Source organism: Palaemon carinicauda, unplaced genomic scaffold (assembly GCF_036898095.1).
Source record: "Palaemon carinicauda isolate YSFRI2023 unplaced genomic scaffold, ASM3689809v2 scaffold209, whole genome shotgun sequence".
In the NCBI taxonomy this organism is placed as follows: Eukaryota; Metazoa; Arthropoda; class Malacostraca; order Decapoda; family Palaemonidae; genus Palaemon; species Palaemon carinicauda.
In genome coordinates, this window is record NW_027169690.1 from 119041 (window position 1) to 191129 (window position 72089).

A 72089-nucleotide genomic window follows, 5' to 3' on the forward strand; every position below is an offset into this window, starting at 1 on the left:
GTCCACTTTAGCTGGAAACAGGCAAGACAGACTAGTGTTGTCCGGCTGTGAACTGTGCGAAGAAACTTTTGATTAAAAGGGCAATTTTTTCCGTAAAGGGAGAAGTGAGATTAAATGTTATGAATCTAATATGCAAATGTATTCGCGTTACCTCCGGCTGTATCATTTTGCGTATAGCAACTATTTTTTTTTGCTGTGATCAGTCAGCCTACTACCTACCAAATTGTGTCCTTTTATGTGAGGTGAACAGATATTATGAATTAAGAATAGCAGAATCTGTGGACATTATGCTGGTGATTCTAAAAACAAAAGAATGTACTTCAGATTTCGTCAAATGTATTGCTCTCTTACCTGCTTGCTTACTTACTTCCTATTACTTACTTACCAGCCTACTTACTTAGCTTGTTAATTGCTTGCCTGCTTGCATGCTTATTACTTACTCATTACTTACTCACTTACTTTTACGGGTTTATTTCTTGCCCTCCATCAGACACTAAAGGTCTGTTCAGGCGGGCCTTGGTGTGTGAAAATAAATTCTTTCCAGTTAATGTGGGTAAGGGTTAGGTTGGGTAGGGAATGTTGGGCGTTTGTCAGTGCGTATGGGCCAGGTAGTGAGAAAAGTGAAGAAGAGCGGAATGAGTTCTGGAATGAATTAACTAGGTGTGTAGAAGGACTGGGTAGAAGGAATTATGTAGTTGTCATGGGTGACTTAAATGCTAGAGTGGGCGCTGGAGAGGTAGAAGGTGTCATTGGGAAGTATGGCGTACCAGGTGAAAATGAGAGTGGTGAGAGACTGGTAGATTTGTGTGTTGAACAAGAGATGGTAATAAGTGCTAGCTTTTTTAAAAAGAAAGATAAAAATAAGTATAAATGGGTAAGAGTGGCAAATGGAAGAGTAGTAGAAAGGGCATTAATGGATTATTTGTTGATAACTAAAAGAATGTTTGGAAGATTGAAAGACGTGCACGTGTTTAGGGGTATAGCTAACGGTATGTCTGATCATCTTTTGGTGGAAGGAAAATTAGTTGTAGCAAAAGAGTGGGGGAATAGAGTAGGTGGATGTAAAAGGGAGCTAGTGAGGGTTGAAGAGCTAATAAAACCGGGGGTAAAAAGTAAATATCAGGAAAGGTTGAAAATGGCATATGACGAGGTGAGAGTAAGAGAAACTGGTAATTTAGAGGAGGAGTGGAAGTTAGCAAAAGAAAATTTTGTTGGGATTGCAAGTGATGTATGTGGCAAGAAGGTTGTTAGAGGCAGCATGAGGAAGGGCAGTGAATGGTGGAATGAAGGCGTGAAGGTAAAAGTGGAAGAGAAAAAGAGGGCTTTTGAAGAATGGCTGCAGAGTAATAGCATAGAGAAGTATGAAAAATATAGAGAGAAAAAGGTACGTGAGGCAAAGAGGGCAGCTTGACCTGAGGTGGGGTCAGGGACTGGGTCAGTCATATGAAGAGAATAAGAAGTAGTTTTGGAAAGAAGTGAAGAGAGTAAGGAAGGCTGGCGCAAGAACTGAAGAGACAGTGAAAGATGGAAATGGAAGGTTGTTAAAAGGAGAGGAGGCAAGGAAAAGGTGGGCGGAATATTTTGAAAGTTTGCTGAATGTTGAGGATAATCGGGAGGCAGATATGATTGCTGTTCCAGGTGTTGAGGTGCCAGTGATGGGAGATGAGAATGAGAGAGAGATTACAATAGAGGAAGTGAGGAGAGCACTAGATGAAACGAGAGTAGGAAAAGCATCTGGTATGGATGGTGTGAAAGCTGAGATGTTGAAGGAAGGGGGTGTGACTGTACTTGAATGGTTGGTGAGATTGTTTAATATGTGTTTTGTGTTGTCAATGATACCAGTAGATTGGGTTTGTGCGTGTATTGTACCACTATATAAGGGTAAGGGAGATGTGCATGAGTGTTGTAATTCAAGAGGTATTAGTTTGTTGAGTGTAGTTGGAAAAGTGTATGGTAGAGTAATGATTAATAGGATTAAGGATAAAACAGAGAATGCAATCTTGGAAGTACAGGGTGGTTTTAGAAGAGGTAGGGGTTGTATGAATCAGATTTTTACAGTTAGGCAGATATGCGAGAAATATTTAGCAAAAGGTAAGGAGGTGTATATTGCGTTTATGGATCTGGAGAAAGCATATGATAGAGTTGATAGGGAAGCAATGTGGAATGTGATGAGGTTATATGGAGTTGGTGGAAGGTTGTTGCAAGCAGTGAAAAGTTTCTACAAAGGTAGTAAAGCATGTGTTAGAATAGGAAATGAAGTGAGCGATTGGTTTCCGGTGAGAGTGGGGCTGAGACAGGGATGTGTGATGTCGCCGTGGTTGTTTAACTTGTATGTTGAAGGAGTGGTGAGAGAGGTGAACGCTCTAGTGCTTGGACGAGGATTAAAACTGGTAGACGAAAATGATCATGAATGGGAGGTAAATCAGTTGTTGTTTGCGGATGATACTGTACTGGTAGCAGACACAGAAGAGAAGCTTGACCGACTAGTGACAGAATTTGGAAGGGTGTGTGAGAGAAGGAAGTTGAGAGTTAATGTGGGTAAGAGTAAGGTTATGAGATGTACGAGAAGGGAAGGTGGTGCAAGATTGAATGTCATGTTGAATGGAGAGTTACTTGAGGAGGTGGATCAGTTTAAGTACTTGGGGTCTGTTGTTGCAGCAAATGGTGGAGTGGAAGCAGATGTACGTCAGAGAGTGAATGAAGGATGCAAAGTGTTGGGGGCAGTTAAGGGCGTAGTAAAAAATAGAGGGTTGGGCATGAATGTAAAGAGAGTTCTATATGAGAAAGTGATTGTATCAACTGTGATGTATGGATCGGAGTTGTGGGGAATGAAAGTGATGGAGAGACAGAAATTGAATGTGTTTGAGATGAAGTGTCCAAGGAGTATGGCTGGTGTATCTCGAGTAGATAGGGTTAGGAACGAAGTGGTGAGGGTGAGAACGGGTGTAAGAAATGAGTTAGCGGCTAGAGTGGATATGAATGTGTTGAGGTGGTTTGGCCATGTTGAGAGAATGGAAAATGGCTGTCTGCTAAAGAAGGTGATGAATGCAAGAGTTGATGGGAGAAGTACAAGAGGAAGGCCAAGGTTTGGGTGGATGGATGGTGTGAAGAAAGCTCTGGGTGATAGGAGGATAGATATGAGAGAGGCAAGAGAGCGTGCTAGAAATAGGAATGAATGGCGAGCGATTGTGACGCAGTTCCGGTAGGCCCTGCTGCTTCCTCCGGTGCCTTAGATGACCGCGGAGGTAGCAGCAGTAGGGGATTCAGCATTATGAAGCTTCCTCTGTGGTGGAATTGTGGGAGGTTGGGCTGGGGCACCCTAGCAGTACCAGCTGAACTCGGCTGAGTCCCTGGTTAGGCTGGAGGAACATAGAGAGTAGTCCCCTTTTTGTTTTGTTTCTTTGTTGATGTCGGCTACCCCCCCCCCCCCCAAAATTGGGGGAAGTGCCTTGGTATATGGATGGATCATTATCAGTTATTTCGCTAGCATTTGTATTCAGGCTTAATAGTTTTCAGGTCACTATTATAACACTTTCTAAAAAGATAAGTCTTCAAGTTTTTCTTGAAAGCTGCCACATTTTTGCTATTCTTGACATCGAGTGGAAGGTCATTGAAGAGTCTCGGTGCAGCATAACTGAACGTTCTTCCTCCTATTGCATGATTCACACTTACTCATTACTTACTTACCTGCCTACTTGCTTGCTTGCTTACTTACCCCATCGTAAATCCTTATCTCAAAATTACAATTTTCTAAGAATTTGCTATGGTGACCCCTTGTAAGTATTCTACTAGTAATCCTTCCATTCATGTGGATTTAAATCCATTTTCCAGTCCAAATCCTTCAATCTAACTGGTGGTTTATTTCCCTGATTTTAATTTATCCTAAATATCCAATTTTCTATACAGTTCTTGGCTTTAATTTATCCAAAATATCCAATTTTCTATACAGTTCTTAGCTTTAATTTATCTAAAATATCTAATTTTCTATACAGTTCTTGGCTTTAATTTATCCAAAATATCCAATTTTCTATACAGTTCTTGGCTATATTGGTTGATTAATTTCTCAGTTAAGATCCCATTCGTCTAAAAGCTGTTGATCCCTGAGAGAGAGAGAGAGAGAGAGAGAGAGAGAGAGAGAGAGAGAGAGAGAGTGTGAGAGAGAGAGAGAGAGAGAGAGAGAGAGAGAGAGGGTCAACGTATTTTCAATTGCATGATGGAATTATTGTGAAGCTCGTTGCCACATTCTCTCTCTCTCTCTCTCTCTCTCTCTCTCTCTCTCTCTCTCTCTCTCTCTCTCTCTCTCTCTCTCTCTCTCTCTCTCTCAATGCAGTCGACAGACAACTGTAATCTCCTCATTAGGTATGGCAAGACACTTATTATAAGTACTATTGGTTGTTTGTCAGTGTTTTCGGTCTGCCAAGCAAAGATTGTTACCTGCAGTTTTGCTCAAGGTGGGAAGGCGGAAAAACACGTCTTCAATTTTTAAAGGTTTAAAGGCCACTCATGAATGGCAGAGGCATGGGGCAGGGGCATTGCCCTATCGAGTAGACAATGCCATAGAGACTGACCATATATACATATGATCAGCGCCCAAGCTACCTCTCCTTACTTTACTTTTACTTTTACGGGTTTATTTCTCGCCCTTCATCAGACACTAAAGTCTGTTCAGGCGGGCCTTGGTGTGTGAAAATAATTTCTTTCCAGTTAACATTTTGCTCTGTATCTTATCAGTTATTTCGCTAGCATTTGTATTCAGGCTTAATAGTTTTCAGGTCACTGTTATAACACTTTCTAAAAAGATAAGTCTTCAGGTTTTTTTTGAAAGCTGCCACATTTTTGCTATTCTTGACGTCAAGTGGAAGGTCGTTGAAGAGTCTCGGTGCAGCATAACTAAACGTTCTTCTTCCTATTGCATGATTCACACTGTTTTCAAATAGTCTATGTGGGTCATCGGCATGTCTAACTCTTACAGCAGCGCTGGTAGCTTGAGGGTAGGGGACCAAGCAATCACGAAGGTAGGACAAAGGAGGGACAGGCAATGGCCTGCTAATGTCACTACAGATAGACATAGGCTCTCCCCCCCCCCCATCCTTAGCTCACAAGGATGGTGAGGTTCCAACAACCAAAGAATCTAACGAGTTTGAGTGGAATTCAAACCCTAGTCTGGCGTTCACCAGTCAGGGATGTTACCACATCGGCCTACTCAACCCTGTTACTTAAATGTAAAGATAATTGTTAACTTACTTTTTGAAGTGTTTTTTTTTTAATGTTCAAAATGACGATAAATACTTTCATGTGCAAATTACCTCCGGCATTGATTTGTGAAGCTAATTTGGTTATAAGTAATACCTAAGTTTCTTCAGTACACAAAATATTGGTTGATGACCTTCAACGACCTTCCACTTGATGTCAAGAATAGCAAAAATGTGGCAGCTTTCAAGAAAAACCTGAAGACTTATCTTTTTAGAAAGTGTTATAACAGTGACCTGAAAACTATTAAGCCTGAATACAAAGGCTAGCGAAATAACTGATAAGATACAGAGCAAAATATTAACTGGAAAGAAATTATTTTCACACACCAAGGCCCGCCTGAACAGACTTTGTCTGATGGAGGGAGAGAAATAAACCCGTAAAAGTAAAGTAAGTAACTACGAAATTTGTGTCCACTTACTATTGGTTGCTGTCTCACAGGATTTTCTATACAGGAGAGGGGGTTCCCAGACCCCCTCGTCCCGTCCCTTTTAGTCGCCTCTTACGACACGCAGGGATAACGTTGGCGCTATTCTAATTGTTTTATGCCCCCGCGGCCACAGGGGGCATCTGTGGTGGAAATGTGGGAGGTTGGGCTGTGGCACCCTAGCAGTACCAGCTGAACTCGTCTGAGTCCCTGGTTAGGCTGGAGGAACGTAGAGAGTAGAGGTCCCCTTTTTTGTTTTGTTTCTTGTTGTTGTCGGCTACCCCCCAAAATTGGGGGAAGTGCCTTTGGTATATGTATATGTATGTACTATTTGTGCTTCGGTTTTGGCACATGTTCAATTTCATGTTCAATGGAGACTTGTTTTTTAGTCTCGTGATATTTAAATTGTCCTAACTCGTAGAGGGAATTGGGAGTCAAATTTCATCGTATTCATTCTTTCTTATAACTCGTTAAGAAAAAGATGAATATGTATTATTATTATTATTATTACTATCCAAGCTACAACCCTAGTTGGAAAAGCAAGATGCTATAAGCCCAGGGGCTCCAACAGGGAAAAATAGCCCAGTGAGGAAAGGAAATAAGGAAATAAATAAATGAAGAGAACAAATTAACAATAAATCATTCTAAAATAAGAAACAACGTCAAAACAGACATGTCATATAATAAACTATCAACAACATCAAAAACAAATATGTCATAAATAAACTATAAAAAGACTATGTCCGCCTGGTCAACAAAAAAGCATTTGCTCCAACTTTGAACTTTTGAAGTTCTACTGATTCAACCACCCGATTAGGAAGATCATTCCACAACTTGGTCACAGCTGGAACAAAACTTCTAGAGTACTGCGTAGTATTGAGCCTCGTATATACGTATGTAAATTTCAACCACAATGGCATTTAATACCGAATTCAACCTTGGGAAAATATTATTATTATTATTATTATTATTACTTGCTAAGCTACAACCCTAGTTGGAAAAGCAGGATGTTATAAGCCCAAGGGCTCTAACAGAGAAAGTAGCTCAGCGAGGAAAGGAAGCAAAGAAAACTAAAATATTTAAAAGTACAGTAACAATATTAAAATAGATATATATACTATAAGAATTTAACAAAACAATAGGAAGAGAAATTTGATAGAATAGTGTGCCCGAGTGGACCATCAAGCAGAGATTTGAACCGAATGTTAGTGATAAATATTCATGTATGTATGTATGCATGTATGTTTGTATGTATGTATGTATGTATGCAGTACCCGCACCTATCAATTTATCAATTTTAGATGCATATTGTGTGCTTAATTGTTAATTATCGTAATAAGTTGCAACAAATTTCCAACCAGGTATGAACAGCTGTTAGGTCGTAGGTGGGGGTGGGGGGGTGTTGCTGTGTGTAGCCAAGGCCGTTACGAATACTTGCTCCTTGTGGGGAAGGAGGTATATGGGTGGTACAGTGGTCAGTGTGTGTGTGAAAGAAAATGTTTTTTGGAAGATACACATTATGAATCAAATTTATATACATTAGATGAATTAAGTCATGAAAAAATTTATATTGGTAACCCCAAATTTAGCTTCTGCGTTCTTAATAAGCCCCACGTTTAATGAAGTCGTGAAAGAAAAAAAATATATTGGTAATCCCAAATTTAGCTGCTGTATTTTTTATATCAGCCCCTTTATTGAATTGTGCTGTAACCTTTTGATTTATTTATTTACTAAGTGTATTAGCTCGAAGCAAATATACATATTTTGCTTAACCATATTGATATACTTGTTTACTTGTTTTGGGTTTAAATCCAACCCTCCACTGAAGTCGAGTGAACTACTTCTTGGGCGGGTCCATATTAATCATCTAACGAAACATTTTCATTATAACTTATACAATTCTTTGATTGTAGCGTCTTCCAAATCATATGATCTTGTGAAAAGTAATGTCTTTAGGTTCTTATTAAATTCAGTTGCTCCCTTTAGGTCCTTCATTTCAGTTGGCAGTTTATTATTATGTCTAGGTGCACAGTAGCTAAAAGTCCTTTCACCAAATTTACTATTTGTTCTTGGTTCAGATAGCCTATGTTTGTCACTCATGTGTCTTATGTTAACATTTGTTTCTAGTTCTAGTTTATATATTAGGTTAATTCACATTAAAGACTGTTTCCTGGTCCTATCTCACACAGGGGAACCCTTCGCTCTACAGGACCTACAAATCTGTATGCCGTACACAATCTTAGGTATTTAGAGTATCACGCATCCTATTCCGTGTTTGTTGTCAAATCTATATAGTATCGATGCACTTGGGAAACCAAAAAGTCTTCATTTTCTTCTTGAAAGGCTTAATATTTTCAGTCTTTCGAATGCCTAGGGGGAGCTTATTGTATAGTCATGGGGCCGCATATTTTAAAGCTATAGAACCGACTGTAAAGGTTTAAAGGTCGCTCACGAATAGCAGAAGCAAGGGACAGGGGCATTGCCCTATCAAGCAGGACAATGCCCTAGAGACTGACCATATGTACATATGATCAGCCCCTCTCCGCCCAAGCTAGGACCAAGGAGGGCCAGGAAATGGCTGTTGGGGACTTAGCAGATAGACCTATAGTCTCCCCCGAACCCCCCTCCTTAGCTTACAAAGATGGTGAGGTTGCAGCGGCCAAAGGAAATTGACATGTATCTTGGTTCCATTAACTTGAAACCATCTGTAACTATTCTCGTGTCAAGACAATTTATTGGCAGTACAATATGTAACAATTCTCTTAGGTATTTTGGACGTCCGGTTCTAATAACTGGAGTCATTGTACAAAGACTATTCTAGCTTAAATAGGCAGCCAGTTTAATTCAATTAATATAGGAGTGATCCTTTCTAGAGGTGGGACACCTTTTTATCAATTATTTCCTTATTTCCTTTCCTCACTGGTCTATTTTTCCCTGTGGGATTTGGGCTTATGGCATCTTGCTCTTCCAGCTAGGGTTGTAGCTTAGCTAATAATAATAATAATAATAATAATAATGATAATAATAATAATAATTTTGCTGCTCTGTTTATTGTTTTGTAATATCTTAAAGTTGCCATTGAAGATCGTAACAGAGCGAGTTTCAATAGTCAATCCCGGAAATAAAACCGGAAATAACACAGGACTCATCATAGTCTCAATTTGCCTTAGTTTTGTAGTGGCGTAATTATGACATTATTATGACGGCATAAATGACGAGTGGACTTGTCCACTGTAGGTCAATACAAGATGGACAATCGGTTAGTGGTTGTCCAAAGGTATTTCTGTTTGGTTTTGGAAAGTCGATAGAAGCGACGATTATTATAAGTTAATATTTCGACTTCAGAGGTCACTGCAAAATTGGTTTGGTCATCTGGTGGTATTGATAAACGGTAGTCTTAAAGATGTATTTATAATTGTTTTTTTTTTTAACGAAGCCAGTTATGCTGCACCGAGACTCTTTAACGACCTTCCACTCGATGTCAAGAATAGCACAAATGTGGCAGCCTTCAAGAAAAACCTGAAGACTTATCTTTTTAGAAAGTGTTATAATAGTGACCTGAAAACTATTAAGCCTGAATACAAATGCTAGCGAAATAACTGATAACGATACAGAGCAAAATATTAACTGGAAAGGAATTATTTTTTCACACACCAAGGCCCGCCTGAACAGACCTTTGGTGTTTGATGGAGGGCGAGAAATAAACCTCTAAAAGTAAAAGTAAAAGTAAAGTATTTTAATCGTGGACGATAGCTGGGCAAAGAGGCTTATGGAAGTGGCAAAGGCTATTGCAAAGGGCCCATCTTAGAAGCTAATACATTACATGCATCAACTTCAAAAGTTCAAAGTTGGAGCAAATGCTTTTTTGTTGACCAGGCGGACATGAGTCTTTTTATAGTTTATTTATGACATATTTGTTTTTGATGTTGTTGATAGTTTATATGTGACATGTCTGTTTTGACGTTGTTACTTTTTTTAGAATGATTTATTGTTAATTTGTTCTTTTCATTTAATTATTTCCTTATTTCCTTTCCTCACTGGGCTATTTTTCCCTGTTGGAGCCCCTGGGCTTATAGCATCTTGCTTTTCCAACTAGGGTTGTAGTTTGGCTAGTAATAATAATAATAGTAATAATAATAATATGGCAGTCCATCCAAAATGGCAGTCCATACAAAATGGCAGTCCATGCAAAATGGCGGCTCATTTAAATGGCAGTCTATCCAAAATGGTGGCCCACCCATTATGGAAGTCTCTTGAAATATTTTATTTTTCCCTGTTTCCTTTCCTCACTGGGCTATTTTTCCCTGTTGGAGCCCCTGGGCTTATAGCATCTTGCTTTTCCAACTAGGGTTGTAGCTTGGATAGTAATAATAATAATTTACTGTAGTCTTTAAAGTCAGGAAGACTTAGTGTGTCTCAGTGGAGAACTTATAACAATAATATATAAATTTGGCGGTGTGCACAAACTACGGTAAAGTCCAAATGCGATATTCTACTTAAAAGACTACTTTCCTGGACAAACCTCCTTCGCTACTGGACCTATAAAATCAGTTGGTGCCGTTATAGTATGTGGCCTACCTTTCGAGTGTGGCCTACGGAATTTTGTCTCTGATATAGTATGTGGCCTACATACTGTTATTACGAATATTGATCATGTAAGTACACATGGATTTCAGTATTTAACTATGTAGTTAATGTTAATGTTGTGTAAGGGGGGGGGGTCCGAGGGGGCGCAGCCCCCCCGGGTAAGGACACGGCTTTTAGCATAGGTTAGGTGGGTTTTTTAAGTTAGCTTCTCCCGTCGTACTCGTAGGTAAGGACACGGCTTTTAGCATAGGTTAGGTGGGTTTTTTAAGTTAGCTTCTCCCATCGTACTCGTAGGTAAGGACACGGCTTTTAGCATAGGTTAGGTGGGTTTTTTAAGTTAGCTTCTCTAAGGTAGGACACATTCAAACCGGCTTAGGTAGGACACATTCAAACCGGGTAGGCCACATACTATAACAGATCCAAAAAGGTAGGCCACATACTATAACGGCACCAATCAGTTTATCGTATGTATTCTTAGGTATTTTGCATATCACACTGCATAAATGGTGTTTGTCAAATCCACGTTATCGAGGCGTTCAAAGAACAATTCTTCAGTTTCTTGTTAAATATTTCTCATTTATTAGTTTTCGAATTTGAAGTATTTTATAATATTGAATACTTATATAGGCACGGTCTAAGACATCCTTAGTATACATGGTCCGTAACCTTTGCAATTTCTTGAATTCACCATATAATTATCCACTTTGTTCAACTTCGTGCATTTTATACATTTTATCTATTGGGAATTGCATTCCTTGGTGGCGTGATTTCCTGAACATTCCCCGTGCTTTTTATCACCAGCCTTGAACTTGTAATCTTTTGCAAGGTGTCCATACAACTGACAGCTCTGGAAGATCATCATCATCATCATTATTTCAGCCTTCAAAAGTCCTTTGTTGGATGTAGGCCTTCCCCAGGTTTCTCCACAGACTTCTATCACAAGCTATTCTGTGCCACTGTTGCTTATGTTGGTCTAAGTCATCTCGCCAGCGTGTTTTTTGTCTTAATCGGTATCTTGTGTATCCTCGGGGTGTCCAGAAGGTTGTTCGTGATGTCCATCGGTTGTCTGTCATCCTGGCAATGTGCCCTGCCCAGTTCCATTTGAGCTTGCTAATGGTTTCTCTAGAAGATCACATGCTACCTATTCTGGATGTTATAAGTACCCTATTGCAACATGACCATATTCCGTAGTGTATCTTAATTTTTTTTTTCTAAATTCATTTTTGTAACTAATAAAACCTTTAACGTGAATGTAATTCCATACCACCGACCTATATGTAATTTAGTAAATTTCCCTAGTCTAGTCTTGAACGATCCCACTACTTAAACATCTTCCCAAATTAACTTTTCAACTCCTATTGCCTCAAACGCTGCTATTGGATTTAGAAGTTCTTGTTATTGTTTTTGGTAGAAACTTCTCCATGAACCAGTTGTGTCACAAATAAGTTTCCAGTGTGAGATAGATATTTTAATACTGCTTAAAGGATATTTATGAAAATTGAGTTGTTGCAGGGTATTTAAGAATTTCAGTAATAGATTGGTAAGATACTAAACTCTCTCACTGTGGGGCCAGTCAGCCTTTCTCGTAGGCTCAAGTTTGTTCCCAAGTGGCAGTAATCTGTGTCATGTTTTTCAAATTCTCATTTTTTATTTTGAGGACCGCAAAACATTACATTGAGTTTGGAAGGAAATTGAATAAGATACGTAAAATAGCAGCTTTTTTTCCATCAAAGAAATGACAATTTTTTTTTCTTTTTTTTTTTATGAAGGAGAGCCTCCGACCTTTTGATTTTCCGTAATATACTTGAGCAATTAGGTTATAGTTAGGCAATTCGTAAATTCCTTGGGAAGATTGTGGGAAGTCGTGTAGTGTAGGGATAAACTATCATAACAATAATGCTTTCTTTTGGGAGATATACTTTTACTTTAAGGACAGGAAGGATTTCTTAAGGGTCAGAGTTGAGTTGGTGGGTTCTAGGATTCGTTGTGGGAGAAGGTTTTTGGGAAGGTGGGGAGGAAGCAGGAGCTTAGGAAGAAGATGCTTCAGTTGGAATGAGGATAACTGGAGTCTATTGTCAATTCAGCAGTTTGCAAAAATAAAAATCTTGCCTCTCCCTAATTTCAAATCGTGCAGTCTTCCACCGTCTTGCTCAGCTTGCAAACAAACTAGAAAAATATATGATAAAACTGAAAATGAAAGTCAGATAAAACAAAGACACCAACTGTAACCATTATTATAAAAATCAAAAAGATACATTTCTTCTGGAAAATCTTATCAATTGTAATTTGCAATGCTTTGAAAAGTAATGAAATCCTGTTAAAGAGGTTAACCACATCCATGGTCACATTCAACATGACTATGAAACTGCAGTACAATTTTTATTCCTTTTTTTTGTCATACATACATATACCAAGGCACTTACCCCAATTTTGGGGGGTAGCTGACATCAACAAATGAAACAAAAACAAAAAAGGGGACCTCTACTCTCTACGTTCCTCCCAGCCTAACAAGGGACTCAATCGAGTTCAGCTGGTTGAGTCCCTTGTTAGGCTGTGAAATGTGTGAAATTTTATTGAAATTTTAACTAGTAAAGTAAGGCAATGTTCCTCAGTGCACTAGGTACCCTCATTTTTGGCCAATAGTTTATTGGGGTGTGGTGTTTTTTGACAATTTGACCATTCAACTAATGAATTTTGATTTGGTTTAACAAATAAACATACGTCTTTTAATAGTTTATATATGATATATCTGTTTTAATGTTAAGGCTTTTAAAATATTTCATTTAAATTGTTCATTGTGTCCTATATCATTTATTTATTTCCATATTTCCTTTCCTCTCTAGGCTATTTTTCCCTGTTGGATTTGGGCTTATAGCATCTTGCTTTTTCAACTAGGGTTGTAGCTTAGATAGTAATAATAATAATAATAATAATAATAATAATAATAATAATAATAATAATAATAATAATAATAATAATAATAATAATAATAATAATTTGTTCGGGCTATCATGAATACCTTGTAACTAGTTTTTTTATGCCTGGCAGTAAACTCAGCTTTTGACATAAGATAGTCATCTAGAAATAAGGGGAAATTTAGTCAAGAACAGAAGTGGGCAAAAGTGAAAATTTTGCTAAAATGTCCTTTTCAATTCTTTCCAGAACTTCGCTCCAGTTGACTCCATATTCATATGGAAATGAGGACTGAAAGAGGACACAAAGGCTGTCCTTAAGTTGAGAAATTACAAGAAAGTGCTTGAATCCTCTTGACTACTTCTGTGTGAGCCAGCCAAGTTAAGTATGACACCATCAAGGGTGAACTGATGCTGTAAACTTAGCTTGAATAGTGAAATCTTCGTTTTAAGGTTCCTTGCTTTATGGAGAACAGATTAGATTTCTGTCTTTCAATGCTGATAGGAAGTTCCTCAATCACGTACAGAACTAGGTTAGATTATGCTTAGTAAATAGCAGATATTTAAGATCTTTGGGTTTCTAGAAATTGGTTTCCCATTCAGTGAGATTTTTGTCATTAATTTGAAACTAGAGTGATAGGCCTCATTGGATTTCACTTAAGCTGTGTTTGATCAAAAAATAAATATTTGGTTCATACTTTTTTTTTTTACTAATTCCAGATAGTTGGCAAGCTTTGATTAAATCTTATTGATGCCTTTTTTATTAATTCCTGACCGTTGGTATGCTTTGATTAAATCAATGCATTCTTGTAAAAGAGGAAAATTTAAATACTAGTATAGTTTAATTCTAGATCTCCATATAGACATTAAATTATAGTCACCTACTTTTTTGGACAACAAAACTTAAATTTTACTCTTTTGGTTCAGTAATATTAGGAAAAATGAGTTATTTAAAACGGACTTACACATTAGATAATAGTCACCTACTCTTTTTGGACGACAAAACTTCAAGTTTACTTTTTTGTCAAAATTTTAGGAAGAATTAGTTAGGTACAATAGGCAAAAGCAAAAAAATCTGTTGAAATGACCTTTTCAATTTTTTCCAGATTTGTGTTCCAGTTTGGTATGGCACTGAAGCCTGGAGGAGGCGCAGACGTTGATGTCCAAGAATTTGAGGAACTGTCTGATGAAGGAATTACCTAAATGAGAGACAGCCTGTGAATAGTGGTTTTCACACGCCCCTGCTTTATAAACGACCCCACAGGGTGTTCGCGCGAGGGTAGTAACCTCTGCATTCCATACTTTAATTTCTCTGTTATATTTGGAAGTATTTATATCAGAAAAGTGTAAGGAAGGACTCTTTTCACCGGGCGTCACAGGTATCTCCCCAGAAATAGCTTTTTCCTTTTTCAAAATCCCTTTAGTCTCCTATCTTCTATATGAGACGAGATAAGTATGGCATCTTCAGTTATCTAATACTGCAAACTTCATTTGGATGGTAAAATTTATTATAAATGTGGGATTTTTAGATTCTAGAATAGATTTTGTGACATTTAAACTTAGTCACATATTACAGACTAGGGATTTTAGACTGGGCTGAGTAGCCTAAATATTATTACTCTTGTTATTTTTATTACTAGTTAAGCTACAACCCTAGTTGGAAAAGCAACATGCTATAAGCCCAAGAGCTCTAACAGGGAAAAATAGCCCAGTGAGGAAAGGAAATAAACGATATTAGAAATTATGAACACTTAAAATAGTTATTATTTATTATTATTATTATTATTATTATTATTATTAGCTAAGCTATAACCCTAGTTGGAAAAGCAACATGCTATAAGCCCAAGAGCTCTAACAGGGAAAAATAGCCCAGTGAGGAAAGGAAATAAACGATATTAGAAATTATGAACACTTAAAATAGTTATTATTATTATTATTATTATTATTATTATTATTACTAGCTAAGCTACAACTCTAGTTAGAAAAACAACATGCTATAAGCCCAAGGGCTCTATCAGGGAAAAATAGCCCAGTGAGGAAAGAAAATAAGGAAATATATAAACGATCTGAGAAATGATGAACACTTAAAATAAAGTAATTATTATTATTATTATTATTATTATTATTATTATTACTAGTTAAGCTACAACCATAGATGGAAAAGCAACATGCTATAGGCCCAAGGGCTCCAACAGGGAAAAATAGCCAAGTGAGGAAAGAAAATAAGGAAGAAAATAAATGAACGATCTGAGAAATGATGAGCAATTTGAATAAAATATTTTAAAAAACAGTAACATCAAAGCAGATATTTCATAAACTATAAAACCTTATGTCAGCCTGATATCTGATATTGAAGATTTAGTATTTGTATATCAAGGTTTTCCATTTTATGAGAATTTCAAGTAGTGGAGTCTTTAGATTAAAATTCAAGTGATAGGACTTACTCAAACTATATTAGATTAAAGAATGATACACAATTCTTGTTGAATGATTTTTCTTTTCAGTAAATATCGTTATTTGGAAAACTCAGATTAAATTAATGTTTTTTTTTTAATGTTTTAAACTCTTGTAAGTTTAGAGTTTAGTTCTGTATCTCCATTTAGTTTTAAAGGTTTAAAGGCCGCTCTTGAATGGCAGAGGCAAGGGACAGTGACATTCCACTATTGAGAAGGACAATGCCCTAAAGACTTGACCATATATACATATGATCAGCGCCCATATCCCCCCTCTCCACCCAAGCTAGGACCAAGGAGGGCCAGGCAATGGCTGCTGATGACACAGCAGATAGACCTATAGGCTCCTCCAAAGCCCCCATCCTTATCTTAAAAGGATGGTAAGGGTGCAGCAACCAAATGAGCTAACGAGTTTGAGTGGGACTCGAACCCCAGTCTGACGTTCACCAGTCTGGCACGTTACCACACTTATAAACCTTTAATATGACAAAACTTAAATCAACATATTTTTGGCAAAAGTTCACAAGTGAGTGTGTGAGACTGTAAATCATTTAAAAAGTTAAACTATTATAGTAGGTGGTTAGTGATATCAATTCGCCACGTGTGGTGTACTGTAGGTATTAATTCAACCTAGTTTAATCTTTTTAGCAAAGGTCTTTCTACTTGTATCTATATGAATTCAAAGTTGAAAACTTGATATAGGAACTCTAGCACGTCTTATTATTAGTACTTGAGATATACTTTTTTTTTTTTCCTGAAATATTCTAATTTATTTTCTTGAAATGTCACAAGTTTTGGGTCTTTGGAATATCATAATTGCTTATGGCTTAAATTATTCTAATAGTTTTGGGGCTTAAAATATCTTGTTCTGGGTGGCTTAAAATGTTTTTGTTTGCGGCTTAAAATGTTTTATTTTGGGGGCTTAAAATATCTTATTTTAGGGGGCTAGAATATCTTTTTTGAGGCTTAAAATTTCTTAGTTTTGGAGGCTTGAAGTATTTTACTTTGGGTCTTAAAATATATTGTTTTAGTGGTCTTAAAATATCCTACTTTTGGTGGCATGAAATATATTAATTTTGAGGGCTTAAAATATCTTAATTTTGGAGGGTTTAAATATTTCACTTTTGGGAGTTGAAATATCCTATTTTTGTAGCTTAAAATATCTTACCTTTTGTCACTTGAAATATCCAACTTTTTGGGATTAAAATATCATACTTTTGGGGGCATTAATATATCCTAATTTGTTTTCGATTGAACTGATTTATTAGAAATATATTATTTCTTAAAAATTACTTAAAACTGTACTAAATTTGTACTTCATAAATCTTGATTACCAATTTTCTGAGAGTTCCTATTAACACTTTTTTTTTACTTTCAGGTTAACGTGGCCTTCTCCTAGGATGCTTCAAACCCTTGTGAAAAAGTAATTGAAACAGGAACAACTTCATACACCCAAAATCCAATGGCCCAACATGGTGTTCTAGAAGTTCCACTTGGCTTTGCTTCCACTGAAGGACTTTAAATAGAAGAGTCCCGATCCCGCAGGACTAATCCAGAATAGTCCCCAATGGCCCAACATGGTGTTCTAGAAGTTCCACTTGGCTTTGCTTCCAATGAAGGACTTTAATAGGAGAGTCCCGATCCCGCAGGACTAATCCAGAATAGTCCTTATTATGCATCATCCTTTCAAGTCTTGGACGGTGTGCTAAGTCATATTGCTAGCTTGCTAATTCGCCTAAATTCTTTCATTTTTAGTTTCATGAATTTAGTTTTTATACATTAAATTCCCATTCGAAATTGCTTTAATGAATAGTTGAGGACTAAACTTTAGTTGAAAATCAATTTAGGTCTATAAATCCATGTCAATAACTAAGATTGAAATCTTGCGTAAGCAAACCTGAAATCTTTTAGAGGTAAATTATATCTTATTCTCAGTAACCAGGTATCGTCTCTGAAAAATCTTAATATTGAAATCCTAGTTATGAAATTTCTGGTAGTCCTGATAGAAGATATTTCAGGGAGGGGCTGGGCTTCTTCAAATAGGAGTTAATTCAGGAAGGAGTTATTTTGACGTTCTTTCAGGTTGGAGTTCTTCCAGGTAGAAGGAGAGCTATTTCAAGTAGCAGTCATTTCAGGTAGGAGTTCTTTCAGTAGAGGGCAGGCTATTTCAGATAGAAGCTGGGTTCTTTGAGGTAGGAGTTCTTTGAGGTAGGAGTTCTTTGTGGTAGGAGTTCTTTGAGGTAGGAGTTTTTTCAGGTAGAGACTGGGTTATGCCAAGTAGGAGTTATTTCAGGTGGGAGTTCTTTCATGTAGATGCCGGGCTATTGCAGGTAGATGCCGGGCTATTTCAGGTAGGGACTGGGCGGTTTCATGTAGAGGCTGGGCCATTTCAGGTAGGAGTTATTTCATGTAGAGGCTGGGCCATTTCAGGTAGGAGTTATTTCATGTAGAGGCTGGGCTATTTCAAGAAGCATATTTCAGGTAGAGGCTGGGCTATTTCAGGTAGGGGCTGGGCTATTTCAGGTAGGAGTTATTGCAGGTAGGTGGTCTATTTCAGATAGAGACTGGGCTATTTCAGTTAAATTTTAGTCTAGTGATATCTTCAGTATTTATTTATTTAATCCAGTGGCCATTCAAATCATGAGTTCCTAGAAACAAGGTTTTCCTAAGTTTGTCAATTTTTACTTTCAAGAATTAAGTATCTATAGTAAGATTTGAAAAAACTTTATGGATATCAAATCAGTTTTAGTTTGTAATCTATATTCTTTTTAAAGTTCGGGAAATAGGAACATATTCGTAATTTAGTTGGGGAAATTTCAAACTGTAGTGTTATTGTATTATGAATTAAGTTTATATAAGATTACTGAATTATCCGATGCCAAAACTTTCAGTTGAAGGAAATGAGGTTTAAGTTTAAGTATACATAATTCCTTTACGTTTGGGGCATTTAAATTGAGCTGCTTTAAATGCTTATTTCAAGGTGTGTTCTTGTCTAGCCTTTCAATGTTTCTTTCTGTCCTATAAGCTTGTTTCTTAACATAAAACCCTTTCAAGTTTCAATATACCTTGGATAGTTGATCGCCCATATTGCATTTTGAATTTCATGAAGGGTAATAATTAACATATGAATTTGAAGTAATTTAAAGTTTAAATACACTATTGGTTCTATTTTTGAATATCTAGAGTAAATATTTTAATGTCTCTAATTTGTATAAAAAGCTTATCCAACTTTTTATTCTTAATTTTGTAAGATTTAGTATTTGATGAAATGTCCATCGTTCACCCCCATGTTAAAAATCTTAATTCTCTCTCTCTCTCTCTCTCTCTCTCTCTCTCTCTCTCTCTCTCTCTCTCTCTCTCTCTCTCTCTCTCTCTGACTAGAGTAGTTTATAGAGGATTCTAGGAGTATACTTTGAATGAAATAAAAAGGTATGTAATACAGGTAAAAGAAAGGGTTACTGTACATTTCTTTCAGATTGGAATTAGATATTGTTAGAGAAGCTTAAATTTAAGGTTAGGAAAGATGGTTCTAAAACTTTGAGCTTTTGGGAAGGTCGAAAGGCTGATTTGTTGATTGGTATAGATTTAAATACTAAGAATTAAATTAGGGCTTGAACATTGCTGGATAATACAGAATAAGGAATAGATTTAGGTGATCAGTGGCAGGCGAGATGGTGTGAAATGGCTAGGAGGGCTTTGGTGTGAAATGGCTAGGAGGGCTTTGGTGTGAAATGGCTAGTTGGGCTTTGGTGTGAAATGGTTAGGAAGTCTTTGGTGTGAAATGGTTAGTTTTGACTTTGGTGTGAAATGGCGAGAAGGTCTATGGTGTGAAATGGCTAGGAGGGCTTTGGTGTGAAATGGTTAGGAGGGCTTTGGTGTGAAATGGCTAGTTGGGCTTTGGTGTGAAATGGCTAGTTGGGCTTTGGTGTGAAATGGTTAGTTTGGGCTTTGGTGTGAAATGGTGAGGAGGGCTATGGTGTGAAATGGCTAGGAGGGACTTGGTGTGAAATGGATAGGAGGGCTTTGGTGTGAAATGGTTAGGAAGTCTTTGGTGTGAAATGGTTAGTTTGGGCTTTGGTGTGAAATGGTGAGGAGGGCTATGGTGTGAAATGGCTAGGAGGGACTGGTGTGAAATGGCTAGGAGGGCTTTGGTGTGAAATGGCTAGGAGGGATTTGGTGTGAAATGGCTAGGAGGGATTTGGTGTGAAATGGCTAAGAGGGTTTTGGTGTGAAATGGCTAGGAGAAATTTAGTGTGAAATGGCTAGGAGGGCTTTGGTGTGAAATGGTTAGGAAGTCTTGGTGTGGAATGGTTAGTTTGGGCTATGGTGTGAAATGGCTAGGAGGGCTGTGGTGTGAAATGGTTAGGAAGACTATGGTGTGAAATGGTTAGTTTGGGCTTTAGTGTGAAATGGCTAGGAGGGCTATGGTGTGAAATGGCTAGGAGGGCTATGGTGTGAAATGGTTAGGAAGGCTGTGGTGTGAAATGGTTAGGAAAACTATGGTGTGAAATGGCTAGGAGGGCTCTGGTGTGAAATGGCTACGAGGGCTATGGTGTGAAATGGTTAGGAAGGCCGTGGTGTGAAATGGTTAGGAAAACTATGGTGTGAAATGGCTAGGAGGGCTATGGTGTGAAATGGCTACGAGGGCTATGGTGGGAAATGGCTACGAGGGCTATGGTGTGAAATGGTTAGGAAGGCCGTGGTGTGAAATGGTTAGGAAAACTATGGTGTGAAATGGCTAGGAGGGCTCTGGTGTTAAATGGCTAGGAGGGCTATGGTGTGAAATGGCAATGAGGACTTTGGTGTGAAATGGCTTGAAAGACTTTGGTGCGAAGTGGCTAGTAACACTGGTGTGGATTAGCTAGGAGAGCTTTGGTGTGAAATGGCTTGTAGGGCTAGTATCTGAGTGTATGAAATGGTAGGGCTTTAGCTGGTAATAGTGTTATTCCTCATCTTCTCTTAAGCTACATGAACATACCTTGAAATTAACTTTGAATTTCGAAAAACAGTATTTTGTAATATCAGATTGTTCACTCTAATACATAACTAAAGTTTCAGAACTCCCATTCCCACTCCTTGATCCTACCCCCTCCCAATTTCGAAAGATTTAAAAAATAAAGGGAACGTTCATATGACTGAGCCTCCCTCCCCATTTGCCCCCCTCCCTCTTCTGGTATCGGTATTTGCCATATTCCTCACTACTGAAAGGCCAGAGGACCCATGAAGTATATATCTTGCTTTTGACTAGAACCACTGTTCATTTAGGCTGTTTATAAACTTCCCATGTGTGGGACTCGTTCATTCTTTTGCTGGTTTAATGAGAGAAGAAGACTTTAAACTTGGTTATGTTGTATTGTCAAAATGCTAGACTGTGTGCTATGGTGAACATGTTCAGTCCAATTTGATTTCCCTGAAATCTTGTCAGGGTAGATTCTTGTCTTGTCAGTTCTAGTCATGATTAATAATTCAGTCAAGTTAAAGGATCTTTAAAGCCTCAAATGATTTTGAATTTTTTTAAATTGTTTAAAATTTATTTTTAAAAATCTTTAATCTTGAATTGTAGGAGATTGTAATGTCAAATTGAACAGGTTTCTGTTATGTATACACTGTCATTTGATTCAAACTATATCAAATTTGTCATGTATTGTGTAAATTGAGTAGTGAACAAATTTCTGTCAAGAGAGTCACTTAAAATGCCCAAGAATGTTTGAGTTTTCAATGTTAATGTAAAATTAGTAACTGTTTTACTAAATTTTCCAGTTTTATCTGTCAATGAAAATCATAAGGTTGTAGAGATATTTTAATTTAGTTTTAAACTTTTAGATTAACTTTTAAAGTCTTGACCTTATCAGTTTTGCATTCCAGTGCTTTCCATTACACTGAGATACCCGAGCTCTCTGAAAAGGTGTCCAGCTGGGATTATAAATGTCCCAAAATATCTGATTCCTACTGTTTCTGTTCACGACATAAAGAAGGGACAAAGAACTGCTGTAGTCATTTTAGAAGAAATGTGCAATACATTCTTGAATATATTGTTGTTCGTATAGTTTTAGTTGTTAGTGGGGAGTTACTGCCAATGTTGATTGGGGAAATTTAGGGATTATTAAAGTCCTTATGTAATTCAGGATTAAGTAACCTAGCTTAGGGAGTATTTATATATGTAATTAAGGGTTAAATTATATTAGTTTAATATAGTTTAGTTTAATCTGCTCTCAGTTTAGGTATTTCTAAAATTTCTCCATGATTTTGCAAAGGATCCAAACTAAAGTTTAACTCTTCGAGATTAGATTTTATGGATGTACTGATGTACAGGAATGTATCTTGTGTAGTAATTGACTAAACTTAACCACTCTGAAGTTATATTCTTCTTTTTGTGCATGGAAATTTCGTCATTCAGAAAAATTTAGACATAACCTGATAAGCCTCTGAAGCTTGTACAAAACATCAAGTCAGAGCATTTTCTTTTGATTTTAATGACACTTGAGATTTGAATTTACAATTTAGGTTGTTCAGTATAAGATCATACTTTCTACACTAATCTTTCTAGACAACTAAAGCCAAAAACTGTTGAATTAAGTGAAATCTTGATAAACTCTGATCTGCTTACGCTAAAGTCCCTTACGTTTAAATGCTAATGTATTTAAGATTAACGTCATGAACTGTTGATTAAACTGTTTAAAACTTTAGTTAACTTACGTCCATGTTGAGTAAATGTGTAGCAACTTAATGTAATTTAAAACTAGAAGTTAGAGCATTGATCTTCAAAGCACTTTATCCAAATTTATGTATTATAAGAAAAATCCTGGAAAATCAGGTTTTAGAGATATGTCTTGATATTTCATATACCCAGAGTTTAAATTATAAATTAGCCACTATTTATTTTGAAACTTGCAACTTTTGCGAGTCATGTTGAGCGTTTTGATATTTTCATATTGATGTGAAGTACAAAAAACTTTTACTTGATTTGGTGGGATAGCTTTGCATTTCGATTGGTTGATTCAGATTAAGTCAATAATCGGCGGAATTATCTTTTACAAAAAAGGTAGTAAAGATTATTTAAGTGGAATTATAGTTTTCTTATAATAGGGTACAGTACAGCTTTTCAAATGTCTGCGCTTACATTAATTTTAATGTAGATATTATCGAAATCTTTTAAGTAACTTGATGGGACAAGAAAAAGGTCAGTTAGTCATTATGTAACTACGCAAATCTTTTTAAATCTAATTTTTATGAAGTTTCACGACAGTAAGCTCTGAGAGGCCACTTAATGTTGCTACTCTACCACTTAGGTTACTGCTCTACACACTTATGTTGCTGCTCTACACACTTATGTTGCTGCTCTACACACTTAACATTGCTGCTCTACCACTTTATGTTCCTATTCTACTACTTATGTTGTTACTCTACACACTTAACATTGCTGCTCCACCACTTTATGTTCCTACTCTACACACTTATGTTGCTGCTCTACCACTTAAAATCAAACCTTGAGATTGAATTTAGGAATTAATTAATGCAGGAAAATGCATTCCTTGTACATCAGTAAATTTGTATCAAGCAATGAACGAGTGGTTGGATGATGTCTGGTGTAAGTGCTAAAAGGAGGATCTAGTCTATAGAAAGGAGTTAGAGTTTACTAGTGTTGTCTTTAGTGAAAAATTAAGTTTTGGTGTTGATTTTAATAGATCTGTGTAAAGGTTATCTTAGCGAGAGACAAATTAGTTTTTCTCGGGTTAAATCAAGGTTAGCAAGTGTCTGTACCTTTGGTTAACCCCAAAAATTTAATCTAGATTTATACTAAATCATAGGAGATTGAGTTTAAACAATGAGATTGAGTTTAAGTCATGAGATAGAGTTTAAGTCATGAGATTGAGTTTAAATCATAAGATTGATTTTAAATCATGAGATTGAGTTTAAATCATAAGATTGATTTTAAGTCATGAGATTGAGTTAAAATAATGAGATCGAGTATAAATATTGAGATTAGGGTAAACTTTGTTCAGTAGGCAGCTCTAAAAATTCATATTTCATTAGAGACATATTGGTTTCCTTACATAATTGGCCAAATGGGAGTTTCAAATTAAAGGGTTTTGAGAATAATTTTAATAATTTGGGTGCTTAAATCTATTCCATACTTGAATTGTAAATTTTAAAGTTTTTCGTAATGAGTTTTTGAAAGCATATTTGAAAAAGCCAATTCACTGGTTAATTAATTTAAAGTAATTTCACTTGTTTTCGCATTAATTCTTTCAAGATTAAATCTAAAGATTTTTTCAATATTAGCTTAATCAGTTGGTCACTTTACTAGATTGGTATATCCTAATTGTTTTTATCTATAGATTGTCAAAATTATATTACATTATTTTATGATTCTTTTAAAAATATATAAACTTTTTACGTGGCCACATTAAGATTAGGAGATATGCAAGGAGAATTAAATATACAGATATAAGAATATTCTTTATTAATATGGACATGCTTAAGGTTTTTTCATACAATTCGTTTTTAATGGACAAGTTTCAGGCGTCTGCTTTTACCATAAGCAATGAAATGTACAAATAATACCTAATGTATAATTCTGATTTTTTTTCAAGAGTTTCTTTTAATAAATGGAATTGATTATTATGAAGGAATAAAGGCATTAGTTCATCCTATTGAAATATAGATATTTTGCAAGTCTTGTGATTAATTCGTTTCAAATCAAATTTATCTTCAGTATTAAAGTCCAAATTCAGACATTTTGGTTAGAGGCCAACCAGTTAGGCCATATCTAGGATAAGTGGAGATCCTCTGCTATCCTTAACAATACGGAGAATTTAACAGTTAAAGTTTATCATTATCATACCCATAGATGTTTTTAACATTGCTAATAACCGTTTCAAACCACATAATGGCCTAATATAATTTTCCTAAGTTTTAACTTTGATATTAATTTTATGATGACTTTCTGATAATTAGACTCAAATTAAAATTATATTTCATATAATAGGGTTTAATGTAACTAATTTTCCAAATTTATTAAAAAATCTACTGACTATTAAGATCATAAATGCCAAGTTTATTATGCCAAAGATATTCCGTTAAAGGTAAACTGACTTAAAAGTATTCATATAAGAGAGGAGGATTCAGAATAATTCAAAATGTCCTTAAGCTTGTCCAGAGTTCGGTTAAGTAAGAGGTGTTCAGGGCCAGGTAATATCAATAGAATTTATTCAGGGCTGGGCAGCGGGTGGTGTGTGTGTGCGTGTGTATGTGTGTGTGTTTTATACTTTAGAATAATTCTCAAACAGTAGGCCTACCGTTCGATTAGTTGGTGTGTGTGTATGATAGGTAAGTACTAGACAATGTGACACTTAGGTAAAATCTCCGTTTGGTAGGTAGCCTTGCTATTAGTTTAAGGGTTGTTCAGCTTTTTAGGTAGCCCTGCTGTTACTTTAAGGGTTTTTCAGCTTTGAAGGTAGGCCTACTGTTCGTTTAAGGGGTTTTCAGCTTTGTAGGTAGACATACTGTTATTTTAAGGGTTTTTCAGCTTTGAAGGTAGGCCTACTGTTAGTTTAAGGGGTTTTCAGGTTTGTAGGTAGGCCTACTGTTAGTTTAAGGGTTGTTCAGCTTTTTAGGTAGGCCAAATGTTAGTTTAAGGGTTGATCAGCTTTGTAGGTAGGCCTACTGTTAGTTATGGGTTGTTCAGCTTTTTAGGTAGGCCAAATGTTAGTTTAAGGGTTGATCAGCTTTGTAGGTATGCCTACTGTTAGTTTAAGGGTGGTTCAGCTTTGTAGGTAGGCCCACTTTTAGGTTAAGGGTGGTTTAGTTTTTAAGAAAATCTTAAATTAGGTTCTCTCCACGTAGCTTCAAAAAGGGTCCTATTTGAGAATGTATTACACATGGACCTAAATTGACTTTTGTGGTCCACGTGCAAGGTTAATGTGTACTTCGGTCCGATCTGCCTATCTGCTAGGAGGAGTAGTAAGGATAGTCAGGGCAGTGGTTTGCACGTGTCTTCTCCTTTACCCGACTCAATCCTGCACATGAAATGGGACGGATGAGAGATTCCTTTGGGGCAGTTGTGGTTCTTGTCTGCTTTTGAGAAAGCAAAAGGTTTCTGGAGTAATCGATCGTGGTGGAATTGTAATATAAGATTGATGGGGTCTCCACTCCCACCTAAATGTTTTTATTTAATTATTGTTTCTAAAATAAAATTTAGATTTGAGAAAAAATCCCCTTGTTATCATTTAAGATGTCAAAATTAGAATACTATAACATTATCTCGAAAACCTCATACTATTCTTGGCGTATTTAATTCACAATCATTGCATTAATGTCTGTAAGATTTTCAATAAAATATTTCAAAAAGAGAAGGAAATGGAAAGCATTCAAGGGCCTGGTGACTTTGTTCATTCACAAAACTAAATGCCTAATTAATCTTCTGTTACCAGGTGGGAAGGGGCGGGCCTTGGTGGGCTTTCCATTTCCTTCTCTTTTTTAATTGGAAACTTAAACTAATTTACACAATCATGACACTTGTAATCTCAAATATGTACTTCAAACTCTTCCAATGTTCAGAAAAGTCAAAGATAACGTATTACTTTAGTATCCCATTTTATGGGATCTGAAATGTTCGTTTTCTATGATTTTCTGTCGTTGGTTTAGTTTGTTAGAAAACGGGGTTAAAGAATTTGATATTGTTTGTCTTTGTAGTGTATTCATATTTATACTTAATATTGTTATTGAGTGTATTGAAACCTGTCCTCTGTATGGCAACCAATCTACTACAATAAAAGACTTTATATAAATCTACTTGTTTTTCTTAATTCATTATTTATAAACTTAATAACTAACAAAATAATAGTCGACTCTGTCTACTATGCTTAAACCCAAAGTTAAAGTAACTTTAAATAAAGATAACTAATTTTGAGGCTAAAATGAATTATTATCACAAGACTAGAGCTGTCAGGAATGAATATACTTTGAGAATTGGACTGACCATGAATATCATAGTAAATGGTCCTCATTTTGATAATACTTCCATACCAAGAGACAGTATATTTCTTATAATACCAGTGGAAGAATGAACGAGCTCTCTACATTGGAAGGGAATAAACCAAATAAACCAGTCTTATAATGAACACTTGTGGTTTATAAAAGTTAAAAGTAAGGTTTATATACTTCATGAACTCTGGTCTTTCAGAGGAGAGAGAATGAAGGCATATTATTGGTACCAGAAGAGGGAGGGGGGCGACTGGGGAGAACACTCCAGGGTACTGAAATTTTTATATTTTTTAAAAAATTTTTGTTATGTTCAATATATTCCTTGTTAATATGGTTGTAATGGTAATGAAAATAAATTTTATATAAGTTTTTATTTCTTTTATTCACACAAGTTTAGTTTTATTAATTATACATTGTAATCAATTTCACAAAATTAGTCAAAGTTTTACTGCTCTCCTATACATTATTACTGTATCTTCTATTTTATACATTACTGTATTTTCTATTCATACATTATTACTGTATCTACTATTTTATACATTACTACTGTATCTACTATTTTATACATTTACTACTGTATCTTCTATTTATACATTACTACTGTATCTACTAATTTATACATTTACTACTGTATCTCCTATTTTATACACTACTGTATCTACTATTTTATACATTTACTACTGTATCTTCTATTTATACATTACTACTGTATCTACTATTTTATACATTTGCTACTGTATCTTCTATTCATACAGTACTACTGTATCTTCTATTCGTACACTACTACTGTATCTACTGTTAATAAATTTCTTCTGTATTTAGTGATTTAAATCTAAAAATACATTTGTTTTAACAATTAAAAATGCATTAAAGACATTAGCCATGTAAAGTGCAAGTGACTTACAATCATGATATAAAATACATTATAGAAAACATCTCAAGACATTCAAGGCTAAGCCATGGATGTATTTTATGTCTTCTATAATGTCTCTTACTTTACGATTGTAAGTCTCTTGTACTTTACATGGCTAATGTCTTTTCTGCATTTTTCATTGTTAAAACAAATGTATTTTCAGATCGAAATTACATAATACAGTAGAAATTTATAAATAGAAGATACAGTAATAATGTATGAATTGAAGATACAATCGTAATGTATAAATAGACGATACAGTAGTCATGTATAAATAGACGATACAGTAGTCATGTATAAACATTAGATACAGTAGGATGTATAAACATTAGATACAGTAGTAATGTGTAAATAGAAGATACAGTAGTAATGTATAAATAGACGATACAGTAGTAATGTATGAATTGAAGATACAGTAGTAATGTATAAATAGAACATACAGCAGTAATGTATAAATAGAAGATACAGTAGTAATATATAGATAGACGATACAGTAGTAATGTATAAATAGAAGATACAGTAATAATGCATAAACAAAAGATATAATATTGTATAAATAGAAAATACATTAGTAATATATAAAAAGAAGTCATTAGCAACGCGTAAGTAGACAATATAATTGCAATATAAAAACATTGCCTTTACCAATTTACTCAAGTTAAAATATCAATCAAAAATTTAAATGCAACTGTACTATATAGAGTACAATTGCCATATAAAGACCACTTGCCTGACTATATTTTTCTTGAATTTAAACCATCTTAGAAAGACAACTGAAAGTGCAAATTAAAAAAATGTTCACACATTTCATCATGATTTTAAGCAATGTCTGCATGATTTGGTTACCATCATAAGGAAAATAGAAGTTTTAAATCAACTAGTGTTTCGGGCACAGGTGTTTTTTGTTAGTTACCTAATAGTGACATACTTTAAACCAGCTCAAAGAAAACTAACTCATCCCCTCACTTCGTATGCTTAAAGATCTTATTGAACTCTTCCTTTAAACAACTTGAAAATTTCGTGCAGTCATTAAAGTTTATGATTTATATCTGCCTAAGGAAACATTCTGGAAGCTACCCTCTCCAATAAGATGAAATTTATTTCATCAAAATCTCTTCAATTTAAACCTAAACTATTTGATCACAGAAATAATTTCTCTAAAATTTAATCAAAGACTGCCTTCTCTGGACTACCTTTCTAGAAAGAATCTATAAACTATACCCTTTAGTCTCATTAAAAGCTCTTCTTACGTCAATCACTATTACTTTCGTTGTAAAAGAACAAATTAAAGTTATTCATAAATTGACATTGCTTGAAACTTGTCTCTGAACTTTTCATCTTAAAATCGTGTCCTAATAAACACGTACATTTGCTTTTTGATAATTCATATGGAATCCCATTTAAATAATAACCTTAATTACCCTAAAAGATATTAACATTCAATATATCTATATCTTAATTATTCTAATTTAAACTAACCAATTTCTGTACTTGACCTTTTTCATACTTCATTGTCACCATGACATTTCTCTTATCTATTCCCTTCAACATCTCTTAACCCTCTTTTAAAAGATTTTTAGTTTTATAGCTACACTTTCCTTCAACCCTTCAATCAATATGTTCTTTGAGATTCTAGAACTAATAGAGTTATTACATAAATATTCTTTCCTAGACCTTAAATCCAACAACTCATCCTCTTATAACTCTACTATTAATTTATAAATCAGCCCTAACTTCAAACAACTTTTTAAAAACTAAAGAATTTAACAATTTATTCCCAGATACATAAACTGAAATCTTTATTCTTCCTTGCGTCATGAAGTCTTTCAATCAAGTCACTTGACCTACATTGGGCAAATATTGATGTGAAGCAGATCATATAAGGTCATTACATGTAATATCGAGAGACATTGATTAAAATCACTTTTTCTTTTAGCAAAATACAGTGGAGTCATTCTAAGGCTTACTATTCAAAACTAATATTTCTAAAAACTTCAAGTTTAGGACAATTTCTCAGCTATTTTGAACAAGGATCTTATGTGTGACTGCTGTAACGTTCCACAAACAATTTTTATTTTAAAAATGAATTAAGTTTATATTAAAAGTAACTTTTGAAAATAAAATAAGTTGAGAAAGATGGATAAAAATGACGTCTTTACTTTATTGAAATTAAAACACTATTTTTTTTCTTCAACAGAACGGGAACTTACTGAAAAACTAAATTCTAATGAGAGAGAGAGAGAGAGAGAGAGAGAGAGAGAGAGAGAGAGAGAGAGAGAGAGAGAGAGAGAGAGAGAGAGAGATTGATTTAATACGCAATTTCTATGTGGTAATATCAGTAATTCAACAGATATCAATCAGATACCATTGTGTAAACAGGATTTCAAAATGGCTTTGATAATTTAACTTTAATTCTCACTGGTTTACGGCATTGCATAATTATCAAAACTTATATTAACGTTATATTACGGACTCATAAAGGTTTTAAACTATAAATTCATAAATGAATAACGCTAAAGACAGATATTCAAGCAGAAACTTAAGTCAATTGCTTATTGAATCAGATAGATGGACTTGACTGGATTCTCTTTAGCAATTAATTAAATAAAGATAGTTATGCGATCAATGCTTGTACTACAGTAGAGGGATAGACAATGCAAGTTTGAACTGAGTGATATTTTAGCTTATTTTGAATGTGCTTCCTTGTAATAATAATAATAATAATAATAATAATAATAATAATAATAATAATAGTAATAGGGAAGTGGGGAATATGGGGAAAGGAAGAGTACCCCTGGATACAATCCAGTTTATAGCTCAAAGGCAGGTACTCGGGATGGGAAAGACTAAGGAAAGAGGGAGAAGTACAGTAGAAAAATAAAAGGGAGGGGCAGACCCTCTTGCGATAATAGGGAATTGGTATTATTATTAATGACTTAGATGCAACAACAACAATAATAAGAATAGGGAAGTGGGGAATATGGGGAAAGGAAGAGTACCCCTGGATACAATCCAGTTTATAGCTAAAAGGCTGGTACTCGGGATGGGAAAGATTAAGGAAATAGGGAGAAAGAGAAGTACAGGAGAAGAATAAAAGAGAGGGGCAGACCCTCTTGCGATATTAGGGAATTGGTATTATTTGTTCGCTATTAATGCGGAAACCAACTTCGAAATCACGAACTCTGCCGGCCTAAGTTAGGCCAACTAAAACTTATGGAATAGAAATGATATAAGTAATATTACTGAAATAAGCTAACCTCAAACTGAAAAGATTAATTTAATCGTTAAAATAAACTATAAACAAAGTCTAAAATGGGTTGAGATACGAAAGCAGAAGAATAATTAAAGAAATGGATTGAAGTTACAGTTCCAAGAATTTTGAATGATACAAATAATAGGTTTTAGAAGCTAGAGTGTTAAACACAAATCTAATAACCCAGCAGTCACACGTACTGATAAATTGTTTAAAATAGTTATATAAATTCACAGATAATATTACTCATTGACAAAAGTCTAGAACAGGAATGTCAAACTTATCCTTTTGAGGACCAATTATCCACTTGACTATGGGTCTCGAGGACCATCAATGATTAGGTAATTATTTATTGGCAAGACTGAAAAAGTTTTTTTTGTAGTTCATCCTAGTTTGTTCAAAATACATTTTGGTTCATCTTAACAATTTACTTTAGTTACATTTCTTCAGTTATAACAATTATACAGTTGAAAAATCTAGTCATCTCAAGGACCACATTTGGCCTGCAGGTCATAAGTTTGACATTTCTGGTCTAGAGAAAACTCTAGACTTTAAATTGATAAAATGAAATATGAGGAAATAATTCTAGAGTCTAGGCTTTAAATTGATAGAAAATATGAGGGAATAACTTCAATGATATTTATATATTTTCTCTGATATGAAAGTCCTTAAGACATTTTTAAGAAATAAATTTAGTGATCAAATTAATTTTCACGACTACAAGGTTTTAAATTATTTCATACCTCTGCTTTGTTAATTACAAACCTTATTATACAAAACCATTACAATCAATTACTGTAGCTTATATCAATTTTGTTCCTTGTAGGTTTGAACAAACTTAAAACCTAAAACTACTTCCTTGCTCTAAGGCTAATTTAACTTAAAGAGACTTCGCAGGAATATTCAGATGTTCTTAAATTATCGAAAAGCTTAAAATATCATAACTTTAAATTCTTTAAAAGCTTAAAACACAAAATATTTCAAATGTTCATGCTATAAAAAAACAATTTTGAAAATGTTGACCATATGAAGTGCTAAGATCAGACTGAATAATGATTAAATTAAAGAAATGAATCAAATTTTAAGACTAAAATATGACTGGTTGAAAGTAAATATTCATAGTGGAAATTACATTCTTGTTTGAAAAGATTTCAGATTGAACTATTTGAATAGATTTGGTCAAGAACAAGGAACGTTTGGGATATAAGACTTATTAAAATGAAGTTGAACTTTCTAAATGAATCGTTCTTTACAGAAGCATTAGCTAAAACACTTCTTTGAAGCTTCTAAATGAATCATTCTTTACAGAAGCATTAGCTAAAACACTTCTTTGAAGCTTCTAAATGAATCATTCTTTACAGAAGCATTAGCTAAAACACTTCTTTGAAGCTTCTAAATGAATCATTCTTTACAGAAGCATTAGCTAAAACACTTCTTTGAAGCTTCTAAATGAATCATTCTTTACAGAAACATTAGCTAAAACACTTCTTTGAAGCTTCTAAATGAATCATTCTTTACAGAAGCATTAGCTAAAACACTTCTTTGAAGCTTCTAAATGAATCATTCTTTACAGAAGCATCAGCTAAAACACTTCTTTGAAGCTTCTAAATGAATCATTCTTTACATAAGCATTAGCTAAAACACTTCTTTGAAGCTTCTAAATGAATCATTCTTTACAGAAGCATCAGCTAAAACACTTCTTTGAAGCTTCTAAATGAATCATTCTTTACAGAAGCATCAGCTAAAACACTTCTTTGAAGCTTCTAAATGAATCATTCTTTACATAAGCATTAGCTAAAACACTTCTTTGAAGCTTCTAAATGAATCATTCTTTACAGAAGCATTAGCTAAAACACTTCTTTGAAGCTTCTAAATGAATCATTCTTTACAGAAACATTAGCTAAAACACTTCTTTGAAGCTTCTAAATGAATCATTCTTTACAGAAGCATTAGCTAAAACACTTCTTTGAAGCTTCTAAATGAATCATTCTTTACAGAAGCATCAGCTAAAACACTTCTTTGAAGCTTCTAAATGAATCATTCTTTACATAAGCATTAGCTAAAACACTTCTTTGAAGCTTCTAAATGAATCATTCTTTCCAGAAGAATCAGGGGACCCCCAAGACTTCAACTGGGATTGTTGACAGCAACAGTTGTAGAGGCTCCATTAACATTTATATCTTCCTTCAAGAATTCCTCTCTTCTTGCCTTGGGTTCTTTAATCCTGTGGAACGAAAATTGAAATAATATATTGACATATGGATGGATATTTTACTACACAATAAAATTTTCTGGACACTAATATAGCTAGAGATCTATAGAATAAACTGGCCACTTATTCCAATAAAATAAATCATTAATGCAGCTAGAGATCTATAGAATAAACTGGCCACTTATTCCAATAAAATAAAATAAAATAATCCCTAACACAGCTAGAGATCTATAGAATAAACTGGCCCACTTATTCCAATAAAATAAAATAATCACTAATACAGCTAGAGATCTATAGAATAAACTGACCACTTATTCCAATAAAATAAAATAATCACTAATACAGCTAGAGATCTATAGAATAAACTGACCACTTATTCCAATAAAATAAAATAAATCACTAATACAACTAGAGATCTATAGAATAAACTGGGCACTTATTCCAATAAAATAAAATAAAATAAATCACTAATACAGCTAGAGATCTGTAGAATAAACTGGCCACTTATTCCAATAAACTAAAATAAAGTAATCACCAATACAGCTAGAGATCTATAGAATAAACTGGCCACTTATTCCAATAAAATAAAATAAGATAAAATAATCATTTGTAATAAGCACTTAAAAAATACCAAAGTCAGTCTTAAATGCTGTTTCAAATTTTCCATTTAACCACTGAATTAATCCAGTGACTTTTACAACAAAACTCTTTAAATCTACATACTGATCCCTTACACATTTACTGCCCAAATGCACTGAATTGTAAGGTTAAACTATGGAATAGAATCCCTTGCCTAACTGTAATATCAATACTTTTGCTAATGTATCCTACATCAACCAATAAACCTGTTCTAATATAAACCAAGGGATAGTTATAATCTAAATCCATTTAACCCTTTTACCCCAGGCTATTTGGAAATTTCCAACCCTTAACCCCCAGGGGGTTATTTTTTTCCCAGCACATTTTGCAGTATATTTTTTTTCAAATTGCTCTAACAGCCTTAATTTTAGTCATAGAGAGGTCAGGTTGGTCTCATTCTCTTGGAAAATGCCTGAAATTTTCTCAAAAAATTATCAACAATATGAAAAAAAAAAAAATTTATAGCATTTTTTTGCAAGGACGTACCGGTACGTCCATGGGGGTAAAGGGATGGCTTTTGTGAAACGTACCAGTACGTCCTTTGGGGGTAAAAGGGTTAACATATAGCTACTCAATGTTAACATTTATATTTATCCAATGAATAATCTACCATAGTTGAGAGTGTAGCTAAAGTGTCACACTTTGAATAAATGGTTTTAACATATACCACTGAATAACATATAGCTACTCAATGTTAACATTTATATTTATCCAATGAATAATCGACCATAGTTAGGAGTGTAGCTAAAGTGTCACACTTTGAATAAATGGTTTTAACATAAACCACTGAATAACACATAGCTACTCAATGTTAAACATTTATATTTATCCAATGAATAATCGACCATAGTTAGGAGTTTAGCTAAAGTGTCACACTTTAAATAAATGGTTTTAATATAAACCACTGAATAACATATAGCTAATCAATGTTAAACATTTATATTTATCCAATGAATAATCGACCATAGTTAGGAGTGTAGCTAAAGTGTCACACTTTGAATAAATGGTTTTAACATAAACCACTGAATATAAATACTGTTTTATTGGATACCTAATGCTGCATCAAAATATTCAACCTATCATGCCATAACGCCTAGACCAGTGGTTCCCAACCTGGGGGAAATTTCCCCCTGGGAGGAAATTTGAAGCTACCAGGGGGGAAATAATTACACTACCTACTAACTAGAAAAATATCAGATGCCAAAACGAGCCCTGATATTGATAAGTAGAAAAATAAACCAAAGTCTTTTTATTTTGCTACGAGCCGCTCTTCATATACTAATAAACAAATAGTTACAGAGTAAAATGGATAGAGAGCGGTTAGTAACAACTAACCGCATAGCTCTATGGCTATGCGGTTAGTTGTTACTGACCGCTCTCTATCCATTTTACTCTGTAACTATTTGTTCATCAGTATATTTGTATAATGGAAAAATAAATTAGTAAGTCGTCACAGTGTGTTTCAACTACTCTTTCCCTCATACACATGAAGGGGGAAATCTGGAGGGTTGCACTGGGTGCAGGGGGGAAATGACAGGAAAAAGGTTGGGAACCACTGGCCTAGACTTTGTTAATCTACTAACTACCAACCTTCCTATATATCAACAACAATCCTGTAACAACATGAGATGTCTCTACAGTAAAGTAAACTTCTGGGTAATTTACACACATTCAAATTATCATGTGTGTATATTTGGTCAGTGTCTACGACATAGTTCTGCTTTCTAGGGGAATATCGCTCCCTCTTGCCTCTGCCATTCATGAGTGGCCATTGAAACTTTTATGGTCTTTTCATGCCAGTTTATACATACATACATATACCAAGGCACTTCCCCCAATTTTGGGGGGTAGCCGACATAAAAAAAGAAACAAAAACAAAAAGGGGACCTCTACTCTCTACGTTCCTCCCAGCCTAACAAGGGACTCAACCGAGTTCAGCTGGTACTGCTAGGGTGTCACAGCCCACCCTACCACATTATCCACCACAGATGAAGCTTCATAATGCTGAATCCCCTACTGCTGCTACCTCCGCGGTCATCTAAGGCATCGGAGGCAGCAGCAGGGCCTACCGGAACTGCGTCACAATCGCTCGCCATTCATTCCTATTTCTAGCACGCTCTCTTGCCTCGCTCACATCTATCCTCCTATCACCCAGAGCTTCCTTTACTCCATGCCAGTTTATACCAGCACATTTTCTTAGCTCGTCATGCCAGCAGCTTCTCTTGCTTCTGGGTATTCAGGGCATCATACTCTTTATCAGTCAAGTACAAATCTCGAGAATAGAAATGCATTTTTAAAAACGCCGGAATTAAGGATGTAAGCAAATTAAAAAAACTCCAGGTAACAGTTTTACAAATTGGAGTGATAAAACTTTTTAAAAAACCTTATAATTGGGTAATTTACACACATTCAAATGCTTAGTTATAATCAATGAACCTTCGTGAGAATTCAAATCTGATGTATAAGTAATGGTTAGGATAACCCTCTTCAGTCTAAGAAATAAGAAATATAAGAGATGTGATCAGCGCTCAGCTAGACTAAATGGCACACAAGATCTTGAGATGAAGGAATAACTAAGACAATCTTTATACAAATTAATATTAAAGAAGACTAAGTCTAGTGAAGGTTACTATTTACCCAGTAATTAAAATAAAGCAGTTTACCTCGGATCAGTGTAAAAGCAGATATTAAATTCACTGTGGCGCCCTAGCAGTACCAGCTGAACTCGGTTGAGTCCCTTGTTAGGCTGGGAGGAACGTAGAGAGTAGAGGTCCACTTTTTTTTGTTTTTGTTTCATTGTTGATGTCGGCTACCCTCCAAAATTGGGGGAAGTGCCTTGGTATATGTATGTATCATCACAATCTACCATTTGCAATATAATAATTGAACATTCAATAATGATAAGAAAATATCTACTTATTCTAAGAAAAAATAATTATTGAAGATAATAGATATTTTTGGTCACCTTAACCAGGTATATAGATTTACGCTATTATTCTATCTGTTGGACATTATATAGATGCCTCAATCGCCTTCCAAATCCACACCAGAACTACAGTGGTCCAAACCCAATAGTTCACTGGCAAGCCAAATCCTACCTCGTCCTGATGATCGCACAAACACTTAGGAATCCTGAATTGCATATCTGATTTGTTCTACTGGCTTTGTTCCCATCTTGCATATTCCTCATGATTGAACTTTACATTACTCCATTATCTTTAGAAGTACAATTGTCAATTGCAATAGAAACTTACTACTGGCTTTGTTCCCATCTTGCATATTACACACGATTAAACTTCACATTACTCCATTATCTTTAGAAGTGAAAAGTATCCCGTTACTCTTACCTCAAAGTCACGAACTAAATGGTTTGAGTTTGATCTCCAATGATGCAGTTAGAAGCTCGAGTTTGATCTCCAATGATGCAGTTAGAAGCTCGAGTTTGATCTCCAATGATGCAGTTAGAAGCTCGAGTTTGATCTCCAATGATGCAGTTAGAAGCTCGAGTTTGATCTCCAATGATGCAGTTAGAAGCTCGAGTTTGATCTCCAATTCTGCAGTTAGAAGCTCGAGTTTGATCTCCAATGATGCATTTAGAAACTCGAGTTTGATCTCCAATGATGCAGTTAGAAGCTCATCCTTGACATCCAAATTAGAACAGCACCTGTAAAATTTAAATTAAATCAGCTACATACAAAATTGCAGACACTGAAGATTGATACATCTTACAATCGATGCAGACAAAAATCGAGCATTATCGTTTGAGCTATCTTGGAAAATCCCTTACATAATTCCTCCTATCCTATGTAGCCTACAATCTCCACATATCATCTATCATAGACTAAGTTTAAATTTATAGGTGTAATGTGTATAACATTAGTTGTGGAATGATCTTCCTAATCGGGTAGTTGAATCGGTAGAACTTCAAAAGTTCAAAGTTGGAGCAAATGCTTTTTTGTTGACCAGGCGGACATGAGTCTTTTTATAGTTTATATATGACATATCTGTTTTGACGTTGTTGCCTTTTTTTTAGAATTATTTATTGTTAATTTGTTCTCTTCATTTATTTATTTCCTTATTTCCTTTCCTCACGGGGCTATTTTTCCCTATTGGGGCCCCTGGGCTTATAGCATCTAGCTTTTCCAACTAGGGTTGTAGCTTGGATAGTAATAATAATAATTAGATTTTACCTTATTACTTCTTACTCATATTCATGACGTTGATATCTAAATCTAATATGTTTATCTTACTTCTCTTAATTCTGTTTACGAATTCAATAAATTAAGCAGTGTTCAACTAACAGACCAAATAGATACCCTTATCTAATTCTCATATCTAAAACAAGGAAAGTTTAGCTCTTCTATCACCAGCACATCGTGCCTAGATATCTGCCCGTTCACAATCAGGGTTCACGAGCTGTCCACTCTAAAATCATTATCATTATTATTATCAATATAAATAGCTAAGCTACAATCCTACTTGGTAAAGCAAGAAGAGCCCAGTGAGGACAGGAATAAGGAAATAAATAAACGATATAAATAGTAATGAACCATTAGAATAAAATATATTAAAAGCATTAACATTGAAACATACTTCATATATATATACTATAAAAAAAAGACATGTCAGCCTGTTCAACATAAAAATATTTGCTGCAAGTTTGAACTTTTTAAGTTCTACTGATTCATTCCACTACTTGGTCACAGCTGGAATAAAACTTTTAGAGTACTGTGCAGTATTGAGCCTCATGATGGAGAAGGCCTGACTATTAGAATTAACTGCCTGCCTAGTATTACAAACAGGATGGAACTGTCCAAGAAGATCTGAATGTAAAGGATGGTCAGAATTATGAAAAATCTTATGCAACATGCATAAGGAACTAATTGAACGACGGTGCCAAAGATTAATATCTAGACCAGGACTAATAAATTTAATAGACCATAAGTTTCTGTTCAACAAATTAAAAAGGTGAGAAGAAATGTGATGGACCGTGTTTTCCATATCATGACTGAAGATGGTTAAGGAATTTGAAAAAATAATGAAAGAAAAAGAAAAGAAAGAATCAAGCAAAAAGACAGTGAAACCAATGGGCAGGAAAGGTTCAATAACACAAAGAAAGAAGAATCAAGTACAAACAGATACAGATGATGAAGAGAGAACACTAGCAAAAACAACAAGAAAGAAAGGTTCTGTATCACAGCAAAAGAGGAAATGAGTTGAAAAAATACAAGTGATGAAGATGCTATACTTGAAGACGAAGAACTAAATGGAGACAGTAAGGCAGTAGCAGGGCCTTCCTATGCTAGTAGAACAAGTGAATCATCAAATGACAAAGTCTTGAGTTTGCATGATAGATCAGATGAGAGCTTTGATTATCCCTTTTACCCCCGGGGTATTTGGAAATTTCCAACCCTTAACCCCCAGGGGGTTACTTTTTTCCCAGCACATTTTGTAGTATATTTTCTTTAAATTGCTCCAACAGCCTTAATTTTTGTCATAGAGAGGTCAGGTTGGTCTCATTCTCTTGGAAAATGCCTGAATTTTCTCAAAAATTTATCAAAAAATATGAAAAACATTTTTGCAAGGACGTACGGGTACGTCCATGGGGGTAAAGGGATGGCTTTTGTGAAACGTACCAGTACGTCCTTTGGGGGTAAAAGGATTAAGAAAGACAACTTTGATTTTGACATTACCCTTGAGGAACCCAAAGAAAATTCTTGGGTTAGAGTAAATGTTGAAAAAGAAACATGGTCTAGCAAAGGTAGAAAAACATCCTCCTTTGAGGTCTACATTGCCAGAGTCATAAAGGTAGATGAAGGTGGCTATGAAATGTCATTTCTGAAAGAAAAAAGAGCTGGCTTTTACATAATGCCAGAAATGGAAGAAGTGTCCTATCCACATCACCGAGACGAGTTAGTTGTTCTTGGAAACCCAGAACAAGTATATAGAAATCGTTTATATGGGTTTTTATATCCATCTATTATAAAAACAATACTTGTCTCCCACTTTGCAAAGTTAATATGAATCAATGCTAAAAGATTTTCAAGTTCATTTTCAAACTATCCAAAGAATTTCAGTTATAATGTGTATTTTTTGTAAGTGCTAGTATAAAGGGATTTTGACGAAGGAAAAATCTATTTCTGGGCGAGGGACCTGTGTCGCCCAGTGAAATGCTCCTTAAAGCACCATTTCAAAGGTATAAATACTGCTAAATATACCAGAGAAAAAAGTTGCATGGAATGCTAGGAATATATCCAGCTCCCTCACCCCTAAAGGGTGTCGGTATTAAAACTGGGGCGAGTGATACCACTACCAGAGATCCCTTTCCAATCAGACTCAACCCTCCTCAAAATCCTCCGCTACTACGAGGTATCGTTCACTACAGCCACTGCCCCCCCCCCCCCCTCCCCCCACCAATAATCCTCCCATCATTCCTTGTTAGCACCCGTGAACGTTCGGACGTGTTTTTCGTAGCTCTGTGTTACTGTGTTATTTTATGTTTGAGAAGATGTCAGGCATTTTGAAGATCCATGCTCCCAAATTGAGTATTATATTTGTCTCTTTGGGATTTCTAGGTAGCGACACACGTTCATTCAATAACCTTGTTGGGTTTTATCTCAGCCACTTTGTTGACGCTCCCTGACGGGTGTGTATGAGGTCTTTTGGTGTCGCTTCCTCGGGATCTCTTGTATTTAGTTAATATACCACATTGATTCCCATGGGAAGTGGTAAAGAATTCTCAGGTCAAATATTATTATTTTTACTCTATAGATAACTATGCAGATATCTCTTTTATTCTAGTAAAGTAGCAGTTTGCTCATTTTTCTTTCAAAACCACTTTAGTTTGTGTGAAAAGTTAATCTCATATAGTTGCTAGGTGTATAATTAAAATAGAGGTGATACTTCAAATAATATGATATAATAATAATACAGTACCATGTATTGTTGAAAAAAAAATACAATAATTTTTTTTCCTATTTTTTTTTCTCTGACTGTACTCTCTACATTTTTCATATGTATAAGCCTTCCCCTACACATACATTATCAAGTATACCTATTTTGTATTATGTATTCATGTTACTCAAGCAATACATTTCATTTACAAGATGGAAACATGTTAATCACATATTTTGCTTTATCATGACTTTTTCCAATAAATTTCACATGGAAGCCGTTATAAAGCAAACGAAACTCTTTGAATCATAGGCGAGCAAATAAAGCATTGAATAAAGTCTAGCATATCCAAAGGAGGCTTGTGTAGCAAGAACAACCTAAGAGATAAGAGTGAAAGAGTACCTATTGGACAGGGGAGCGTACACATTGGGCATGCCTTGATAATAGGTGCGCACCAAATTTCATGACCATTTTTTCAGCATGGGTTTGCAATATCTATAATTTCTTTCCATAACATGAAACTAAAACCATTTCTTCATAGCCTGTATAAAAATCATATTCATTATGATTCTCTAGTCTTGGGTAGTGCTATAGCCTCTGTACCATGGCCTTCCACTGTCTTGGGTTAGAGTTCTCTTGCTTGACGGTACACTCAGGCACACTATTGTATCTAGTTTCTCTTTCTCTTGTTTTGTTGAAGTTTTTATTGTTTATATAGGAAATATTTATTTAAATGTTGCTACTATTCTTAAAATATTTTATTTTTCCTTGTTTCCTTTCCTCACTGAGCTATTTTCCCTGTTGGGGCCCCTGGGCTTATAGCATCCTGCTTTTCCAACTAGGGTTGTAGCTTAGCATTTAATAATAATAATAATAATAATAATAATAATTTGTAAGACGGACATAGTCCGAGTAAAAAAGTCCATGATATTTTGAGTACCTATTGGTACACGTACTCTAACTGTATAACTGAATTAATAATTCTAAAATATCCACTATTCTAATCACCAAATTCATCAGTACTTACAATACTTATCTTCTCTTATCTCTGTTTACACATTTCGTCATATCCATCCTGTACTGCACAGGGAGTACTTGACCATACGAACTGTAAGATTAGCAGCTTCAAGGCAGCAACCCTGTGAAGGTAGAAAATTCCAATTTAGTGATTAGGTTACACTAAGGGGTGTGAACAGGGGCCATTTTGTACAGATTTGTGACTATGTATGTAATTAGGCTGCCATGCAGTGAATATAATGTTGGCACAATAAGATATAATGATGACTAATGAGTATTATGAAAAAACTAAAAGCAAACTAGTGCTATGGGTTGTGACAGCACGTGCATTCACAGAATGATTCAAAATAACAGACTTGCAATGCCAAGATGGTTCTTAAATGAGGCATGTATTCAAGAGTAAAAAAACTCTCCTATAAACTATAAAATATTGCCATTGTTTTACATGTTTCACAAAAACAAAAATTAAAACTGATATTTTCAAATGTTAGTAAGGCTAGTGATGCACTTTTCGCACTCCCCAAGAGAGATTAGTTCACAAAATGTTCAGCTAGGCTTCACAAGGCACCAGAAGAGTTGGAAGACCCAGGCTACATGGCTGAGGACTATGAAGTGCAAAGTAGGAGATGATGAATGGAGTGGTATTGAATTAAAAGCTAAAGATAGAGACGATTGGCGAGATCTAACCGAGGCCCTTTGCGTCAATGGGCGTAGGAGATGATGATGATGATGAGCGAGGCCAGTGCAGTTGGATTGGGATTTACTTCAAATACAGACCCAAAAGTACAGTATTACACTAGGGAGAGACACTCCAGTCTAGTTAACATTTCTTTCCCCATCACACATCTAAAATTTCCCAAAATTAAAAATACTGCATAAAAAGATGTCATCATACAGCAGCAACAAATGCTTTGCCACTTGAAGACTCAAAACAGAGGAAACACAAGATGGAGGACATGTTATTAGTAATGAATATCAAGGAAACATAGCGGCAGAATTTAGCATCTTTATGAAAAAGAAATAAATGCAATAGGACAATTATACGAGACCCCATCTGGTGCCATCATGCAACCTACAGGAAATGCCTGCATGCTGTAAACATCTCTTAAGACAATTACTTCTTGATGCAAAAAGAAAGGATTTAAAACTACTATAAAAGCAACACCAAGCCCAGACAACTGAACCCAAGGATACCAAATTATACCAAAGGAAATTCCAAATAATTAGAACAAATAAGCTGTTTACCGGAAAGAGTTATGGACATATAAACACTATCATAAACTACAAATAGGGAGGCCACTAAGCATTGACAAGTTAAGATACATTGGACAGGAAGATGAAAGAAGAGAGCCAAGCAAGGAAGTTAAGTAGATGGCTTAACCCTTTTACCCCCAAAGGACGTACTGGTACGTTTCACAAAACCCATCTCTTTACCCCCATGGATGTACCGGTACGTCCTTGCAAAAAAATGCTATAAAAAATTTTTTTTTCATATTTTTGATAATTTTTTGAGAAAATTCAGGCATTTTCCAAGAGAATGAGACCAACCTGACCTCTCTATGAGAAAAATTAAGGCTGTTAGAGCAATTTAAAAAAAAATATACTGCAAAATGTGCTGGGGAAAAAATAACCCCCTGGGGGTTAAGGGTTGGGAATTTCCAAATAGCCTGGGGGTAAAAGGGTTAAGTACTGTACAGTATCACCCATTTAAATCAATTCAAAATAAAAAGTTCCGACTGTACATCACTTTTCTTCAAGTATTATATACAAAAACACATTCCATTTTATACCGTTTTACACAACCTTAAGTCGGTTTCTATAGTACAACAATGAAGTACTGTACTTTACATGGAAGCTTATCATAATCATTACTAGGCAAGTTAAAACCATAGTTTGAGAAGCAGAATGCTACAAGCATAAGGGCTCTAACTAGGAAAGTAGCCCAGTGAGGAAAGGAAGTGAGGAAAGGAAGTAAGGGAATAGCATATAAACTGAAAAACCGGTAAAAGTAATGACTAAAAAAAAATTGGTAGGTAAACTGGTTTTCATAAAATGAAGGTAGGTTGTATGGAACAAGTCACAGCGCTAGTCTCATCTTTTAGATTAAGTTAAAGACATGTAATAATGTATTATGGCTATACCTTCAAAACAACCATCTAAAGGAGGTTGAATTTTCCTCCTACAACAGAAAACAAACTAAAATAACAAATTTTTAAGTAATTTGTATTTTTCCAAACATACTTACCTAGAACTACCTTCTTAGGAGTTACTGGTAACTCTACCTAACCGACCAGCTTTTTGTATAGTTTACCCTCTTTCCATTTTCTAAGGGGTCAACCTCAGGCGGTGTGATATGTGCCCTGAGGCGACCCGGGGTCGGGAAGCGTGCTAGCTCAGGTCGGCGCCTCCTCAGTAAGTTTCTGGTCGCGACGTGATCATCATCTCGTCCCGCTCTCTCTTACCTTGTGCGATTTTTCAAGTAGGTAGAGAGTAGATATTGATGAACAGTTCCAAGTGGGATTATCAGAGATTTTCTCGAATTATTTAATGAGCTCGAAGACAAAGATCAACAAATACTGGCATATTAGTAACGGCAAAGACCCCACCAAAACTGACGCTTATGCTTTGATGCAGCAGATGCAATACTTTAAAGGAGATAAAAACAATATAACGAACAACAAATGCATCCATTTCTCGTCCACTACCGGACATAGGCCTCAAGAAATCAACTCACGTCTGGCATTCGCCCAGTTTTCATCACAACGCTGGCCAGTGCAGATCGGTACTGGGAGATTTTCGTCTGAACGCTCACAGCAAACCAACCTACTATGGCAGGCCCTGACTAATACAGCCTGGCTGATCGTGGCAACACGCAAACCCTTTCACCACATTAAGGTATCACCACTCACAAATGGGATAAAAGCAAAATATATTATTATTGTTAATTGCTAGGCTACAACCCTAGTTGGAAAAGCAAGATACTATAAGCCCAGGGGCCACAACAAGGAAAATAGCCCAGTAAGGAAAGGAAACTATGAAAAATTAAATATTTTAAAAACAGTAACATTGAAATGAATATTTCCTATATGAACTAAAAATACTTTAACAAAACAGGACCAAGAGAGATAAGACAGAATAGTGTGCCCGAGTGTACCCCCAAGCAAGAGAACTCTAACCCAAGACAGTGGAAGACCATGGTACAGAAGCTATGGCACTACCCAAGACTAGAGAACAATGGTTTGAATTTTGAGTGTCCTCCTATAAGAGCTGCTTACCAAAGCTAAAAGTCTCTCTTCTACCCTTACCAAGAGGAAAGTAACCACTGGACAATTGCAGTGCAGTAGCTAACCCTTTGGGTGAAGAAGAATTGTTTGGTAATCTCAAGTGTTGTCAGATGTATGAGGATAGAGGAGAATCTGAAAAGAATAGGCCTGACTATTCGGTGTATGTGTAGGCAAAGGAAAAGAACCGTAACCAGAGAGAAGGATCCAATGTAGTACTGTCTGGCCAGTCAAAGGACCCCATAACTCTCTAGCGGTAGTATCTCAACGGGTGGCTGGTGGTGCCATTAAAGCTAGTTTATTTATTAGTTTGGATATACGACAGACCAATACTATACTATAGCACTAGAGTATTATTACTAGCTAAGCTACAAGCCAGGTTGAAAAAGCAGGAAGCGATAAGTCCAAGGGCTCCAACAAGGAAAAATAGCCCAATAAGGAAAGGCAATATGGAAATAAACTACATGAGAAGTAATGAACAATGAATATAAAATAAATCATCAGCCTCTTGAAGTAGGGAATCGATATAGCACGAACCGGAAAGGGATTCAACCAATCCTAAAAAAAAGGGACCGCTTGGCCAGGGCTCCAGCTCCCCGTTGAGATAATACCGCTGGTGTTATTGGGTCTTTTGAATGGCCAGACAGTACTACATTGGATCCCTTTCTCTGATTACGGCTCATTTTTCCCTTGCTTATGATAAATTTACTATTTTTACCATATTTACCTTCTTTATCTGATGAATGCAAGAGTTGATGGGAGAAGTACGAGAGGAAGGCCAAGGTTTGGGTGGATGGATGGAGTGAAGGAAGCTCTGGGTGATAGGAGGATAGATGTGAGCGAGGCATGAGAGCGTGCTAGAAATAGGAATGAATGGCGAGCGATTGTGGCGCAGTTCCGTTAGGCCCTGCTGCTGCCTCCGATGCCTTAGATACCCGCTGAGGTAGCAGCAGTAGGGGACTCAGCAGTATGAAGCTTCATCTGTGGTGGATAATGTGGGAGGAGGGGCTGTGACACCCTAGCAGTACCAGCTGAACTCGGTTGAGTCCCTTGTTAGGCTGGAGGAACGTAGAGAGTAGAGGTCCCCTTTTTGTTTTGTTTCATTTGTTGATGTTGGCTACCCCCCAAAATTGGGGGAAGTGCCTTGGTATATGTATGTATGTATGTACCTTCTTTATCTGATGTCAGCTTGTCAAGACAAAAGCAATTCCATCACTAGATACATATGAACCAATACAGACAAGAGACCGTGCCCACCACCAATATAGATCAAACATAACGAATCCAATCGGATGACCACTTCTCCGACTATCACCTTCACTAACAACAACACGCGATCTGACGTCACTGTGACGTCATGTAAACTACTAGTTTCTTCACTAATCCCAATATTGCCTATTTACTTATGCCTTACGTAATTCACTCATGTTATAAGATATTTCAGGAATTGTATGCAAAGATATCCAATTATCCCTTTTACCCCCAGGCTCTTTGGAAATTTCCAACCCTTAACCCCCAAGGGGTTATTTTTTCCCCAGCACATTTTGCAGTATATTTTTTTTTAAATTGCTCTAACAGCCTTAATTTTTGACATAGAGAGTTCAGGTTGGTTTCATTCTCTTGAAAATGCCTGAATTTTCTCAAAAAATTATCAAAAATATGAAAAAAAAAATTTATAGCATTTTTTTGCAAGGACGTACCGGTACGTCCATGGGGGTAAAGGGATGAGTTTTGTGAAACGTACCAGTAAGCCCTTTGGGGGTAAAAGGGTTAAGCTGTCCAACCACGGACCTATACTGTTAGTTCCGACCTGGTATTCTGTTACCAGTATATTGTCTAGCTTCTGGTTCCTTCACAGAGTTGACATATTTCCATTAATTGATATTTGTCCTCCTTTCCTTCTGCTCTACTTTTACTTTCTTGTTCACCCACTTAACTTTCTCTCTTAGCCTTCCAATTGTCTTTTCCATGATAGTAGGATAGATGTGAGAGAGGCAAGAGAGCGTGCTAGAAATAGGAATGAATGGCGAGCGATTGTGACGCAGTTCCGCTAGGCCCTGCTGTTGCCTCCGATGCCTTAGATGACCGCGGAGGTAGCAGCAGTAGGGGATTCAGCATTATGAAGCTTCATCTGGGGTGGATAATGTGGGAGGGTGGGCTGTGGCACCCTAGCAGTACCATCTGAAATCGGTTGAGTCCCTTGTTAGGCTGGAGGAACGTAGAGAGTAGAGGTCCCCTTTTTGTTTTTGTTTCATTTGTTGATGTCGGCTACCCCCCAAAATTGGGGGAAGTGCCTTGGTATATGTATGTATGTATGTACCTTGCAATACTATGCTTTTGTAGCATCCTTCAACCCAAAAACTGTCTTCTTCAATTTCCGTAAACCAATCCAATCTCCTTCAACTGGTGGTTTCAAATATACTTCCCTCTGTATCTGATCACCCTGCAAATATGCTGTTTTCACATCTAACGTATAACAATTCATTTTATCTTTTTTTGTAGGAGCATCTTTTTCCCAGTTCGGCATTTTTTCTTCTAAGCGTCTAGCAACCAACCTGGCCTTACATATCTGTTCACCCCTTTTTAAACTTCTCAGTGAATATCCACCTTCTGGATATAGCTTTTTGCACAGTATCATCCACCTCATATACATTGTTTTCTCTGCAACTCTGTAATTCCTTTTCCTTAGCCTCTAACACCTGCTTATTCTCAAAACCTAACAAAACCTCTCCTTCCTACCCAATTTTTTCAATATTCCTGTAATCTGTCAGGATTATCACCCTTTGCCACCAGTAAAAGAATCCTGTACGTTGTATGCACCTCTCGAGTATTCACTAGATCTTTTACCAGCCAAACTTAAAACTGACCTTTCTTCTATCTGATGGGTGTCATTTACTGCTCTAACCCTGTTCCATTTTCTCAACTTGGGTCATTCTTCTGTCAAGTCTTCCTCCACGTTTTCATCATCTCTCTCTATTCTCTACCCTCTTATTCCCGATAATCACTTCTGTCTCATGTATGTTACATCGTTCATACGGTTGTCCCTATTTCCATTAACCTCTGACAATCTTTCTTTTTCTGTTACTTTACCCGAGCTCTTGTAATGTGTATCCTAAACATCTCTCTCAATGAACTACCATGTTTTACTATGACTGTCTAACCTGACACTCCTACTGCCTCAGCAGGCCCTCTCCATTCTCTTTCATCCTCTCTATTATAAAACTCTTCTTCTCCAACAACTACCTCCACAAGTTTATGTTCTCTTACGTTTCTATTTAGAGCAATTCTTAGTTTGCTGCAAGACTCATTTTTGATGAAAGCCTGTCTAGCCTTGTGTACTGCATTTAATGTACCCCTTACTACTCCTTCTCCTGTCTAAACTAGCTGGATTTGAAGTCTCTTCCCCTACTAAGTTTGGTAGAGCAGGATTTCTACCACAAAAACTAGCTGATTAGGCAAAAGTCCTACATTATTTACTAAACAGTTTCTTGCACATACCACCCATCTCAAAGCTATTGGCCAACTCGCATCTTCCTCGGACTTCTTTTTAGGATCCCAACTGTTTTCTCGAACAATCCATTGCTCCGTGGCAATTCTGCTGTTGCTGCCAACAATTTTATATTCCACATTTCAGTCATTCTTCTCATTTTATCATTCTGGAACTCTTCAACATTATCAGAAAGTATTTTACATGGTGCTCCAAAAATGTGACCCACCCATCAATAAAGGGTCTTATGATAGTTTCTGTATTATTATTATTACTTGCTAAGCTACAACCTTAGTTGGAAAAGCAAAATGCTATAATCCCAGGGGCTCCAACAGGGAAAATCTCCCAGTAAGGAAAGGAAACAGGGAAAAATAAAATATTTTAAAAGAGTAACATTAAAATACAATATTGTGACTCACATTCTAACCTCATTTAGAGTATAGGAAGATGGTACGACGAAGTCAGGATTGAGGAATGCCAGAAAACTGACTGGGGGATGAAGCCATCGTGTTGGTCTTGATTACGGCACGAACATCCGGCCATGATTGCTGATACTGTAGTCGGTACCTCCTTAAAGAATGAAAAGTATATAAGTAAAACTTTAATGCATAAATCAAAACTAATAGATGAAGTACAATTTACAATACTGTATATTGTATTGTAATTAACATACTAGCTGTTTATACAGGAAAAATATTTATTACTGAATGATAATGAGATCACAAAGAACAAAATACTGTTATGAGTAACCATATATAAGTGGACAAATTATAGCCACGATGTCTCTACCACATATATATGTCAAAATATAGTAAAAGAAAAACTTTGTGGATGTCACAGGTGGTTTTAAATTCATGTCAAAATTTATTTCCACAATTCTTTAACCCTGGATAGGTACGCTCCTCGGACACCCCTTTAAGGGTATACTCGGACGCGAACGACCCCGACGCCAAAAAAAATTCTTGAAAAATCAGTTTTTGCAGTAACCTCCTTTTTTCTTTTGCCAAAAAAAACTTCAATGAATGCTTAAAACAACTGTAAAGAGAAATACTACTCATCTGCAGAAAAACTATTTATTATAAATATTTTAAAAAATTAAGTAGAAAAAAAAAGACCTGACATAAAAATTCATAAAAAAAAAGTTTATACATATATACACAAATCCTTTTAGGAAATGATTCTTGAATGTTTAGGACACATCTTGATGTATTTTGGATGAAGTCAGACCCATGGAGGTGAAGATCTGAAATGAGAAAAAAAGGGTAACTTTTTTTGGCCAAAAAAATTTGTCCAAATTTCATGAATTTTTTTGGGTACCCAAATGAAATAGGAAGTGGCTAATTTTTTAGGGAATAAACATATGTTATCCTAAAATAGAAATATGTAAAAAAATCTTCATTATTTTGTAAATTACATTTATATCAGGGGCCATATCTAAAGGTAATTTTTTGAGTACTTAGAAATTTCGTAAAAAAATACATATATTTAATATATAATATGATATTTATGCAGGTAAAAATATACCAAAATATCACAAATTCTATAGGGAACAAGAATATATATAGATAGGGCAGCTTACGCTTCGGATATGTCCACAAAATGGCCGCCAACCACACTGACTCAGACTCCCTAATCTGCCACTTGAAATGTAGGAAGGGTATGTCAATTTCAAGGTGTTATTTACTAATCTAATTATTATTGGATATGCATAAAAATTGTATGGTGGGTTGCTGGATAATTGTCGATTATTTTACGACTATAAAATTAAAATTCTGACCCAAAAAAATTTTTTTGAAGGGAAATAAAATCGAAAAAAAAAAAAAATGTAAAACAATATAATATTTTAGCTAAAAAAATTTGATGATATTCAATCAAAAAAAAGTAAACAAAATTTTCTGACAAATAAACATCTAGAGGAATCATTACTCTGTGATAGTTCCTTAGTACGTAGTAATTTTGAAAGAATTGGGAAAAAACAAAAAAATGGCAATCACCGGAAAATCGAACACATACCTATATATACGCCATATCTGGCTAAAAAAAAGATAGGCATGGGTAGCCAGATCATCTAGAAACACTTTCCAACACTATAAAAATATAAGTTTTGCGACACTACTTGCCAATTCCTTACGGTAACATGACTAAGCAAAAAAATGCAAAACAAATAAAAAGGGGCACTCGCGGAAAAATGGCTAACATTCTAATATACGGCATTTCAGAAAAAAAAATTCAGCCACGTGCTAGGCAAACCATCAAGGCACATTTTCCGACAAATAAACATCTAAATGAATAATTACTCTGTGATAGTTCCTTAGTACGTAGTAATTTTGAAAGAATTGGGAAAAAACGAAAAAATGGCAATCACCGGAAAATCGAACACATACCTATATATACGCCATATCTGGCTAAAAAAAAGATAGGCATGGGTAGCCAGATCATCTAGAAACACTTTCCAACACTATAAAAATATAAGTTTTGCGACACTACTTGCCAATTCCTTACGGTAACATGACTAAGCAAAATAATGCAAAACAAATAAAAAGGGGCACTCGCGGAAAAATGGCTAACATTCTAATATACGGCATTTCAGAAAAAAAAAATTCAGCCACGTGCTAGGCAAACCATCAAGGCACATTTTCCGACAAATAAACATCTAAATGAATAATTACTCTGTGATAGTTCCTTAGTACGTAGTAATTTTGAAAGAAATGGGAAAAAACGAAAAAATGGCAATCACAGGAAAATCGAACACATCCCTATATATACGCCATATCTGGCTAAAAAAAGAAGATAGGCATGGGTAGCCAGATCATCTAGAAACACTTTCCAACACTATAAAATTATAAGTTTTGCGACACTACTTGCCAATTCCTTACGGTAACATGACTAAGCAAAAAAATGCAAAACAAATAAAAAGGGGCACTCGTGGAAAAATGGCCATTCTAATATACGGCATTTCAGAAGAAAAAAAATTTCAGCCACGTGCTAGGCAAACCATCAAGGCACATTTTCCGACAAATAAACATATAAATGAAATATTACTCTGTGATAGTTCCTTAGTACGTAGTAATTTTGAAAGAAATGGGAAAAAACGAAAAAATGGCAATCACAGGAAAATCGAACACATACTTATATATACGCCATATCTGGCTAAAAAAAAAATAGGCATGGGTAGCCAGATCATCTAGAAACACTTTCCAACACTATAAAAATATAAGTTTTGCGACACTACTTGCCAATTCCTTACGGTAACATGACTAAGCAAAAAAATGCAAAACAAATAAAAAGGGGCACTCGCGGAAAAATGGCCAACATTCTAATATACGGCATCTCAGATAAAAAAAAAAGACATGCACGTGTTAGCCCAACCATCAAGGCACACTTTCTAACACATAAACATGAAAAAAAAATCAATAATATACGGCAATTCCTTACTACGTAGTAAATTTTTACAAATATTGAAAAAAAACAGAAATTGGCAACCGCAGTTAAATACCCAATATACCAATAACTACGTCGTATCTGACAAAAACAAAATCACGCATGGGTAGCCAGATCATCTAGACACACTTTCCAACACTAAAAAAGCAAAAGTTTTACGACACTATTTCGCAATATCTTACGGAAAAATGACTTGGCAAAAAAATGAAAAAAAATGAAAAAGGGACACTCGCGGTAAAATGCCCGACATTCTAATATACGGCATCTCAGATATAAAAAAAGACATGCACGTGTTAGCCCAACCATCAAGGCACACTTTCTAACACAAACATGAAAAAAAAATGAATAATATACGGCAATTCCTTACTACGTAGTAATTTTTACAAATATTGAAAAAAAAAACAGAAATTGGTAACCGCAGTTAAATACCCAATAAACCAATAACTACGTCGTATCTGACAAAAACAAAGTCATGCATGGGTAGCCAGATCATCTAGACACACTTTCCAACACTAAACAAGCAAAAGTTTTACGACCCTATTTGGCAATATCTTACGGAAAAATGACTTGGCAAAAAAATGAAAAAAAAATGAAAAAGGGGCACTCGCGGTAAAATGGTCCTCGTGGTGATGAACGACATTTTAACTAAAAAAAAAATCATGCACATGGTAGCCAAACAATCCACCAAGACTTTCCACAACTGATAACCTATACAAGTTGCACCATTCTACGACAATTTCATAATACGTAATAACTTTGATAATTATGCAAACTACCTTAGAAGGGTAAACTCGGTCGCGCTCGACCCCGACGCGTCTCAGAAATCGGGGAAGGAGTACAGCTACAGCAATGCACATCTGGACACTACTAGAGCGTGTAGGGGAGACACCTTCTGCAGGTCGATCACCCACAAATTCAGTCACGGGGGTGAGTCACGTGAGAAAAACCTGTTTTTTTTTGACGCTCGGGGTCGCAAACGACCCATCGTACCTATCCAGGGTTAAAACACAATAATTGTCACAAGGCTTTTAACGTTTTTTGTGTTATGGTTATTTTTACTCTTGATACATACAAAAACACAAAATTCTAAATTATTCAGATAACTTCAGTGTACCATATGTCCTCTGACTCCAAGGTTGAAAACATTATGCATTCTGCATATTTAATATCACACCAAGGCCAGGCAACTGAACCCAAGGATACCAAATTATACCAAAGTAAAAATTCCAAAATATTAAAACAAATAAGCTGTTTACCTGAAAGAGTTCTGGACATATAAACACTGTATCATAAACTACAAATAGGGAGGCCACTAGGCATTGACAAGTTAAGATACATTGGACAGGAAGATGAAAGAAAAGAGCCAAGTAAGGAAGTTAAGTAGATGGCTTAAAAAGTGAATGCAGCTTAGTCCTGATGGGATGCACTTGGAAAATTCCTGCCTCACGGGATCATAAATTAAGTACTGTACAGTATCACCCATTTAAATCAATTCAAAATAAAAAGTTCCGACTGTACATCACTTTTCTTCAAGTATTATATACAAAAACACATTCCATTTTATACCGTTTTACACAACCTTATGTGGGTTTCTATAGTACAACAATGAAGTACTGTACTTTACATGGAAGCTTATGATAATCATTACTAGGCAAGCTAAAACCATAGTTTGAAAAGCAGAATGCTACAAGCATAAGAGCTCTAACTAGGAAAGTAGCCCAGTGAGGAAAGGAAGTAAGGGAATGGGAACAGCATATTAACTTAAAAAAATGGGTGAAAGTAATGACTAGAAAAAAATTGGTAGGTAAACTGGTTTTCATAAAATGAAGGTAGGTTGTATGGAACAAGTCACAGCGCTAGTCTCATCTCTTAGAATAAGTTAACGACATGTAATAAGGTATTATGGCTATACCTTCAAAACAACCATCTAAAGGAGGTTGAATTTTCCTCCTACAACAGAAAACAAACTAATATCACAAATTTTTAAGTAATTTGTATTTTTCCTAACATACTTACCTAGAACTACCTTCTTAGGAGTTACTGGTTAACTCTACCTAACCGACCAGCTTTTTGTATAGTTTACCCTCTTCCCATTTTCTACGGGGTCAACCTCAGGCAGTGTGGTACGTGCCCTGAGGCGACCCGGGGTCGGGAAGCGTGCTAGCTCAGGTCGGCGACTCCTCAGTAAGTTTCTGGTCGCGACGTGATCATCATCTCGCCGCGCTCTCTCTTACCTTGTGCCATTTTTCAAGTAGGTAGAGAGTAGATATTGATGAACAGTTCCAAGTGGGATTATCAAGAGATTTTCTCGAATGATTTAATGAGCTCGAAGACGAAGATCAACAAATCATCCTGGCATATTAGTAACGGCAAAGACCCCACCAAAACTGACGCTTATACTCCCATGAACAGTTTGCTTTGATGCAGCAGATGCAATACTTTAAAGGAGATAAAAACAATACAACGAACAAGAAATGCATCCATTTCTCGTCCACTACCGGACATAGGCCTCAAGACATCAATTCACGTCTGGCGATCGGCCAGTTTTCATCACAACGCTGGCCAGTGCAGATTGGTACTGGGAGATTTTCGTCTGAACGCTCACAGCAAACCAACCTACTATGGCAGGCCCTGACTAATACAGCCTGGCTGATCGTGGCAACACGCAAACCCTTTCACCACATTAAGGTATTTCCACTCACAAAGGGATAAAAGCAAAATATATTATTATTATTAATTGCTAAGCTACAACCCTAGTTGGAAAAGCAAGATACTATAAGCCCAGGGGCCCCAACAAGGAAAATAGCCCAGTAAGGAAAGGAAACTATGAAAAATTAAATATTTTAAAAACAGTAACATTGAAATGAATATTTCCTATATAAACTAAAAATACTTTAACAAAACAGGACGAAGAGAGATAAGACAGAATAGTGTGCCCGAGTGTACCCCCAAGCAAGAGAACTCTAACCCAAGACAGTGGAAGACCATGGTACAGAAGCTATGGCACTACCCAAGACTAGAGAACAATGGTTTGAATTTTGAGTGTCCTCCTATAAGAGCTGCTTACCAAAGCTAAAAGAGTCTCTTCTACCCTTACCAAGAGGAAAGTAACCACTGGACAATTGCAGTGCAGTAGCTAACCCTTTGGGTGAAGAAGAATTGTTTGGTAATCTCAAGTGTTGTCAGGTGTAAGAGGATAGAGGAGAATCTGAAAAGAATAGGCCTGACTATTCGGTGTATGTGTAGGCAAAGGGAAAGAACCGTAACCAGAGAGAAGGATCCAATGTAGTACTGTCTGGCCAGTCAAAGGACCCCATAACACTCTAGTGGTAGTATCTCAATGGGTGGCTGGTGGCGCCATTAGAGCTAGTTTATTTATTAGTTTGGATATACGACAGAACAATACCATACTATAGCACTAGAGTATTATTACTAGCTAAGCTACAAGCCTGGTTGAAAAAGCAGGAAGCGATAAGTCCAAGGGCTCCAACAAGGAAAAATAGACCAATAAGGAAAGGCAATATGGAAATAAACTACATGAGAAGTAATGAACAATGAATATAAAATAAATCATCAGCCTCTTGAAGTAGGGAATCGATATAGCACGAACCGGAAAGGGATTCAACCAATCCTAAAAAAAAGGGACCGCTTGGCCAGGGCTCCAGCTCCCCGTTGAGATAATACCGCTGGTGTTATTGGGTCTTTTGAATGGCCAGACAGTACTACATTGGATCCCTTTCTCTGATTACGGCTCATTTTTCCCTTGCTTATGATAAATTTACTATTTTTACCATATTTACCTTCTTTATCTGATGTCTCTTTGGCAATGTCTCACAGGATGTAGATACAGGAGAGGAGGTACCTAGCCCCCTCGTCCCGTCCCTTTTAGTCGCCTCTTACGACACGCAGGGATAACGTTGGCGCTATTCTTGTTTTTATGCCCCCGCGGCCACAGGGTGGGTGGGCTGTGACACCCTAGCAGTACCAGCTGAACTCGGTTGAGTCCCTTGTTAGGCTGGAGGAACGTAGAGAGTAGAGGTCCCCTTTTTGTTTTGTTTCATTTGTTGATGTCGGCTACCCCCCAAAATAGGGGGAAGTGCCTTGGTATATGTATGTATGTATGTACCTTCTTTATCTGATGTCAGCTTGTCAAGACAAAAGCAATTCCATCACTAGATACATATGAACCAATACAGACAAGAGACCGTGCCCACCACCAATATAGATCAAACATAATGAATCCAATCAGATGACCACTTCTCCGACTATCACCTTCACTAACAACAACACGCGACCTGACGTCACTGTGACATCATGTGACTACTGTACTAGTTTCTTCAGTAATCCCAATATTGCCTATTTACTTATGCCTTACGTAATTCACTCATGTTATAAGATATTTCAGGAATTGTATGCAAAGATATCCAATTATCCCTTTTACCCCCAGGCTCTTTGGAAATTTCCAACCTACCCCCATGGGGTTATTTTTTTTCAAGCACATTTTGCAGTATATTTTTTTAAAATTCCTCTAACAGCCTTAATCTTTGACATAGAGAGGTCAGGTTGGTCTCATTCTCTTGGAAAATGCCAGAATTTTCTCAAAAAATTATCAAAAATATGAAGAAAAAAAATTTATAGCATTTTTTTGCAAGGACGTACCGGTACGTCCATGGGGGTAAAGGGATGAGTTTTGTGAAACGTACCAGTACGTCCTTTGGGGCTAAAAGGGTTAAGCTGTCCAACCACGGACCTATACTGTTAGTTCCGACCTGGTATTCTGTTACCAGTATATTGTCTAGCTTCTGGTTCCTTCACAGAGTTGACATATTTCCATTAATTGATATTTGTCCTCCTTTCATTCTGCAACTACCATTAATCTTATGTACTTGAAACTTTTACTTTCTTGTTCACCCACTTTAAATTTCTCTCTTAGCCTTCCAATTGTCTTTTCCATGATAGGAGGATAGATGTGAGAGAGGCAAGAGAGCGTGCTAGAAATAGGAATGAATGGCGAGCGATTGTGACGCAGTTCCGGTAGGCCCTGCTGTTGCCTCCGATGCCTTAGATGACCGCGGAGGTAGCAGCAGTAGGGGATTCAGCATTATGAAGCTTCATCTGGGGTGTATAATGTGGGAGGGTGGGCTGTGGCACCCTAGCAGTACCAGCTGAAATCGGTTGAATCCCTTGTTAGGCTGGAGGAACGCAGAGAGTAGGGGTCCCCTTTTTGTTTTTGTTTCATTTGTTGATGTTGGCTACCCCCCAAAATTGGGGGAAGTGCCTTGGTATATGTATGTATGTATGTACCTTGCAATACTATGCTTTTGTAGCATCCTTCAACCCAAAAATTGTCTTCTTCAATTTCCGTAAACCAATCCAATCTCCTTCAACTGGTGGTTTCAAATATACTTCCCTCTGTATCTGATCACCCTGCAAATATGCTGTTTTCACATCTAACGTATAACAATTCATTTTATCTTTTTTTGTAGGAGCATCTTTTTCCCAATTCAGCATTTTTTCTTCTAAGCGTCTAGCAACCAACCTGGCCTTACATATCTTTTCACCCCTTTTTAAACTTCTCAGTGAATATCCACCTTCTGGATATAGCTTTTTGCACAGTATCATCCACCTCATATACATTATTTTCTCTGCAACTCTGTAATTCCTTTTCCTTAGCCTCTAACACCTGCTTATTCTCAAAACCTAACAAAACCTCTCCTTCCTACCCAATTTTTTCAATGTTCCTGTAATCTGTCAGGATTATCACTCTTTGCCACCGGTAGAAGAATCCTGTACGTTGTATGCACCTCTCGAGTATTCACTAGATCTTTTACCAGCCAAACTTAAAACTGACCTTTCTTCTATCTGATGGGTGTCATTTACTGCTCTAACCCTGTTCCATTTTCTCAACTTGGGTCATTCTTCTGTCAAGTCTTCCTCCACTTTTTCATCATCTCTCTCTATTCTCTACCCTCTTATTCCCGATAATCACTTCTGTCTCATGTATGTTACATCGTTCATACGGTTGTCCCTATTTCCATTAACCTCTGACAATCTTTCTTTTTCTGTTACTTTACCCGAGCTCTTGTAATGTGTATCCTAAACATCTCTCTCAATGAACTACCATGTTTTACTATGACTGTCTAACCTGACAATCCTACTGACTCAGCAGGCCCCCTCCATTCTTTCATCCTCTCTATTATAAAAATCTTCTTCTCCAACAACTACCTCCACAAGTTTATGTTCTCTTACGTTTCTATTTAGAGCAATTCTTAGTTTGCTGCAAGACTCATTTTTGATGAAAGCCTGTCTAGCCTTGTGTACTGCATTTAATGTACCCCTTACTACCCCTTCTCCTGTCTAAACTAGCTGGACTTGAAGTCTCTTCCCCTACTAAGTTTGGTAGAGCAGGATTTCTACCACAAAAACTAGCTGATTAGGCAAAAGTCCTACATTATTTACTAACCCTTTTACCCCCAAAGGACGTACTGGTACGTTTCACAAAACTCATCCCTTTACCCCCATGGACGTACCGGTACGTCCTTGCAAAAAAATGCTATAAATTTTTTTTTTTTCATATTTTTGATAATTTTTTTTAGAAAATTCATGCATTTTCCAAGAGAATGAGACCAACCTGACCTCTCTATGTCAAAAATTAAGGCTGTTAGAGAAATTTAAAAAAAATATACGGCAAAATGTGCTGGGGAAAAAATAACCCCTTGGGGGTTAAGGGTTGGAAATTTCCAAAGAGCCAGGGGGTAATGGGGGCTAAACAGTTTCTTGCACATACCACCCATCTCAAAGCTATTGGCCAACTCGCATCTTCCTCGGACTTCTTTTTAGGATCCGTACTGTTTTCTCAAACAATCCATTGCTCCGTGGCAATTCTGCTGTTGCTGCCAACAATTTTATATTCCACATTTCAGTCATTCTTCTCATTTTATCATTCTGGAACTCTTCACCGTTATCAGAAAGTATTTTACATGGTGCTCCAAAAATGTGACCCACCCATCAATAAAGGTTCTTATGATAGTTTCTGTATTATTATTATTACTTGCTAAGCTACAACCTTAGTTGGAAAAGCAAAATGCTATAATCCCAGGGGCTCCAACAGGGAAAATCTCCCAGTAAGGAAAGGAAACAGGGAAAAATAAAATATTTTAAAAGAGTAACATTAAAATACAATATTGTGACTCACATTCTAACCTCATTTAGAGTATAGGAAGATGGTACGACGAAGTCAGGATTGAGGAATGCCAGAAAACTGACTGGGGGATGAAGCCATCGTGTTGGTCTTGATTACGGCACGAACATCCGGCCATGATTGCTGATACTGTAGTCGGTGCCTCCCTAAAGAATGAAAAGTATATAAGTAAAACTTTAATGCATAAATCAAAACTAATAGATGAAGTACAATTTACAATACTGTATATTGTATTGTAATTAACATACTAGCTGTTTATACAGGAAAAATATTTATTACTGAATGATAATGAGATCACAAAGAACAAAATACTGTTATGAGTAACCATATTGAAGTGGACAAATTATAGCCATCATGTCTCTACCAGATATGTATGTCAAAATATAGTAAAAGAAAAACTTTGTGGATGTCACAGGTGGTTTTAAATTCATGTCAAAATTTATTTCCACAATTCTTTAACCCTTTTACCCGCAGGGGGTTATTTCTTTTCCAGCACATTTTGCAGTATATTTTTTTTAAATTGCTCTAACAGCCTTAATTTTTGTCATAGAGAGGTCAGGTTGGTCTCATTCTCATGGAAAATGCCTGAATTTTTTTCAAAAAATTATCAAAAATATGGAAAAAAAATTTTATAGCATTTTTTGGCAAGGACGTACCGGTACGTCCATGGGGGTAAAGGGATGTTTTTTGTGAAACGTACCAGTACGTCCTTTAGGGGTAAAAGGGTTAAAACACAATAATCGTCACAAGGCTTTTAACGTTTTTTGTGTTATGGTTATTTTTACTCTTGATACATACAAAAACACAAAATTCTAAATTATTCAGATAACTTCAGTGTACCATATGTCCTCTGACTCCAAGGTTGAAAATATTATGCATTCTGCACATTTAATATCACACCAAGGCCAGGCAACTGAACCCAAGGATACCAAATTATACCAAAGGAAATTCCAAAATATTAAAACAAATAAGCTGTTTACCTGAAAGAGTTCTGGACATATAAACACTGTATCATAAACTACAAATAGGGAGGCCACTAGGCATTGACAAGTTAAGATACATTGGACAGGAAGATGAAAGAAAAGAGCCAAGTAAGGAAGTTAAGTAGATGGCTTAACCCTTTTACCCCCAAAGGACGTACTGGTACGTTTCACAAAACCCATCTCTTTACCCCCATGGATGTACCGGTACGTCCTTGCAAAAAAATGCTATAAAAATTTTTTTTTTCATATTTTTGATAATTTTTTGAGAAAATTCAGGCATTTTCCAAGAGAATGAGACCAACCTGACCTCTCTATGAGAAAAATTAAGGCTGTTAGAGCAATTTAAAAAAAATATACTGCAAAATGTGCTGGGAAAAAAATAACCCCCTGGGGGTTAAGGGTTGGAAATTTCCAAATAGCCTGGGGGTAAAAGGGTTAAGTACTGTACAGTATCACCCATTTAAATCAATTCAAAATAAAAAGTTCCGATTGTTCATCACTTTTCTTCAAGTATTATATACAAAAACACATTCCATTTTATACCGTTTTACACAACCTTAAGTCGGTTTCTATAGTACAACAATGAAGTACTGTACTTTACATGGAAGCTTATCATAATCATTACTAGCCAAGCTAAAACCATAGTTTGAGAAGCAGAATGCTACAAGCATAAGAGCTCTAACTAGGAAAGTAGCCCAGTGAGGAAAGGAAGTAAGGAATAGCATATAAACTGAAAAACCGGTAAAAGTAATGACTAAAAAAAATTGGTAGGTAAACTGGTTTTCATAAAATGAAGTTAGGTTGTATGGAACAAGTCACAGCGCTAGTCTCATCTCTTAGAATAAGTTAACGACATGTAATAATGTATTATGGCTATACCTTCAAAACAACCATCTAAAGGAGGTTGAATTTTCCTCCTACAACAGAAAACAAACTAAAATAACAAATTTTTAAGTAATTTGTATTTTTCCAAACATACTTACCTAGAACTACCTTCTTAGGAGTTACTGGTTACTCTACCTAACCGACCAGCTTTTTGTATAGTTTACCCTCTTTCCATTTTCTAAGGGGTCAACCTCAGGCGGTGTGATATGTGCCCTGAGGCGACCCGGGGTCGGGAAGCGTGCTAGCTCAGGTCGGCGACTCCTCAGTAAGTTTCTGGTCGCGACGTGATCATCATCTCGTCGCGCTCTCTCTTACCTTGTGCAATTTTTCAAGTAGGTAGAGAGTAGATATTGATGAACAGTTCCAAGTGGGATTATCAAGAGATTTTCTCGAATGATTTAATGAGCTCGAAGACGAAGATCAACAAATCATCCTGGCATATTAGTAACGGCAAAGACCCCACCAAAACTGACGCTTATGCTTTGATGCAGCAGATGCAATACTTTAAAGGAGATAAAAACAATGCAACGAACAACATATGCATCCATTTCTCGTCCACTACCGGACATAGGCCTCAAGACATCAATTCACGTCTGGCGATCGGCCAGTGCAGATTGGTACTGGGAGATTTTCGTCTGAACGCTCACAGCAAACCAACCTACTATGGCAGGCCCTGACTAATATAGCCTTGCTGATCGTGGCAACACGCAAACCCTTTCACCACATTAAGGTATCTCCACTCACAAAGGGATAAAAGCAAAATATATTATTATTATTAATTGCTAAGCTACAACCCTAGTTGGAAAAGCAAGATACTATAAGCCCAGGGGCCCCAACAAGGAAAATAGCCCAGTAAGGAAAGGAAACTATGAAAAATTAAATATTTAAAAAACAGTAACATTGAAATAAATATTTCCTATATAAACTAAAAATACTTTAACAAAACAGGACGAAGAGAGATAAGACAGAATAGTGTGCCCGAGTGTACCCCCAAGCAAGAGAACTAACCCAAGACAGTGGAAGACCATGGTACAGAAGCTATGGCACTACCCAAGACTAGAGAACAATGGTTTGAATTTCGAGTGTCCTCCTAGAAGAGCTGCTTACCAAAGCTAAAAGAGTCTCTTCTACCCTTACCAAGAGGAAAGTAACCACTGGAAAATTGCAGTGCAGTAGCTAACCCTTTGGGTGAAGAAGAATTGTTTGGTAATCTCAAGTGTTGTCAGGTGTAAGAGGATAGAAGAGAATCTGAAAAGAATAGGCCTGACTATTCGGTGTATGTGTAGGCAAAGAGAAAGAACCGTAACCAGAGAGAAGGATCCAATGTAGTACTGTCTGGCCAGTCAAAGGACCCCATAACTCTCTAGCGGTAGTATCTCAACGGGTGGCTGGTGGTGCCATTAAAGCTAGTTTATTTATTAGTTTGGATATACGACAGACCAATACCATACTATAGCACTAGAGTATTATTACTAGCTAAGCTACAAGCCAGGTTGAAAAAGCAGGAAGCGATAAGTCCAAGGGCTCCAACAAGGAAAAATAGCCCAAAAAGGAAAGGCAATATGGAAATAAACTACATGAGAAGTAATGAACAATGAATATAAAATAAATCATCAGCCTCTTGAAGTAGGGAATCGATATAGCACGAACCGGAAAGGGATTCAACCAATCCTAAAAAAAAGGGACCGCTTGGCCAGGGCTCCAGCTCCCCGTTGAGATAATACCGCTGGTGTTATTGGGTCTTTTGAATGGCCAGACAGTACTACATTGGATCCCTTTCTCTGATTACGGCTCATTTTTCCCTTGCTTATGATAAATTTACTATTTTTACCATATTTACCTTCTTTATCTGATGTCTCTTTGTCAAAGTCTCAAAGGATGTAGATACAGGAGAGGAGGTACCTAGCCCCCTCGTCCCGTCCCTTTTAGTCGCCTCTTACGACACGCAGGGATAACGTTGGCGCTATTCTTGTTTTTATGCCCCCGCGGCCACAGGGTGGGTGGGCTGTGACACCCTAGCAGTACCAGCTGAACTCGGTCGAGTCCCTTGTTAGGCTGGAGGAACGTAGAGAGTAGAGGTCCCCTTTTTGTTTTGTTTCATTTGTTGATGTCGGCTACCCCCCAAAATTGGGGGAAGTGCCTTGGTATATGTATGTACCTTCTTTATCTGATGTCAGCTTGTCAAGACAAAAGCAATTCCATCACTAGATACATATGAACCAATACAGACAAGAGACCGTGCCCACCACCAATATAGATCAAACATAACGAATCCAATCGGATGACCACTACTCCGACTATCACCTTCACTAACAACAACACGCGATCTGACGTCACTGTGACATCATGTAAACTACTAGTTTCTTCAGTAATCCCAATATTGCCTATTTACTTATGCCTTACGTAATTCACTCATGTTATAAGATATTTCAGGAATTGTATGCAAAGATATCCAATTATCCCTTTTACCCCCAGGTTCTTTGGAAATTGCCAACCCTTAACCCCCAGGGGGTTATTTTTTCCCCAGCACATTTTGCAGTATATTTTTTTTAAATTGCTCTAACAGCCTTAATTTATGACATAGAGAGGTCAGGTTGGTCTCATTCTCTTGGAAAATGCCTGAATTTTCTCAAAAAATTATCAAAAATAAGAAAAAAAAAAATTTGTAGCATTTTTTTGCAAGGACGTACCGGTACGTCCATGGGGGTAAAGGGATGAGTTATGTGAAACGTACCAGTAAGCCCTTTGGGGGTAAAAGGGTTAAGCTGTCCAACCACGGACCTATACTGTTAGTTCCTTCTGACTTGGTATTCTGTTACCAGTATATTGTCTAGCTTCTGGTTCCTTCACAGAGTTGACATATTTCCATTAATTGATATTTGTCCTCCTTTCATTTTGCTCAACCATTACTCTTTTGTCCTTGAAACTTTTATTTTATTGTTCACCCACTTTAAATTTCTCTCTTAGCCTTCCAATTGTCTTTTCCATGATAGGAGGATAGATGTGAGAGAGGCAAGAGAGCGTGCTAGAAATAGGAATGAATGGCGAGCGATTGTGACGCAGTTCCGGTAGGCCCTGCTGTTGCCTCCAATGCCTTAGATGACCGCGGAGGTAGCAGCAGTAGGGGATTCAGCATTATGAAGCTTCATCTGTGGTGGATAATGTGGGAGGGTGGGCTGTGACACCCTAGCAGTACCAGCTGAACTCGGTTGAGTCCCTTGTTAGGCTGGGAGGAACGTAGAGAGTAGAGGTCCCCTTTTTGTTTTTGTTTCTTTGTTGATGTCGGCTAACCCCCAAATTGGGGGAAGTGCCTTGGTATATGTATGTATGTATTTGATCACCCTGCAAATATGCTGTTTTCACATCTAACGTATAACAATTCATTTTATCTTATTTTTGTAGGAGCCTCTTTTTCCCAGTTCGGCATTTTTTCTTCTAAGCGTCTAGCAACCAACCTGGCCTTACATATCTTTTCACCCCTTTTAAACTTCTCAGTGAATATCCACCTTCTGGATATAGCTTTTTGCACAGTATCATCCACCTCATATACATTGTTTTCTCTGCAACTCTGTAATTCCTTTTCCTTAGACTCTAACACCTGCTTATTCTCAAAACCTAACAAAACCTCTCCTTCCTACCCAATTTTTTCAATATTCCTGTAATCTGTCGGGATTATCACTCTTTGCCACCAGTAGAAGAATCCTGTACGTTGTATGCACCTCTCGAGTATTCACTAGATCTTTTACCAGCCAAACTTAAAACTGACCTTTCTTCTATCTGATGGGTGTCCTTATTTACTGCTCTAACCCTGTTCCCTTTTCTCAACTTAGGTCATTCTTCTGTCAAGTCTTCCTCCACGTTTTCATCATCTCTCTCTATTCTCTACCCTCTTATTCCCGATAATCACTTCTGTCTCATGTATGTTACATCGTTCATACGGTTGTCCCTGTTTCCATTAACCTCTGACAATCTTTCTTTTTCTGTTACTTTACCCGAGCTCTTGTAATGTGTATCCTAAACATCTCTCTCAATGAACTACCATGTTTTACTATGACTGTCTAACCTGACACTCCTACTACCTCAACAGGCCCTCTCCATTCTCTTTCATCCTCTCTATTATAAAACTCTTCATCTCCAACAACTACCTCCACAAGTTTATGTTCTCTTTCGTTTCTATTTAAAGCAATTCTTAGTTTGCTGCAAGACTCATTTTTGATGAAAGCCTGTCTAGCCTTGTGTACTGCATTTAATGTACCCCTTACTACCCCTTCTCCTGTCTAAACTAGCTGGATTTGAAGTCTCTTCCCCTACTAAGTTTGGTAGAGCTGATTCTCATCTTAATTTGTTGGACAGAAACTTACGGTCTATTAAATTTCTTATTCCTGATCTAGATATTAATCTCTGGCACCGTCGATCAATTAGTTCATTATGCATGTTGCATAAGATTTTTCATAACTGACCATCCTTTACATTCAGATCTCCCTGGACAATTCTATCCTGTTCGTAATACTAGGCAGGCAGTTAATTCTAATAGCCAGGCCTTCTCCATCATAAGGCTCAATACTACGCAGTACTCTAGAAGTTTTATTCCAGCTGTTACCAAGTTGTGGAATGATCTTCCTAATCGGGTTGTTGAATCAGTAGAACTTCAAAAGTTCAAAGTTGGAGCAAATGCTTTTTTGTTGACCAGACGGACATGAGTCTTTTTATAGTTTATATATGACATTTTTGTTGTTGACATTGTTAATAGTATATATATGATATATCTCTTTTGACATTACTTTTTTTAGAATGATTTATTGTTAATTTGTTTTCTTCAGTTATTTATTTCCTTATTTCCTTTCCTCACTGGGCTATTTTTCCCTATTGGAGCCCCTGGGCTTATAGCATCTTGCTTTTCCAATTAGGGTTGTAGCTTGGATAGTAATAATAATAATAATAATAATAATAATAATAAAAACTAGCTGATTAGGCAAAAGTCCTACATTATTTACTAACCCTTTTACCCCCAAAGGACGTACTGGTACGTTTCACAAAACTCATCCCTTTACCCCCATGGACGTACCGGTACGTCCTTGCAAAAAAATGCTATAAAATTTTTTTTTTTTCATATTTTTTTTTTCATATTTTTGATAATTTTTTTAGAAAATTCAGGCATTTTCCAAGAGAATGAGACCAACCTGACCTCTTTATGTCAAAAATTAAGGCTGTTAGAGAAATTAAAAAAAAATATACGGCAAAATGTGCTGGGGAAAAAATAACCCCTTGGGGGTTAAGGGTTGGAAATTTCCAAAGAGCCTGGGGGTAATGGGGGCTAAACCGTTTCTTACACATACCACCCATCTCAAAGCTATTGGCCAACTCGCATCTTCCTCGGACTTCTTTTTAGGATCCGTACTGTTTTCTCAAACAATCCATTGCTCCGTGGCAATTCTGCTGTTGCTGCCAACACTTTTATATTCCACATTTCAGTCATTCTTCTCATTTTATCATTCTGGAACTCTTCACCATTATCAGAAAGTATTTTACATGGGGCTCCAAAAATGTGACCCACCCATCAATAAAGGTTCTTATGATAGTTTCTGTATTATTATTATTACTTGCTAAGCTACAACCTTAGCTGGAAAAGCAAAATGCTATAATCCCAGGGGCTCCAACAGGGAAAATCTCCCAGTAAGGAAAGGAAACAGGGAAAAATAAAATATTTTAAAAGACTAACATTAAAATACAATATTGTGACTCACATTCTAACCTCATTTAGAGTATAGGAAGATGGTACGACGAAGTCAGGATTGAGGAATGCCAGAAAACTGACTGGGGGATGAAGCCATCGTGTTGGTCTTGATTACGGCACGACCATCCGGCCATGATTGCTGATAGTCGGTGCCTCCCTGAAGAATGAAAAGTATATAAGTAAAACTTTAATGCATAAATCAAAACTAATAGATGAAGTACAATTTACAATACTGTATATTGTATTGTAATTAACATACTAGCTGTTTATACAGGAAAAATATTTATTACTGAATGATAATGAGATCACAAAGAACAAAATACTGTTATGAGTAACCATATCGAAGTGGACAAATTATAGCCATGATGTCTCTACCACATATATATGTCAAAATATAGTAAAAGAAAAACTTTGTGGATGTCAAAGGTGGTTTTAAATTCATGTCAAAATTTATTTCCACAATTCTTTAAAACACAATAATTGTCTCAAGGCTTTTAACGTTTTTTGTGTTATGGTTATTTTTACTCTTGATACATACAAAAACACAAAATTCTAAATTATTCAGATAACTTCAGTGTACCATATGTCCTCTGACTCCAAGGTTGAAAATTAATTATTATGCATTCTGCACATTTAATATCACAAATTCTAAAATTAATTTGTATTTTTCCTAGCTATACAAAACCAAGTCCTTTAGTATAGGGTATGATTTCGGCGAAAGCTGGAAACGCCTGTTGCAGAAATTAACAAGGTGCTGGCAGTAGCGCTAATGGTAGTTGCCTGTAGGAGGCAGGGGGAGCATTATATCCTGCCTCATCCTGCCCTGTTTTTGGGAGGTCTTCAGCAAAATACTACGCAGTACTCTAGAAGTTTTATTCCAGCTGTTACCAAGTTGTGGAATGATCTTCCTAATCGGGTGGTTGAATCAGTAGAACTTCAAAAGTTCAAAGTTGGAGCAAATGCTTTTTTGTTGACCAGGTTCTCTATGACATATTTGTTTTTGATGTTGTTAATAGTTTATATATGACATGTCTGTTTTGACGTTGTTACTTATTTTAGAATGATTTATTGTTAATTTGTTCTCTTCATTTATTTATTTCCTTATTTCCTTTCCTCACTGGGCTATTTTTCCCTGTTGGAGCCCCTGGGCTTATAGCATCTTGCTTTTCCAACTAGTGTTGTAGCTTGGGTAGTAATAACAATAATAAAAAGGTCTGGACCACCTCTACTGGTCCTTTGTAGGTTCAAGGGCCATTACAGTGTTGTCTCACTCTCTCCTGCAACTGCATCCGTTCTGCAGCCGTAGCCGAAGGATGGGGCTGCTAAAAGGTAGCGGGTCTCCTGTAGGAGGAGAGACCCAACTCGCCCTATCCTACTCCTCCACTTCAGTGGAATACTTCTCCAGGATACTAACCCTTTTACCCCCAAAGGACGTACTGGTACGTTTCACAAAAGCCATCCCTTTACCCTCATGGACGTACCGGTACGTCCTTGCAAAAAAATGCTATAAAAAATTTTTCATATTTTTGATAATTTTTTGAGGAAATTCAGGCATTTTCCAAGAGAATGAGACCAACTTGACCTCTCTATGACAAAAATTAAGGCTGTTAGAGCAATTTAAAAAAAAATATACTGCAAAATGTGCTGGGAAAAAATAAACCCCTGGGGGTTAAGGGTTGGAAATTTCCAAATAGCCTGGGGGTAAAAGGGCTAACTTGTCACGCGACTTTGACAATACCTGCGTACCTGCATTTTAGTATCCAGTTTCTCCACAGGTAGGCACACTGGTGCACTAAAAACTCCACTGCTTTCAGCCCCTAAAAGAACTAGTTCCTCATATAGAGCATTTTAGGATCAATCAGATCACCAGATATCACAAAATATGACATATTACCGGACCACTGGTCAATCCAGGAAGTCGCCTGCAAGGCTGACATTGCAGCTGCTTCCATACAAATGGCTTCCATCCCCGCGAAAGATGACTACTCTTCCTTAGGCTCGTTCAAAGTCGGCTCCAAGGGCATTACTCGACAGGCTCCTGCGATTCAGTGCCCTAAGGAGGCAAGCCTCGGTTGCTTTTCAGCCACTGATTGAGGTGGGGCCGTTGTACCACAAGTCGAAAAAGCGTGTCTCTTAGAGACATACACGTGTTCTTCCTTCAGGAAAACATGGCTTTCCTATCCCTCACCTTTTTGCCTCTAAAATGAAGGGGTGGAGATGTGGATTAGCAATGACCGATCTTGGTGCCTCTTCCAAGAGGTTCGGGGTCGTTGTAAACATCGTGAAGACTGTGCAATAAGTGCATTTGGTACTGTAAGCCAGTAATTTTAGCGTTCTAGAAGTGTTAAAAACAACAGAGAAGTAATATAAAATTAAGATGAAATATTTTAAGAAAACTAAAAACATTAAAACAATATTAATAATTTAACAGAATTATGTAGGTATCAGAAGAATTGGATCACAAGGATTACTGGACACCCCCCTTATGTGCCACTCTCTCTGGCGTAATCTGCTTATCTGAGCGATAAACTTTTTTAATGGGAGTGTGTCTGTACTTTCCCCTGAACCTTGGTGCTTTCAGTGGGGATAATAGCATCTATGCCCTTGCCCTAGAGCATATACTGTAGGGTGAGCTGTGTCCCTCATACACTTGAAACTGTCCTCCCCTAACTGCAAAGTGAAGATATGAAGTTTTGATGGGTGCCTCTTGCTTGCACATCCAGGATCTTCCAATGGTGTGAGGAAAGGGACCGGATGTGCGCATGATGGAGAAGTGCGTCTATGCTCTTCTGGGAGGCTTACCATCAATACATCGTTTTCTCCTAGCATGTGCTTTCACGGGTGCAAGAGTCTACTCCTGGTGGAGAATAAAAGGCTGATCACACGACAATGGATCACAAGCTCCTGACACCCGCTTATTCTCAAAACCTAACAAAACCTCTCCTTCCTACCCAATTCTTTCAATATTCCTGTAATCTGTCAGGATTATCACTCTTTGCCACCAGTAGAAGAATCCTGTACGTTGTATGCACCTCTCGAGTATTCACTAGATCTTTTACCAGCCAAACTTAAAACTGACCTTTCTTCTGTCTGATGGGTGTCCTTATTTACTGCTCTAACCCTGTTCCATTTTCTCAACTTGGGTCATTCTTCTGTCAAGTCTTCCTCCACGTTTTCATCATCTCTCTCTATTCTCTACCCTCTTATTCCCGATAATTACTTCTCTCTCGTGTATGTTACATCGTTCATACGGTTGTCCCTATTTCCATTAACCTCTGACAATCTTTCTTTTTCTGTTACTTTACCCGAGCTCTTGTAATGTGTATCCTAAACATCTCTCTCAATGAACTACCATGTTTTACTATGACTGTCTAACCTGACACTCCTACTGCCTCAGCAGGCCCCCTCCATTCTCTTTCATCCTCTCTATTATAAAACTCTTCATCTCCAACAGCTACCTCCACAAGTTTAAGTTCTCTTACGTTTCTATTTAAAGCAATTCTTAGTTTGCTGCAAGACTCATTTTTGATGAAAGCCTGTCTAGCCTTGTGTACTGCATTTAATGTACCCCTTACTACCCCTTCTCCTCTCTAAACTAGCTGGATTTGAAGTCTCTTCCCCTACTAAGTTTGGTAGAGCAGGATTTCTACCACAAAAACTAGCTGATTAGGCAAAAGTCCTACATTATTTACAAAACAGTTTCTTTCACATACCACCCATCTCCAAGCTATTGGCCAACTCACATCTTCCTCGGACTTCTTTTAAGGATCCCAACTGTTTTCTCGAACAATCCATTGCTCCGTGACAATTCTGCTGTTGTTGCCAACAATTTTATATTCCACATTTCAGTCATTCTTCTCATTTTATCATTCTGGAACTCTTCACCATTATCAGAAAGTATTTTACATGGTGCTCCAAAAATGTGACCCACCCATCAATAAAGGTTCTTATGATAGTTTCTGTATTATTATTATTACTTGCTAAGCTACAACCTTAGTTGGAAAAGCAAAATGCTATAATCCCAGGGGCTCCAACAGGGAAAATCTCCCAGTAAGGAAAGGAAACAGGGAAAAATAAAATATTTTAAAAGAGTAACATTAAAATACAATATTGTGACTCACATTCTAACCTCATTTAGAGTATAGGAAGATGGTAAGACGAAGTCAGGATTGAGGAATGCCAGACAACTGACTGGGGGATGAAGCCATTGTGTTGGTCTTGATTACGGCACGAACATCCGGCCATGATTGCTGATACTGTAGTCGGTGCCTCCCTAAAGAATGAAAAGTATATAAGTAAAACTTTAATGCATAAATCAAAACTAATAGATGAAGTACAATTTACAATACTGTATATTGTATTGTAATTAACATACTAGCTGTTTATACAGGAAAAATATTCATTACTGAATGATAATGAGATCACAAAGAACAAAATACTGTTATGAGTAACCATATTGAAGTGGACAAATTATAGCCATGATGTCTCTACCACATATATATGTCAAAATATAGTAAAAGAAAAACTTTGTGGATGTCACAGGTGGTTTTAAATTCATGTCAAAATTTATTTCCACAATTCTTTAACCCTTTTACCCGCAGGGGGTTATTTTTTTTCCAGCACATTTTGCAGTATATTTTTTTTAAATTGCTCTAACAGCCTTAATTTTTGTCATAGAGAGGTCAGGTTGGTCTCATTCTCATGGAAAATGCCTGAATTTTTTTCAAAAAATTATCAAAAAATATGAAAAATGTTATTTTAATAATAAAATAAATTTTTGAATATACTTACCTGGTGATTATAATAGCTGCAACTCTGTTGCTCGACAGAAAAACTCTACGTAAAAAATTCGCCAGCGATCGCTACACAGGTAGGGGGTGTACTCAACAGCGCCATCTGTCGTTCAGATACCCATTACTCATTGTAAACAAAGAACTCAATTTTCTCCCCGGTCCACTGTGTCTCTATTGGGGAGGAAGGGAGGGTCCTTTAATTTATAATCACACGGCAGCTTGACTCCACCTTCCCACTGCTGATGCGGTAGCTCACGCATGTCAACGGAGGGAGCCGCACGTCGGCTAACGTCAACATGCGTCTGGCAGGGTCGACTGCGCATCGGTGGTGGAGCTCTCCGCAGCCGGAGTGCTTGCACCAGTTTCGGATTGTAGGCTAACGGGAGCAGTGTCAACCTTCTCCGCACGAAACTCCCGCATAACCGCAGCTAACTGAGTCTGCATAGACTGCAGTAAAGACCACTTAGGGTCTACAAAAGCGGCAACAGACGGAGCTACTGTCCGTTGTGACTGAGGGTCTAAAACAGTTGGTGCGGCAACAGACGGAGTTACTGCCTGTTGCGGTATCACCTTGCCTCTCTTGGGAGGTGTGCAGTCGTCGGATGACTGCAGCGAGTCCGAACTGACCCAGTGGCTGCACCTGGGCCGATGGACTTGCGCAGAAGGGACCGACTTGCACTTAAAAAGCTGCGAGATGTGGTCCATGGTTTCTTACGAGAAACCTCTTCCGCAGACGAGAAA

The 72089-nt window shown here is 36.6% G+C and overlaps 2 long non-coding RNA genes across 3 annotated transcripts in view; both read right to left on the reverse strand.

The window, feature by feature from the left end:
* Positions 1–32748: 32748 nt before the first annotated feature.
* LOC137635995 (uncharacterized) lies at positions 32749–48879 on the reverse strand. The gene is made up of 4 exons (XR_011042879.1): positions 48731–48879; positions 41554–41665; positions 36980–37296; positions 32749–33005 (listed from the first exon to the last, which is right to left on the reverse strand). It is a non-coding gene; the product is annotated as an uncharacterized lncRNA (long non-coding RNA).
* Positions 48880–58966: 10087 nt separating this feature from the next.
* Positions 58967–72089, reverse strand: part of LOC137635996 (uncharacterized) — a 35633-nt gene continuing 22510 nt past the window's right edge. The window contains exons 3-5 of one of the 2 annotated variants that reach the window (XR_011042880.1): positions 70677–70828; positions 66566–66712; positions 58967–59099 (exon numbers count right to left, since the gene is read on the reverse strand). This is a non-coding gene — a long non-coding RNA (uncharacterized lncRNA). The remainder of the gene's footprint in view (positions 59100–66565; positions 66713–70676; positions 70829–72089) is intronic. The other variant, XR_011042881.1, reaches the window with a different exon arrangement.